This window comes from Erpetoichthys calabaricus, chromosome 18 (genome assembly GCF_900747795.2).
Source record: "Erpetoichthys calabaricus chromosome 18, fErpCal1.3, whole genome shotgun sequence".
NCBI lineage: Eukaryota > Metazoa > Chordata > Cladistia > Polypteriformes > Polypteridae > Erpetoichthys > Erpetoichthys calabaricus.
The window spans coordinates 49,079,176-49,142,248 of NC_041411.2; the positions used below are offsets into that span (position 1 = coordinate 49,079,176).

At 40.3% G+C, this 63,073-nt stretch overlaps 2 protein-coding genes across 3 annotated transcripts in view; one reads left to right on the forward strand and one right to left on the reverse strand.

Moving 5' to 3' along the window:
* Positions 1-11,649: 11,649 nt before the first annotated feature.
* Positions 11,650-36,301, forward strand: bckdha (branched chain keto acid dehydrogenase E1 subunit alpha). Its single transcript, XM_028825510.2, has 8 exons — positions 11,650-11,812; positions 21,286-21,465; positions 21,636-21,722; positions 29,513-29,621; positions 29,758-29,919; positions 32,807-33,013; positions 34,986-35,127; positions 35,250-36,301. Exons 1-8 carry the CDS (start codon positions 11,693-11,695, stop codon positions 35,590-35,592), a joined length of 1,350 nt encoding a protein of 449 aa, XP_028681343.2. The 5' UTR covers positions 11,650-11,692; the 3' UTR covers positions 35,593-36,301.
* Positions 36,302-51,031: 14,730 nt separating this feature from the next.
* LOC114668772 (N-acetyllactosaminide beta-1,3-N-acetylglucosaminyltransferase 2-like) overlaps positions 51,032-63,073 on the reverse strand; it is a 67,781-nt gene continuing 55,739 nt past the window's right edge. For both annotated transcript variants that reach the window (XM_051921502.1, XM_028824703.2), the window contains exon 2: positions 51,032-57,149. In XM_051921502.1, the coding sequence (XP_051777462.1) occupies positions 55,819-57,078 (1,260 nt within the window). In that variant the 5' untranslated portion in view covers positions 57,079-57,149 and the 3' untranslated portion in view covers positions 51,032-55,818. The remainder of the gene's footprint in view (positions 57,150-63,073) is intronic.

Genomic DNA, 63,073 nt, shown 5'->3' on the forward strand with positions numbered 1-63,073 from the left:
ACATTCTGATATCCTCTGATGAAGGAAACTCCACTGTAATTATGTTGTTGGACTTAAGTGCAGCATTTGACACCATCGACCATTCTATTTTACTACACAGGCTAGAAAATAATGTTGGGCTTACAGGCACCGTGCTCGCTTGGTTTGGTTCTTATTTATCAAAGGGGCTCAGTACTGGGACCTTTACTGTTTTCACTTTACATGCTTCCACTGGGATCTATCATTAGGAAACATAATGTTAATTTTCACTCGTATGCAGATGACACCCAGTTATACCTTTCATTTAAATCAGATGAAGTTTCTCCGATATTGTCTTTAATTAGTTGTGTTAGCGAATTAAAAGAGTGGATGAATGAGAACTACTTGTCTTTAAATACAGATAAAACAGAGATGTTAATTGTTGGAGGGAATGTCGCTGATTATAACAATATTTTGTCATCATTTAACTCAGTTGGAATCCCAATTAATTTTACTGAATCAGCCCGCAATCTAGGAGTTATCTTTGACTCTAGCATATCATTTAAAGCGCAAATTAAATTTGTCCAAAACATGTTTCTTCCATCTTAAAAATGTTAGGAAATTAAGGCGCTTTCTAAATAAACAGGATTCTGAGAAATTAATTCATGCATTTATTTCTAGTAGGATTGACTACTGCAATGCGGTGTTCACTGGATGTTCAAACTGTTCTTTATACAGACTCCAGTTAATACAAAATGCGGCTGCAAGAATTATTACAAGAACAAGAAAATACGAACACATAACTCCAGTTCTTAAATCCTTACACTGGCTCCCGGTTAAGTTTAGGGCAGATTTCAAAATCCTTCTTTTAACATATAAAGCATTAAATGGCCGAGGTCCGGCTTACCTGTTTGAACTTAGCATGACTTACAAACCAGAGCACACATTAAGATCTCAAGATGCTGGTCTGCTTATGGTTCCAAGGATTAATAAAATAACAGTGGGAGGTCGAGCTTTTAGTTACAGGGCCCCTAAACTGTGGAATGGTCTGCCTGCTACTATAAGGGATGCCCCTTCTGTCTCAACTTTTAAATCCCGGCTGAAGACTCACTACTTCAGTTTAGTATATCCTGACTAGAGCTGCTGATTAACTGTACATACTGCATCTCTGTTGTTAGTCATTAGCACTAAAACATAAGTAACATGATAGTTATAATTGGATGCTAACCCTCACCTTTTCTGTTTCTCTTCTCGGTACTCAAATGTGGCACTTGGTGCCACGGCCCATCTGCCAAGTTGTTTTGCCTGCCTAAGGTAAAGTCATCCCTGATGGAGGATCGCAGGAATTGTGAGAAAGAGGGGATCTTTCATCGGATTGGCTGGCCCAGCACTGTTTCACCAGTGGAATGGCCAAATGGGGGAGGCAGCTTGATGGATGAGATCTCCAGGAGTCTAAAAATATCCAAATCTTATTATATGATATCATCTACTGTTAAATTCTGCTCCGTATTTCTAAAATTTTTATTTTTTTTACTTCTAAAAAAAAAAACTTTTTATTTTATACTGTATTCAGGATTTTTTCTGTTCTGTGTATTGTATTATATTGACCCCCTTCTTTTGACACCCACTGCACGCCCAACCTACCTGGAAAGGGGTCTCTCTTTGAACTGCCTTTCCCAAGGTTTCTTCCATTTTTTCCTACAAAGTCTTTTTTGGGAGTTTTTCCTTGTCTTCTTAGAGAGTCAAGGCTTGGGGGCTGTCAAGAGTGCCTGTTAAAGCCCATTGCTGCACTTCCTGTGTGATTTTGGGCTATACAAAAATAAACTGTATTGTATTGTATAATGGATGGATGGATGGATAGTTTCAGTTCTAATTTTAGTTTTCGTTAACTATAAAACCAACCCAAGCCACAAGGGATGCACAAACCAGTGTGTTTCATCGTACTGGTCCCAAGCCCGGATAAATGGGGAGGGTTACATCAGGAAAGGCATCCAGTGTAAAATTTTGCCAAATCAATATACAGACAACAATACAAATCTCCATACCGGATCGGTCGAGCCCCGGGTTAACAACGACCACCACCAGTACTGTTAGCCAACAGGGTGCTGGCGGAAATTAGGCTGCTGTTGGCTGAAGAAGAAGAAGAGGGGGGAGACGTGTCCAGAGGCAGGAGGAGAGGAGGAAAGTAAAGAGAGTGGAACTGAGGGTATGAACTTTTAATGTTGGCAGTATAACTGGTAAGGGGAGAGAGTTAGCAGATATGATGGAGAGAATGAAAGTTGATATATTGTGCGTGCAAGAGACTGAATGGAAGGGGAGTAAGGCCAGGTGGATTGGAGGTGGATTCAAATTGTTCTATCATAGTGTGGATGTGAGGTGAAATGGGGTAGGAGTTATTCTGTAGGAACAGTATGTCAAGAGTGTTGTGGAGGTGAAAAGAGTGTCAGGCAGAGTAATGAATATGAAGTTGGAAATTGGAGGTGTGATGATGAGTGTTGTTAGTGCATATGCACCACAAGTTGGGTGTGCAATGGGTGAGAAAGAAGATTTTTGGAGTGAGTTGGATGAAGTGATGAACAGTTTACCCAAGGGACAGAAAGTGGTGATTGGAGCGGATTTTAATGGGCATGTTGGTGAAGGGAACAGTGGAGATGAGGAGGTGATGGTTAGGTATGGTGTCAAGAGGAATGAAGAAGGTCAGAGAATAGTGGATTTTACCAAAAGGGTGGACATGGCTGTGGTGAATACGTATTTTAAGAAGAGGGAGGAACATAGGGTAACATACAAGAGTGGAGGAAGATGCACACAGGTAGATTACATCCTATGCAGAAGAGTTGATCTGAAGGAGATTGAAGACTGCAAAGTGGTGGCAGGGGAAAGTGTAGTTAAGCAGCATAGGATCGTGGTCTATTGGAGATCAAGAAGAGGAAGAGAGTGAGGGTAGAGCCAAGGATCAAATGGTGGAATTTGAAAAAGGACGACTGCAAGGTTGAGTTTAGGGAGGAGGTGAGACAGACACTGGGTGGCAGTGAAGAGTTACCAGACAGCTGGGAAACTACAGCAGATGTAGTAAGGGTGACAGCAAGAAGGGTGCTTGGTGTGACATCTGGAAAGAGGAAGGAGGAAAAGGAAACCTGGTGGTAGAATGAGGAAATACAGGAGAGTATACAGAGGATGGCAAAGAAGAAGTGGGATAGTCAGAGAGATGCAGAAAGTAGACAAGAATACAAGGAGATAAGGAGCAAGGTGAAGAGAGGGGTGGCGAAGGCTAAAGAAAAGGCGTATGATGAGTTGTATGAGAAGTTGGACACTAAGGAGGGAGAAAAGGACCTGTACCGATTGGCTAAACAGAGGGACCGAGCTGGGAAAGATGTGCAGCAGGTTAGGGTGATAAAGGATAAAGATGGAAACGTACTCACAAGCGAGGAGAGTGTGTTGAGCAGATGGAAAGAGTAGTTTGAGATGCTGATGAATGAAGAGAACAAGAGAGAGAAGAGGTTGGATGATGTGGAGATAGTGAGGAGGAAGTAAGGACATCTATGAAGAGGATGAAGAATGGAAAAGCTGTTAGTCCAGATGACATACCTATGGAAGCATGGAGGTGTTTAGGAGAGATGGCAGTAGAGTTTTTAAACAGATTGTTTAATGGAATCTTGGAAAGTGAAAGGATGCCTGCGGAGTTGAGAAGAAGTGTACTGGTGCCGATACTTAAGAATAAGGGGGATGTGCAGGACTGCAGTAACTACAGGGGAATAAAATTGATGAGCCACAGCATGAAGTTATGGGAAAGAGTAGTGAAAGCTAGGTTAAGAAGTGAGATGATGATTAGTGAGCAGCAGTATGGTTTCATGCCAAGAAAGGGCACCACAGATGCAATGTTTGCTCTGAGGATTTTGATGGAGATGTTTAGAGAAGGCCAGAAGGAGTTGCATTGCGTCTTTGTGGACCTGGGGAAAGCATATGACAGGGTGCCTCGAGAGGAGCTGTGATATTGTATGAGGAAGGCAGGAGTGGCAGAGAAGTATGTAAGAGTTGTACAGGATATGTACGAGGGAAGTGTGACAGTGGTAGAAGTGACGGATGCATTCAATGTGGAGGTGGGATTACATCAGGGATCGTCTCTGTGCCCTTTCTTATTTGCAATGGTGATGGACAGATTGACAGACGAGATTAGACAGGAGTCCCCATGAACTATGATGTTTGCTGATGACATTGTGATCTGTAGTGATAGTAGGGAGCAGGTTGAGGAGACCCTGGAGAGGTGCAGATATGCTCTAGAGAGGAGAGGAATGAAGGTCAGTAGGAACAAGACAGAATACATGTGTGTAAATGAGAGGGAGGTCAGTGGAATGGTGAGGACGCAGGGAGTAGATCTGGCGAAAGTGGATGAGTTTAAAATTTTGGGTCAACAGTACAGAGTAATGGGGATTGTGGAAGACAGGTGAAAAAGAGAGTGCAGGCAGGGTGGAATGGATGGAGAAGAGTGTCAGGAGTAATTTGTGACAGATGGGTATCAGCAAGAGTGAAAGGGAAGGTCTACAGGACGGTAATGAGACCAGCTATGATATATGGGTTGGAGACGGCGGCACTGACCAGAAAGCAGGAGACAGAGCTGGAGGTAGCAGAGTTACAGATGTTAAGATTTGCACTGGGTGTGACAAGGATGAATAGGATTAGAAATGAGGACATTAGAGGGCCAGCTCAAGTTGGACGGTAGGGAGACAATGTCAGAGAGGCGAGATTGCGTTGGTTTGGATATGTGCAGAGAGGAGATGCTGGGTATATTGGGAGAAGGATGCTAAGGATAGAACTGCCAGGGAAGAGGAAAAGAGGAAGGCCTAAGCGAAGGTTTATGGATGTGATGAGAGAGGACATGCAGGTGATGGGTGTAACAGAGCAAGATGCAGAGGACAGAAAGATATAGAAGAAGATGATCCACTGTGGCAACCCCTAACGGGAGCAGCTGAAAGAAGAAGAAGAAGAAGTTAACTATAAAACCCTTGCTGAGAGCGTCAGGAGATGTACGTATGAAGTACTGATAGCACACAAGTAGAAAATGTACTTTAATAATACAGAATCTTTCCATATTTAATAAATATTCTGGTCAAGAATTAATTATCAGTCTATCTTGTGAATAAAAACTATACATTAAACTAAGGTACAACAGAAGAAAATGTAAATTGGTTTTCTTATTTAGGAAAAAAATAAACAAATGAACTATTTTAACCTTAAATCATGATAAAGATTGTTTAACGGGAACTTTTAAAGAGAAATGTACCTGATCGAATACGGACAGTATTTGTCTGTTACTTGAATACTTAAGTGCAATCTATGTTTTGTAGAAATAAAATTCAGTAATAATAATAATAATAATAATAAATTATTATTTTAAGTTATTTATATAGCACCTTTCCCATGTGCAGTTATCATCAGCAGCTTCCTAAATTCAATACTTCCTCACCAGCAAAATATTATTTTTTAATCCAGATCCAATACCATATTTTATTATTATTCCATATACTAAAACAGAATTATTGAAACCAACATGGAATATAACAAATTGGAATAGTATATAAAAGAAATGTAAATCCACATTACTTTGACAAACTTATTTGGAAGTAAAATCACACACTGTTGCCATTCAAAATATTTTTGCATTTTAATACATAATAAAATTTTAATAAAAAATATAAATAAAAACAAATACGTACTGAGCTGCACCTTAAAACAATTGTATCCGGCTGCAGGTCGCAGACTTGGCCTTCCACTCCCCTGGCCTTCCACAGCTGCACGTCCACGACATCACATGGTATTAAAAATAGAAAGAGAAGAGCAGTTGTACAGTTTTTAGAAAAGGAGCTGAAAACGTTTACGGAATAATGGCACAACAAAATCAGGTATGGACTTACAGAATAAAAAGCTCGGTATGTTTATAGAAACTTCAGAGCCATTAAACAAAACTAATGTACAATTATAAATAGCGTACGCTACGAATCTAAGTGTTTTGTGTTTATTGTCATTATAACATTGGCTAGATGTCCTATTTTAAAACATATCGCTTTAATTAATTCTTTTCCTTTCATGCATTATTTGTTTTAAAGAGTCATGTCTTACTATTTCAGCAGTATTAACATTTTAACTTATTTATGTGATGTTATGTAGTGTATGTGCAGTGTTAGTGTACAATAATGAGAGGTATATGTGTATTGTCTTCATTAACGTTTGTTAGATATTTAACTTGAATTTTCTGTATTTGAAGTGTTAAGTTAGCTATATATTTATAAAAGAATGATAGCGCTTTCTGCCAAATTAGAATTACATATTATTATTGTCTTGATTTCCACAGCCGCATTTCTCAATTTATGGAGAGAATATAAAACACTGATTAAATATCACAATATGTACAAATGTCCACTTTGCAAAAAGAAAGGAGACTATAGCATCATGCAGTCTCACCTTCAGAGCCATGAAGACCATGTTGTAAATTATGCAGGTAATTATGTCAGTTGTGTATGCAAGTGTGTTTAATTTAAAAAACGGCGATAGGCTACTTTACTTGCGAGCAATATTGATTGTTAGATGTTTGAATTAGATCTTTTCAAATAAAGTTTCAAGAGCTGAACTAATCCTGCATTTCCATTGTTTGGCAGGTTTTACTATCTACAGATGCAACACAGGGTGTGTCACAAGTGGCCATTTCCATTGTTGTTTGTGTTTAAAAGTCATTGTCAAAAGACAAAGGTTTTTAACTCACAAAAATGTCAAAAATTGGTCACACCCATGCCCACTAGAGAGACTGCCCCTGCTGTGCCCACCAGAGAGACTGCCCCCGCTGTGCCTGCCAGAGAGACTGCCCCCACTGTGCCCACCAGAGAGACTGCCCCGCTGTGCCCACCAGAGAGACTATCCCAGCTGCACCCACCAGAGAGAATATCCCCAGTACTTCTCCCAAAGAGACTGTGCCCTCCATTGCTACAATCAATGTCAGTTCAGCAGCGCCTGTCACTAGTTTTAGAGGATCACAAATTCTACAACATGCAAAAGAGAAGAAGATATTTTGTTCCTTTTGTAATTTCAGGTTGTACAAAAAAAAATCTCAAGTTACATATAAAAAGACAACATTCCTCAACAAACATTGAAATAAATGAATATAACAGGCTTCCTTCGGTTTGTATTGATTCTAGAAGGGGCATTTTTGCACTGGCAAAAACTTCCACTGGACCTAGATACCCCATTCATGTTCAAAAGTGCACATGGAGAGCTAAACATGTTGTGATCTGCGAGTTAGAGAAATGCAAACGAGCATCAGAATTTTCTCAAAGGAGTGGATTCATGGGATTTGAATGCTTCCATCTGAGGTCTTTGGCCTTCTCTCCAGTTACTGCTATGCCAAACATTACACTTCAGGAAGAAGTATTAACTAGAATGATACAAGCAAAATGGTTTGGTAAAGAGACAATGAAAACATGTTTAAATCGTAAACAGATGGCAGAAACACAGCAGACGCCATTAAGTAAAGGGATTTCTCTTGCAGAAGAAAAATCACAAATATATCTATCAGTGTTTGAACCACGTAGATCATTCAGGTCTCGTTTGGGGAGGGTGATGGTCCATTATAACAAGAAATTGAATACCTGGCACTGTGCCTCTTGCAAGCCTGTATCTTCATGTATACACAAGGCTATATCTAAATGGCATTTATTTCAAACACGCCCTGAACACTTTAAAAAAGTTAAGACAACAGGAAATTATGTTTTTGACTCTGTCACCATTTACAGTGGCTCCTATGATTCTGAACAACAGCCATGTGATGTTTGTTGTCCTCCTAGAGGCCATTTACTTGTGAGACTTTTGCAGTACATTCAGAGGAATAAAATAATCCCAGATGTGACCCTGTGTTCGGATTCAGCGGGTTGGAAAATGGATGGATGGATGTTTTGCCTTGGGAAGTTTGTGCCACACCAAAAATGGGTGACTTCCCAATGCACTTGATTCCATATGAGACATTTTGTGGCCACTGCCCTGGGAAGGTTCTTTTGTCTGATCCAATTCCTATTACCCATAAAGGAAAGGTCATCATGTTCTCTGGTATTGTTATAGGTTTGTCATATTATGTTGTAAACAGTTTTTTGTCAAATATGTAAGTATTTTTTAAGTATTATTTATATTCTGTTGTTGTCTTTGATCTCTTAAAATAAGATTTCTTATTTATTTGATGTGATGTGCAAAACTATAGCACCTCCATGTGTACAGCTACCTATCAAGCTTATTCATATTGTAGTTTTACAGTGACTTTGAGTACTGAGAAAAGCGCTATATAAATGTAATGAATTATTATTATTATTATTATTTTTATGTTGTATTATTTCTGCCTGCTTTTCTTTCTTTTTTTTTTTTAGATGTTTCCACATATTACAGACAATGTGGGCTTTGTGACAGTTTCTTCCGTTATCAAGAATGGAAAGATGGCTTACATGTGAATTTCCCATTGGGATTAATAAAGTATCTATCTATCTATCTATCTATCTATCTATCTATCTATCTATCTATCTATCTATCTATCTATCTATCTATCTATCTATCTATCTATCTATCTATCTATCTATCTATCTATCTATCTATCTATCTATCTAATTTTGATGACCATATCATTATGAGCATCCATCTGTGTCTTTTTTTGCGTAATTCAAACTTTACCAATCTAGATAAAGGCATTCATCTCAGTAGATTTTACCAGGTAGAGTCAAGTACACAGAAGATTTTAAAAATAATAAAAACCAAAACCATACAGTCGAAACACATTAAAGCTTAGTTTTACATTCTTAATGTAATGGAAATACTTTTCTGTGTTGATCACTTACTGTGATGACTCCCTCACTCACCTGTGCTGTCCACCTGGCAATGTATACTAGACATTGTACTTAATCAGTATAAGACAGGAAGTAGATAAATTATGGATGGAAGCAAAGACACATTATTTGCAATTATACCTTTACCCATAATTGTAACTTGAATGGTTTATTACAAGTGCACTCCACTTGGACCCATAAATGCACTGGACCAAAATCAATGGGGCCCATGTACTTTTTTATTCACATAGAGGGAGTGTCCAATTTAATATCAACCTTAGATGATTTTATGAGTACAAAATTGTTTTATTTTTATTATTTTTCTCATAGCAATGTAATAAAGATATATGTAATTTACCATTACATTTTAGCATTACTGTATTTCATACTGGGAATGCTGTCTGAATGTACATTGTGACTGCTGAATTTTAGAAAAGTTTCTGAAATATATATATACAGTATATATTCTTGTCTTAGTGCCTGAACATGTTTTTTTTCTCCACATTTAGAGTCACACAGCTGTTGAAAGGGTCATAAGCAGCCTTGAAAAAATTAATGAAGTGCCCTACCCAAGTCATAATGCCATATTGCATGCATACCTACATTTTGAGGCACTGATGTCCCATGATTATAATTTCTCTTGTGTGCACTGTGGGCATCCTCCTCCTATTGTTATCATGGACTTACACAAAAAGGGTGTCTTTAAAATGGCTGGTGAGGACTTCCTGAGTACATGCATACCTGGTTGAGCCGTTCTTTGCAGAGGACAGCAGGATTTCAGTCCCAGAGTTTCTGTGCTCGAGGGATAGTGTGGCAATAAACAACAATGAGCCATTATAATAAAAATCTTTTTTTTTTCAGCAAGTGACGTGAAAGAACCCCCACCAGATTTTAAAGGGGAGGTGGATATGGAAGACTACCTGTATTGGAAGTCCGTGGAAAGAGAAATTCTTGGTAGAGGCTTTGTGAAATGTAAGCTCATGACATTTTTACTTGTTAACAGCTGCCTGAATGTAATTTGAAAGGGTCGATTTTGAAGCCTTTTCCCTTTTTCCAGGCAACCATGATAGTCCTTTTGTCATTTTGCCAAGTTACCATCAGTGGGCACCCTGGATAGGACCCCAAACCAGAGCAAGTCACATTGTTGTTAACACAGAGTATGCTAAAGTACATGTGTCAAATAAGTCCCAAGATGAAGGTGACATTGATATTACAGAGGAGCATCTCACAAATGAAGTCATGAATTTAAAGATAAATTACTATACACAACAGTATGAGGAGTTTTTGTTATTAGAAGGTGCTACTTTCTCATTATTGTCATTTCTAAAGGTTAACACCATCAGAAAACTTTGTAAACAATGCAAGCTTGACTCTAAGGGCTCAATAATGGATCTTGTCATTTGCTTAAGGGCAAAAATGCAAACTCGAAGCACATATGACAAGGTGTTTCAGAAGGTTTGGGGTGCATCAGGTGAGTGTAGGTTTGTTAATATGTCTTGTTTTTGGTGTTAAAAGCTATTTATATCTGATGATTTTATATACAGCAATACTTATGTTGGTTCTGCTTTATGTTTGAAAAGGTGGCTGGGCAGTGATCATGTGTTCATGTGGAGTAGTCTACTCTGTTAAATTCAACATCAAGGCAGAAAGTCCAAGAGACTATGTTGATATGTTGCTGTCCTGGATGCATATTCCAAATGTGGTTGTTTATGACTTTGCCAGGGGTTTGGCACACACTGTATTATTTTAAACATTGTACAATACAAACAATTTTAAAAGCGTTTTTGTTTTTCTTTTCTTTTACATGGCTTTGATAATCACTCATTTTGCAACATAATAAATGAATGTCATTAAAGGAACTTTCCCTTTTATTGAAGGAGGTTCCAGAAATAATGCAACAATAATTTCAAGTATTTTAAATGATAGAATTCACTATAATAGAAGTTAGAACAACCACATGCATATTTAGTATGGTGTTTCCTTAATCTAAAAAAATATGTCCTCTTTCTTTAACTATCGAACCCTGAATCGTGTTATGAAATTGATTTTTTTTCAATCTAAAAAGAAGTCTCGATGCATGCTCAATAATCCAGGTAAGGAAATCCTAGAAATTTGATTCTGTTCATCTGGACAAAGTTTTTAAGTGGGAGAAATATTTCGAGACTTATCCAAGTCTCTTCCTCAGTCTCAATTGACTGCAGGTTTCCCCAACCTTATAAACAGTACCTTTGCTTAATCACAGAGACTAGCACCATTGACAAAGGGCCAGTTGATCAGTGATATGCAAATTGTCCACTGATTAGTAGACGTGTGAACCATTCATAGAGGGTTGAGGAATGGCTGCAATCACAGCATTGTAAGATGGCGACAGATGTATCCTTAGGCCCCCTCCTCTGTTCAGAGGAAACCTGCAGTCAATTGAGACTGAGGAAGAGACTTGGATAAGTCTCGAAATATTTCTCCCACTTAAAAACTTTGTCCAGATGAACAGAATCAAATTTCTAGGAATCTAAAAAGAACTACAACAATAATAATATAAACAGAAACTCGGATTCTGGTCTCATGATCGGACGAAGGCATATTAATAACGATTTTATCATCTTTTAGGGTTACAGGGTTAATCCACGTTACTTTCTTGCAAGTAAATCAATGTGTCAGAGGACAGACGACAAATCTTGGGGGCGTGTCGTGGAAGGCCGGGGGCGTGGAAGGCCAAGTCTGCGACCTGCCGCCGGACCCTTCTCCCTTAAAATGAACCTATTTAACCTGCGAAACGCACATAAATGATTGACAGGAAGAACACCCAATCGGTGTGGCTGAAACTGTATCACGTGATTCCATGCGTTTCCTTTTTCCGTATACTTGAATTTTCAATCACAGCCAAAATGGCGTCCTTGAGAGGGTTAAACATTATGTGCAGGATACCTTTTAATACAGTTTGCTACCGAAGAAACCTTTTCCCACTTAGTGGTCGGCTCAGCCGAATACGGGCATTTGGGAGTACCGTGAGTCATTTTTTTATTCTGTTTACAACCTTATTCTTAACAGCCAGGTTGCAAAGAGTTCAGGACTGCAGTAAGTGACATTCACTGCGACTGGATAGCGTCAACCCAAATGGCATTGGCGTCATTAGACAGCTTGTTTCTGAGATTTTAATTTGACTTTGGCTGCATATTTAGTTCTTCAACGTACCAGATTGTTGTTAAGGTTTAATAGACCTTTCATCATTGTAGTCGCAATGTCTTTGGCGACATGAAGCTGATTGGTCAGTTGCGGGGGCGGCGTGTGGCCACGTGAAGTCTATTTGGGTTCTCACGGGTTTCCGTCCGACAAGTGTCCTTTTAAACTTTGTTGATCGGTTTGATTAAGCTGATAACTTTCATACTGACTAAAGGCAAGCCCAGGTTGAAGTAATTAAAAACAGACCTCATAAAGTAAAATGCACAATTATTTAAGCACAAGATTTCAAATTCAGGTTGGCTACTTATATCCGCAGCTCTATGGTTAATATAGAAGGAAACATTTAAAGATGTATTTTGACTTGGAATATCAAACCTGTTCAGCATTTTCATAAGTAACATACCCCACAGTGGTCGGGCATATAAATAAGTGCCCCTCTACGTGCTACACTTTATGGAAAGAAGTTTTTGACAACCATGTTACCATAGAAACCCATACTTGACGGAAGTCCTGACGGAAGCTGCAAAAAATGTATTAACTTTAGATTCGGGCAAAAGGTAATAGTGACATACCATTCTTGAACACCCAATATTGAACTGAGGATCTTAGAGGTTTGGGCATTTATTAGTCACATATGGCCGCAAAGTTCCATTTTCAGCAGCAACGCCTTCAGTGTCCAAACTTCCTTAGCTTATCCTTAATTAGTCATGTTTACATGCTACTTGGTTATTACAGCAAACTTCGTAAATGTATTAGCACTACTGAAACATACTATTCTGTTGAATCGTGCTTACAAGCTACTTGCATTCCTGAACTTAATTTCTGAGTACAATAATGGCCAAATTGAGTCCGCTTTCCCAAGAAACATGTCAGTTGATTGTTATTTTGGAGAATGAAAGTTCTTCCATTTGACAGATTGCCAGGAAACTGAACATTTGTTACTGTCTTGAGAGAAATGGGGAAGCTGCATTTAACAAAGATAGAAAAAGAAGAAGGTCCAGATGGGCAGCTGCGTAAGAGGATAAGGATTCAGAATCCAGTTTGAAAACCAAAAACAACACCTTGCAGGTCCTCAGTTGTCTTCTTCACTAAATACACACCAGTGTGGCTCTGAGGCTAAGGAACTGTGCTGGTATCTGGACAGTTGACTGCTCAAATCCCATTACTGCCAGAAAAGATCCTATTCTATTGGGCCCTTGAGCAAGGCCATTGACTTGAACATTGCTCTAGGGGTGCTGAACAATGGTTCATCCTGCACTCAGACCTCCAAATGTCCTGCAAAAAGACAGTTTTCCCACGGGAATTAAAACGGTGTACCAAATACCAAAATAAAAATAAATAAAAACACCAGTGTCGTCTGCAACAGAGAACATGGTAACATGGCATTGAATATATAAAAAAAACAAAATGAATGCATATTTTTATGTCATTACCAAACATATGCTACTTTAATTAAAATTAAAATGACGAGACCAGTCACCCTGGGCTTAAATTTGATTCTTTTAAAGTACAAATGGTAGGTTTTTCTTAACAATATTTGACACAGCTGAAGAAAGGTGTTCACTCTCACAGGTGCTAACAGGTACTTGCATGCTGCATCGGCCAAAGTGGAGAAATAGACTGCATTGCTTTTATAGTACTGAATGCTGCTATTATTTCCGGAATTGGAGGGCTTTCTGAGATAGTGAACTGCAAGAAATAACAAATCTACAAGTTTAGAAACATTGATATGTGTAATAATTTTGCTTCATTTTTTTAACCCACTTAATCCTGAACAGGGTGGTGGGGAGTATGATGGAGCCAATCACAGCAAGCACAGGGCACAAGGCAGCAACAAACCCTGGACAGGGTGTCTGTCCATCGCAGGGTAAACAAACACACACACACACACCTACGTACAATCCTAATCACACATTAGGACCAATTTGGTATTGCCAATCCACCTAACTTGCATGTCTTTGGACTGTGGGAGAAACTGGAGCACCTGGAGGAACCCATGCAGACATGGGAAGAACATTAAAACTCCATGCAGGAAGGACCCAGGAAGCGCATCCTGGTTTCTTTACTGTAAGACAGCATCTCTACCACTATGCCAACCTATGTATAATAATAAAAAATAACAGATTATTATTAGCTGACCAGATGTGTGGTGTATAAAAACAGGACAACTGGTTGTGATATTATGAGCATGATACATATTGATTTGTGTGATATAGTGGGCATTCTAAGCTTTTATAATGTGTGATTTGCGTCCTATAGGGATGTTACGATACCAGAAGTTTAGTATTCAATGCCAATATCAATGAAATTTCACAAAACTTGATACTTTGTAATAGCACTGCAAAAACAGAAATCAAAATCCCATTCAACCACTTTTGTTTTTTTGTTTTTTTTTAAAGTACCACCGTTATTAAAGTGAGCAATATTGTGCCTTTTTGTGTAATAGAAATGTAAATGTACTAATACATTTACTCATTAGGCTGACATCTTTATCCAAGATGACATTAGAACATTAGAACACTCTAGACGAGAACAGGCCATTCAGCCCAACAAAGCTCACCAGTCCTGTCCACTATTTTCTTCCAAAAAAACGTCAAGTCGAGTTTTGAAAGTCCGTCTTACTGTCTACCACACTACTTGGTAGCTTATTCCAAGTGTCTATCGTTCTTTGTGTAAAGAAAAACTTACTAATGTTTGTGCAAAATTTATGACGTATAACATTTGGGATACAACTGGTTCCATTTCTTTTGTTTTTCCAATTGAAACATGGACAGGTTTGAAGTCCAAAACCTAGACCACTGTAACACCCTGCCTGCCAAAACTATGCCACAGTAGTAACAACAGCTTTAGTGCTGCTGCTTTGCAGTAAGGAGACTGTGGAAGATTGTGGGTTTGTTTCCCGGTTCCTCCCTCTGTGGATAGCGCTTTGAGTACTGAGAAAAGCGCTATATAAATGTAATGAATTATTATTATTATTATTATTAAAATACTGATATACCCATCAATAAATTACCCAGCTATTGTTTAAGTAAACTAGTATTGGCATTCATACAAATTAAAATACAATGTAGGGCTTGAATTTTAATGCATGATGGACAATACCTAATTTACCTTACCATGTGTGCATTACTAATTTATTCTCTGACTTGTGCTCTCTCGTACCTTACTTAAAATGGAAATTCAAACATTATTATGTCTGTACAGCAGAATTAGCAGATTCCAATACAATTCAGGATATTTTAAGTTAAACAGATTCTTTAAATTTTTTTTTTTAACAACGTTCTTTTGAAATCTGGTTTGTCAGAGAATTCCTCATGTTAGGTTTTGTAACATTTGTTGTTGGAAGATTATGTTTGCATGATTAGCTGGTTAAAAACAAACTAAAGAGTAACAGATGAGTCAAATTTATTTAGTTTTCAAATGTTACAAAATCCTGGAACTTTAATTTTCCAAATCTTTACCATTTTTATTTATTTATTTTTCTTTACATGTGTCCAAACATTAATTTCTGGTGTAGAATCAGTCTTGTCAGCTTTACACATATTCAGAACTATTTTAAACATCCTCTGTTGTGCTGTTTTCAAAGTATCTTTTATGGTTGATCAGACTTTTTTATTGCTTAGTCCTTGCACTAGTTCAGATGTAGAATATTAACTGGACCTACAGGTAGACTGCATTACACTTGCTAACACACCTTTCAAATGTATGACATACAGTATGTACGTTTACTACATTTGTCACATTTTACGCATGATTGGAATAGACAGTAGTTTATCTTCAAAAACCAAACGAATGAAAACAAATTTAGCTTTTCCATATCCTTTTGCCTGTCATGTCCACTTTGTGGCATTAAAGACATTTTATTTTGGTATTAACAATTAGAGCAGTTTATTTTCTCACTAGAGTAGGCAAGCCAAATAGCCACTTCATTTAGAAACTTGCATCGACTTTTACTTGCTACAGCTGTTTGCACTGCCAGTGCGCACAGTCTTATATGCATAGCATGCATGGTACATGTGATGTTTCACTTGTGACTGTGCACTATACAGTACCAGTTAAAAAATAAACGGATGCTTAATAGAACATCTTTTGATGTGTTTGATGTAATCAGAAAATGAATGCTTTCTAGGGTCTGTATAGGAAACAGTATTAGAAAGCTATTCATTGTGTCATTATTTTGTCTCCTCTTACAAAATCATGACACTACAAGTTGAACAATTAAAACTCACATTTGATCAGTCAAATCATTATGTTAACAAAGTATGCATGAAGCTATTTATCAACTAATTCTATAATGGGATTAAGTGTTAATAATGAAAGCTAGTGTGCTTGTTTTGGCTTTTTCAAAAATAATAATAAGCACGATTCCCACAGTCACGTGCTGAAATTCTTCCTGTCTTAGGGACATAGTATTTCTAGTTGTGACTTCTGTTTTTCTTTTCAACATGTAGAGATGTTGTTAACCGCCACCTTATCGTGGTGGAGGGGTTTGCGTGTCCCAATGATCCTAGGAGCTCTGTTGTCCGGGGCTTTATGCCCCTGGTAGGGCCACCCAAAGCGAACTGGTCCTACGTGAGGGATGAGACGAGCGGTTCAAACCTTCTGTGATGAATGAAAACTTTGGACGGCGTTTTCCCTTGCCCGGACGCGGGTCACCGGGGCCCCCCTCTGGAGCCAGGCCTGGAGGTGGGGCTCGATGGCGAGCTCCTGGTGGCCGGGCCAGCACCCATGGGGCTCAGCCGCGCACAGCCCGAAGAGGCAATGTGGGTCCCCCTTCCCATGGGCTCACCACCTATGAGAGGGGCCAAGGAGGTCGGGTGCAGTGTGAGTTGGGTGGTGGCCGAAGGCGGGGACCTCGGCGGTCCGATCCTCGGCTACACAAGCTGGCTCTTGGGACGTGGAATGTTACCTCTCTAAAGGGGAAGGAGCCTGAGCTAGTGCACAAGCTCGAGAGGTTCCGGCTAGATATAGTCGGACTCACCTCGATGCACAGCTTGGACTCTGGAACCAATCTCCTTGAGAGGGGCTGGACTCTCTACCACTCTGGAGTTGCCCCCGGTGAGAGGCGCCGGGCGGGTGTGGGTATACTTATCATTTTAAGGGATACTTATCATTTGTTCATTGGGGTTTACCCCGGTAGACGAGAGGGTAGCCTCCCTCCGCCTTTGGGTGATGGGACAGGTCCTAACTGTTGTTTGTGCGTATGCACCGAGCAGCAGTTCAGAGTACCCACCCTTTTTGGAGTTCCTGGAGGGGGTGTTAGAGGGTATACCTTCTGGGGACTCCGTCGTTCTGCTGGGAGACTTCAGTGCTCACGTGGGCAATGACAGTGAGACCTGGAAGGGCGTGATTGGGAGGAATGGCCCCCCCGATCTGAACCCGAGTGGTGTTTTGTTATTGGACTTCTGTGCTCGTCACGGATTGTCCATAACGAACACCATGTTCAAGCATAGGGGTGTTCATATGTGCACTTGGCACCAGGACACCCTAGGCCTCAGTTCAATGGTCGACTTTGTGGTTGTGTCATCGGACTTGCGGCCACATGTCTTGGACACTCGGGTGAAGAGAGAGGCGGAGCTGTCAACTGATCACCACCTGGTGGTGAGTTGGCTTCGATGGTGGGGGAGGATGCCGGTCAGGCCTGGTAGGCCCAAACGTGTTGTGAGGGTCTGCTGGGAATGTCTGGCAGAGCCCCCTGTCAGAAGTAGCTTCAACTCCCACCTCCGGCAGAACTTCGACCACATCCCGAGGGAGTTGGGGGACATTGAGTCCGAATAGGCCATGTTCCGTGCCTCTATTGTTGAGGCAGCTGACCGGAGCTGTGGCCGTAAGGTGGTCGGTGCCTGTCGTGGCGGCAATCCCCGAACCCGTTGGTGGACACCGGCGGTGAGGGATGCCGTCAAGCTGAAGAAGGAGTCATACAGGACCCTTTTGTCCTGTGGGACTCTGGAGGCAGCTGATAGGTACCGGCAGGCCAACCGGAATGCAGCTTTGGTGGTTGCTGAGGCAAAAACTCGGGCGTGGGAGGAGTTTGGGGAGGCCATGGAGAACGACTTTCAGACGGCTTCGAGGAGATTCTGGTCCACCGTCCGGCGTCTCAGGAGGGGGAAGCAGTGCAGTGTCAACACTGTATATGGTGGGGATGGTGCGCTGCTGACCTCGACTCGGGACGTTGTGGGTCAGTGGGGGGAGTACTTCGAAGACCTCCTCAATCCCACTAACATGCCTTCCAGTGAGGAAGCAGAGCCTGGGGACTCAGAGGTGGGCTCCCCCATCTCTGGGACTGAGGTCATCGAGGTGGTCAAAAAACTCCTTGGTGGCAGGGCCCCGGGGGTGGATGAGATACGCCCGGAGTTCCTCAAGGCTCTGCATGTTGTAGGACTGTCTTGGTTGACACGCCTCTGCAACATCGCATGGACATCAGGGACAGTGCCTCTGGATTGGCAGACCGGGGTGGTGGTCCCTCCCTTTAAGAAAGGGGACCGGAGGGTGTGTTCCAACTACAGAGGGATTACACTCCTCAGCCTCCCTGGAAAAGTCTATTCGGGGGTCCTGGAGAGGAGGGTCCGTCGGTTAGTCGAGCCTAGGATTCAGGAGGAACAGTGTGGTTTTCGTCCTGGTCGTGGAACAGTGGACCAGCTCTACACCCTTAGCAGGGTCCTGGAGGGTGCATGGGAGTTTGCCCAACCAGTCTACATGTGTTTTGTGGACTTGGAAAAGGCATTCGACCGTGTCCCTCGGGGAATCCTGTGGGGGGGTACTCCGAGAGTATGGGGTACCGGACCCCCTGATAAGGGCTGTTCGGTACCTGTACGATCGGTGCCAGAGCTTGGTCCGCATTGCCGGCAGTAAGTCGAACCCGTTTCCAGTGAGAGTTGGACTCCGCCAGGGCTGCCCTTTGTCACCGATTCTGTTCATAACTTTTATGGACAGAATTTCTAGGTGCAGCCAGGGCGTTGAGGGGGTCGGTTTGGTGGATCCAGGATTGGGTCACTGCTTTTTGCAGATGATGTTGTCCTGTTTGCTTCATCAGGCTGTGATCTTCAGCTCTCTCTGGATCGGTTCGCAGCCGAGTGTGAAGCGGCTGGGATGGGAATCAGCACCTCCAAATCCGAGACCATGGTCCTCAGCCGGAAAAGGGTAGAGTGCCCTCCAGGGTTGGTAGCGAGATCCTGCCCCAAGTGGAGGAGTTCAAGTATCTCGGGGTCTTGTTCACGAGTGAGGGAAGAATGGAGCGTGAGATCGACAGGCGGATCGGTGCGGCATCCGCAGTAATGCGGGCATTGCATCGGTCTGTCGTGGTGAAAAAGGAGCTGAGCTGCAAGGCGAAGCTCTCAATTTACCAGTCGATCTATGTTCCTACCCTCACCAATGGTCATGAGCTATGGGTAGTGACCGAAAGAACGAGATCGCGAATACAAGCGGCTGAAATGAGTTTCCTCCGCAGGGTGTCTGGACTCTCCCTTAAAGATAGGGTGAGAAGCTCAGTCATCTGGGAGGGGCTCAGAGTAGAGCCACTGCTTCTCCGCATCGAGAGGAGTCAGATGAGATGGCTCGGGCATCTGATCAGGATGCCTCCTGGACGCCTCCCTGGTCAGGTGTTCGGGCACGTCTAACCGGGAGGAGGCCCCGGGGAAGACCCAGGACACGCTGGAGGGACTATGTCTCTCGGCTTGCCTGGGAACGCCTTGGGATTCTACCAGAAGAGCTAGAACAAGAGTTCCCAAAGTGGTCGATATTGACCCCCTGGGGTCGATTTGAACTTTCTAGGGGTCGATAGTTTCAATGAAAAAATTTGGGGGTCAACGACAGCAAAAATAGACCCCCTTACTACTGCTATTTGTTTGTTACTTCAAAATATCTATGATTCCAATAGGTACCTAATTAAGAAGTAAAATCATTTAAAAAAAAAACATTTTACATACCAAATATGCGAACGAAAAGTTAAAATGTGTCATTAAAAGAGTCACACGTAAGAATGCATGAAAATACATGTAGCACAAACATGTCTGTTCATTGTCTTATCGAACATATCAAAGCAAGTGCGGATATGAAAAACCATTGCATGTAATTAGGGGGTCCACGGTTTTAAAAGTTTTTGGTAAAGGGGTCTGCGGCTGAAAAAAGTTTGGGAACTCTTGAGCTAGAAGAAGTGGCCGGGGAGTGGGAAGTCTGGGCATCTCTGCTCAAGCTGCTGCCCCCGCAACCCGACCTCGGATAAGCGGAAGAGGATGGATGGATGGATGGATGGAGTTGTGATGTTGTATCATCATCACCATAAGCCATATGTAGTTGTATATGTAGTTTCGTTTTCATGTTTTTCTCACATATTGTATTATTTTGCTTTCTTTAGTAATTTGTCTGCTTGCAATCGTGTGAGTCCAGTACTGACTGTTATTCTATATTGAAAAAATCCATAACTGTTATGTTTTTGGAACATTGGTATCATCTGGTACTGAAAGTATTGGTTCTTTTGACACATTTAAGGTGTAATCTGTGTCATATAATTGGCATTCTGTATGAAATGTAATGCACTTTTAAGAGCTTCAACACAAACTATTCCACATGTCTATCTTTGTACCATGGATCAAAGACAGTAGATAGATAGATAGATAGATAGATAGATAGATAGATAGACACAATAATGCTGGAGGAAGGTAAAAAAGGTTAAATACCGTACATTGATTTTTTAGTCATATTCTGCAAAAGTCATGAAGATAGTATAGTGTAATGAATTCCATGTTTTAATACAATCTATGAGTTATCACAGAAAACATTATTTTGTTGGAGCATTGCCAGATATTTGTTTCTTAGTTTTAATTATGTCTCTGTCCGAAACATGCAATAAGTTGACTTGCAACATTGCAAAATAATAAATATGATTACATTAATATTTAATATACAATGTATAACAAAAATTAAACTTTGCTTGCTGCTAAGTAAAGAAGATCGGTATCACAATGAGCCAAGATCATGCTATGGTATTGGTATTTCAAAACGTAATACTAAGATAACATTTTTCAGACTAATGTAATGCTGTGTAAAGAAGTAAAACACAAGAAAGCAACTTACAGCTCAGAATGTTTATTATATAGTCTGGTTACGGCATTATCTTGACTGCAGCTGCTCATTTAGTATAACAGGATCTTGGACTATGTTTGCCCAATTACTGAAACTTCATTATGGTTCCAGAAAAAAGTGCTTGATAACAAAGTAGTTTTTCTTAACCCATAAGTGGTTTATTCTGAAATAACTTTTTTCAGTGTTCTTTTCACTCAATAGCTTTTTCACCATGCAGGGTCCAGTTCTGCAGCAACAACCTTTTAACACCCCAGAGGAGAAGCCACAATTTCCTGGAGCTTCTGCAGATTTCGTGGAGCGTCTTGAATTCATTCAGCCTAATGTAATCTCTGGGATCCCCATCTATAGGGTGATGGATCGACAAGGTCAGATCCTAAACCCTGCTGAAGATCCTAAGGTAATTGAACAAGCATCTGTTGATGTCTGAGGGTGATGGTTTTATGGTCTGCTTCTTTTAAATGAAGCAGTGGTGAGTATTCCTGAATTTTCCTCAAACTTCTAGTGACACTAGGGCACCTTCTCAAAATTATAATTAGTATCAGCAGAATGTTTTCTTGTTATTTTCAGATCCCCAGGGAGGAGGTACTCAACTTTTACCAGAAGATGACATTACTAAACACAATGGACCGCATCCTGTATGAGTCACAAAGGCAGGCAAGTGAGATTGGCCCATTATCTTGACTCCCATGATATCATAGGAAGGAAATTTTATCTTCAAGAATCTAAAGGTTTTAATGTTCATTTGTGACATTTAGTCAGTATTTCTTAAAATGCATGTTTTAAGAAACTGACAATAACATTCTCTGATGTAAAGATAGAGACAAATGCTAATGCAAGAGTGGAAAAAAAGGTCTTCACATATATATGAAGCTGCACTTCCATTAATCTCCTTATTGTGCATTTTGAAAATTTTGCGAAACCAAAAAAAAATGGTAATGGAAACATACAAATTTTGAAAAAACTCTCAAAATTTGCTTAAAAGGTTATACGTACATACGCTTGAGGTGTTTTTTCTGGTGATTCAACAAAGCAACAATTTGCAAAACTACAGTGGAACCACTTTTTTTGCATTTAGGTCACATGACATTATGTAAATTTTCAAATACCTGTGCAAATGTGATGTGACGAATACAGCAGTATCATGAGCACTACAGGGTGATCCAACACAAATATCCCTAATCATTAATTTGTCGTCAGCAAACGCCTACAGAATAATAGATGTCTAGTTGTTCTTGTTAACATAATCCTGATACCCATCTCTTGGTGCACGAATAGGGATATGTAAGCCATTGATTGCACCATACACCTGAGGTATTTTGTGTGCCGCGTAATTGCGCTGCAAAAAATGCCATACCTCTTCCACATCAGGTAAAGTGATGTATTGCCTCATTAGTTCGGAGAATTTGGCCTGACACACCCCATATACACACCTGTGAACATTGGTTTTGTTCACACCAAAAAAACATGGTGGTTATGAGCTTCTCGGTCAGGACTGGCTCCCTCATGTATTCTACGGCAGAGGACACAAGAGGGCCTATTGCACTGCATAATTCCATAAATGTTGAACTGCTCATACTAAAATTTTGAACCCACAGCTCCTCAATAAAATCACTTTGGACATTTTCAAAATAATCCCTAATATGTTGCCTCTGCTAAGTATGGGGAGTTTGCATTCCCTTTATTGTATTTATTCACTCTTGTTGCCTCCAGTTAAAAATGAACATGGCAATCGTAGGCACAGTTGAAATAACAGAATCGGCACCCATCGGTGTTCATTTTTAATTTCAGTTGATAATCCAAACTTTATTTGCATAAAATCATACAATGGTAACACAGACAATTTACATTTGTGTTTTGTCAACTTTTGAGAAGTATTGATTGCATATAAGTGCAATGGAAACGTAGCTTTAGATGGTGATGCAGGTTGTTGCCATTTAGGTGAAGCTTATTTTAATAAGAGCTGAACTGGAGCTGTTACAACTTGAAGCCAGAATAATTTTATGGGGGCAAGCCCTACTTAGAAATAAGATAGCCCAAATGGAAGATGTGTCCTAGCTAACTGTTTCTCTTTTCGTATAACTTGGATGCCATTTATAAAACTTTTGCCAGGATTTGAGCATGAAAATGCAAATGCCAAAAAACAGAAAAATGTGTATGCAAAAAAAAAAAAAGGTGATCTATAAAACTTGGTGTGTGGGCATTTCTGTGCAGTGTACCTTTATAAGTCTCATTAAGCTTTTGAATGTGTTGTGAGCTCTGCGTGGTTGCTGCCCTGAAACAGCCGCTCATAGACTATGTTAATAGACCTTATACATATGTAATCACAATGCTGCAGAACTTCATTAGCTGGTAGAGCAGCCTCGCTTCTGATGCATTGAGATCCCGCTCCCTGTACTGAAGAATATCTGGTTGTGCTCTGCAACTGACCACACAAGATCAAGCGTGGCATTATATCACCTCTCCTCTATGTTCAGGGAAAGGCACAAGGTTGCCAGTGTCTGAGAGCATAGCCGCTCTTACCTTGCACAGGTAATGACATGATTGCTATTAAAATAAATAGTACAGGCCATATGAAAAACTGAGGGTTCAGCCAGGTACCTTACCAACAAGCCAGCCTTCACATACAGCACAGTCTGCCAAATTCACTTTGCCTCAAAATAAATGTGAGAAGACAAACAAAATGACATCTTTTATTGGCTAATTAAAAAGATTACAATATGCAAGCTTTCGAGGCAACTCAGGCCTCAAAATAAATTAATCATGGATTGACCCAGGCTATAGAACCATGACTTTATCAGTGTCATCTAGTCGTTGCGTGTTAATGGAATGTAACTGCCTACGGTTAACAAAATCAACTTCATTCTTGCAGTATGAGTGTAGTAAAGTAAGGAGAACTGGACACTGCTACAAATTGCCCTCTTATGTTGGCAAAATGCATGCAACAACACCATATGAAAACTGTATGTAGCACCTTGCTGGTCAGTTAATGGCTTCCAACCCAGTGGGCATGATGGAGAGATGCTTGGCTAAGATATTTCTGACCTGTTGGCCAGATCCCTGAGGAGTGAGAATATGCAGCTGGTATAAGCTGATGAAAAAATAAAAATGTTCAGTGCGAATACACAGCATTGATTCTCTTAAAAAGGAACTAGAATATAGTCTGTGTGCATCATACTTATTACTTTTGAGGTGTAATATGTTTGTCACGTCAACACACATTCATATTACTTCTCAATGATATGAATCAAAATCTTGACATCTTGTCACTAATTTTAATAATGTTATGGTTATCATTTATTTTATTGTACTAAACTTGTCCTCTACTGAGAGGTAAGATGTTATTTTCCTTTCCATGTACTTGTTTTTTGATAATTGTAAAGAGAATTCATTTGTTTTTGAAAAATATGAAATAATTGGTTCCATAGTTTTGCATGTTGGATTCAGTAATGTTCATTTTTGGCAGTTGGAGATCTTTAGGAGATTTTTAAAACTTAAGTGGGATTTCTTTGTACCTGTATCATCATCTCTTATATTGTGACCGATAGGAGGCGCTGTCGTCCCCTTGAACCCTCAGACCACTCGTCAGACACCAGGTAAAAGTCCAGAATTATTATTTATTATTATAATAACGTGCACAAAGCACCACTACTCCACAATATTCTAATAAACAATCAATAATCCACAACAGTTAATTAATCCTCCACTCCCAGCAGCTCAGTCGCCCTTCCTCCCAACATGGCTCACTGCTAGGATTTCCCACAGTCCTTTTAAAGTCTTTGAACCGGAAGTGCTTCTGATCCCCCCATACCCCCCCCCCAAATCCCCCCCCCCAGTCCATGTGATTCCTAGCACTTCCGGGTCAGATCAAAACTCTTCTTTTCTTCAGCCTGGAAGTATATCATTTCTTCCGTTTCTGCGATTTTGAATTACTTCCGGGCTATATGGAAAGTATAAGTCCCTAGGCCTCCCTGCAGCATCCTCCAGTGGCCCCGATGGTATCCAGCAAGGCTGTGACGAAAGACTCCAAGTTCCATGATGCTCTGCTGGAATTCGGGGTCCTTCCACGTTGCAGGGATGGCTCCATCTGGCGGCTTGGGGTTGTTGGCCAGGATATACGGCCGGCAATCCCTCACAATATATATTTCTCTTCTGGTTCGTCCTGCTTCCTCTTCAAAAGCGGTCCTGCCCACACGCAGCCGACACGGCATTTCTCGATTGCTATTCGTCCTCTTCCAAACCCTTCCCCACGCTGCCTGTGGCTCCTCTTCAAAACCGGTCCCGCCGACACGGCATTTCTTGATTCCTATTCCTGCTCTTCCAAACCCTTCTCTATGCTGCCTGAGGCCTCCCACACGCACCCACGCCGCTTTTCTCGATTCCTATTCCTCCTTTGGACAACCACGTTCTCCGCTCCTCTCTCATGACCCCATTGGTGTCACGTCACCGCCCTATATCTAGCCTGACCGCGTGACCTTTCACTTCAGCCATGTGTGCACCTGGGAGTCTTTTCCGCAGCCTGGTACAGGAAGGTACTCTATCAACCATTGGCATTGGTTTTGCTCCTTCCTATTTTCATTATACTGCGACAGTTGTTTCCTAAGCCTTTGTCATAAAATGAATGACAGTATCCCTAATTTCCGCCAAATACTGCCTGTTATCTTCCGTGGTTCTCAAGCCCTCACCGTTGCCTCTTCCATCAACAAACACAGGCTGTGGAACGAATCGAAAGTCCTAAAACTCACATAAAATATGAGAGCTCTCGAAAGTGAAACTCAATTTGTTCAATGGCTTCTTCAAGTTCGGGAAGGTAAAACTAGAGACATGGCAGAACTACCTTCTCGATGTTTACCACAACAACAAGACCCAGTTGTTCAACTTCACGGTGATATTAATTTCTTGACTGTGACTCCCCAAGAACTTGCTATAAGACCAATACTGAACGTCACAAACGATGATTCTCTACATATTAACAACAAAGTTCTTGATCTTATACAGGGTGAAAAAGTGACCTTCAAGAGTGTAGATACAGTAGTCAGTGGTGACCCTAATAATCAACTAACGTACCCACAGGAGTTTTTACACACCCTCACACCAACTGGCAAGCCTCCCCATATCCTTCATCTGAAGCTGCGAGCTGTAGTTATGCTCCTCCGAAATATTATGCTATAAAAAGGTCTTTGCAGCGGAGCAAGACTCATCAATACCCAAATACATACAAATATTATTGAGTGCAAACTGATCGCTATCCAAAATTCTGAAACAATCTTCATTCCTAGAATCTCTCTCCTTCCTTCCGACACCAATCTCCCTTTTAAATTTAAACGCACACAATTCCCACTCAGGCTCACTTTCTCCATGACTGTCAACAAGTCCCAAGGACAAACGTTTGCAAAGATTTGCATTAATCTACAACAACCAGTCTTCAGCCACGGTCAGTTGTATGTGGCGTTTTCTAGGGTTAGATCTTTCGACTCATTATCTGTTGTCTCCACCAAAACACCTATTCACAACTCCATCTTTCAAGAAGTATTTATTTCTTCTTGATTTCTGAATTCCTTTCTCACCGTTTTCCGTTCCTATTCTTACACCGCCTTATGCTACGGCGGGTGTTAGCTACTAATTGTTTACATTCAAACAGACATGGCACAAAGGTTGTACTGGCAAGACATTACGTAAATTATGACTTTTTAAAGTTGGGGTTGGTTTAACTCAGTTTTATACCTTTGTTATGCCCCTAATGCAACATGTAGAAGAAAATGCAAATGTCATGCACTAATTATAATTTTTATATAAATACCTCCATAGCGTTGCATTTTATTCCAGAAAAACACATAAAAAGCATTTCGGCATGAAAAATTACATTTTTATTAACTCTCAAAGGTATAAAAATGATTCAAATAATAATAGTAATGATGAATAAAAATAATAATATGAAATGAACAATAATAGCAAAAATAATAATAACAGTAATAATACTACCAATGATGCCAAAACAATATATTGTGTGATAAATCTTAAAGCACGGTGAAAGACACAGTCCAACGTCACAGTCAGGACAATAATAGTGTGTTTCTTTTCGGATTTTCTTTCCAGATTTATTAGTTTTTGAACAGCACACTGCACAGGTACAAGTTGGATTCTGTTCTTTTTTTCTGTTGGAGGTAAATAATTAATAAAATGTCTACCAATAAGACACTCTGGATTGATCCGCGTGCTGGGTCAACCATGTCTCTTTAGCGGTAGCGTGGACGGTGGATGTGTGGCAGTGATTTGTTCAACAAGCTGGCATGTAAAGTTTGCATGAGATACTATTTTGCCAGCTTTTTCTTTGTATAACACGAATGCATTCCAAATACACTGTTCCACCAGATGGGAAATATCTTTTTGTAATATTTCTTTTGTTGCCTCCATGTAATGGGACAGAAAGTCCATTCTTGATTTACACCGCTATTGTAGCTGACCACAGCACAAGGGTTCTGTGAAGTCCTTCAGGCATGCCACAATGGTTAGGACGCACTGTTCATATGTGTCAGTCTTTCTTTGCAGCTGGATGTCAAATAGCTCTGGCAAAGTTTAAAAACTAGCCATGGTTACACGGTAAGGTAACCTTCATCCAGCATAGCATCTATCAAAGTCTGCACCAATGACATAGCACCTCTGTACTGATTGTATTTTGGGTCAAACATTGTCCCTTTCTCTGTGTACAGAACCAAATTGTAAATGTACTGTTTTTGAGTCGCAAAGCTCATAAAGCTTTATGCCAAATCTTGCACTTTTTGAAGTGATGTACTGTATCCATGACAGTCTGCCCTTTATAAGCCATGAGACTTTCATTGATGATGACATTGCGGTCCAGAATGTAAACACTCTGAAATTTTACTACAGTCACCTGGTATATCTCCCAAGTTTTCTTTATTTTCGGCGCTTGATGAGTATTGTCATCAAATTTTTCATTGTTGGTAAAGTGCAGATATTTCATAATTAGTGAAAACCTACACTCAGACATAATTTCTTCAAAGAATGGCAGCACTGACAGCACTTCTACAGCCAGAGTGATTCTAGGTTCCAACGCTTATGCAAGACGCATCTGTACAGTTGCCGGAGTGACTTTTTGGACTAACGTTTTTAGCACGTTTTTCGCAGCCTGAGTAACGCGCCGCTCTAACTCTACATTCTGGAACCCTGGTTATCAGGAGCTGTCAGTCTTGGCATTCTTCTGTTGTTTGTTCTTTTCATTTGTCAATAAGTAGCCAGTTTTGCGAATGATAATGTTTATGAAGACATTATGTGAAGGTCCACATAGGTGGAACTGTAAAAATAAGCATGACATTGGACAAAATCAGGGTGTCAAAGGTGATAGTCATACCTATTAAATTACTCCCAATATTAAAGGAGTACTTCACCCAAAAATTATTTACTTGCTCCCATGTAGTTTTGTATTGATGGCCGAGAAAAAATTTTAATCTCTTGTTTTAATTCAGAACACAGTAGAGAGAGAGAAAATTTTATGATATAATAATAACCACTAATGACCGATTCAAACAGCAAACAATGTGAAAAACATCCAAGGGGGAAATAAAAATCTCACGTTTCCTAGGTCACATAATCCACATTTTAGTTATCCAGTGTATGCACCTGACTTCAATTCAAAAACACTTGTAGCATAACATGTACTCTTAATTATTTTGCCTTCATATTGTACATAAAAGCGAGAGTGAAGATTGAAAAGATTTTGATTGCAGAGAAAACTTTAGTTGATTTTACTGTTGGAGTCTACAGAATTTAGCTGCATTGCACCATATGTACCTTAAAACAAGCACACATTTGTCTGACATGACTGCACATGTACTAATCATTTCACATCAGTATGATGGCAAATGAGGACACTTGTATTGTCGTTTATTGATGCAAGAATGTCTTAGAAATGAATACATCATACTGTTCTGACAAGTATTTGTATATACTGTAAATGCTATAATTATAAGCACCTCCAGCAACTAAGAATTAAATATAAATATTAGAAAAAATGTAATATTCGTAACATAATGCATTTTTAAAGTTTTGCCAAATGTATGCATTTTCTTCATATTTGATAAAGTTAATGTTATATGAACAGTAGTATAATAATAAAAGCACAATAATTAATTAACATAAAGCACCACAGGAGTAAAAGGGCATTTTTAGTAAAATGCACCCTGCCAAATCTTAGGTTTTCATTTCACCTAGGCATTATATAATGGGTTGGTGATAAGTGTCAAGAATGTATATACGTGCATTTTTTAAATCTGATTCAGAGAAAAATGTGAAAGAAACCAAGCTAGGCAAATATTCTGAAGTCAATCTCTTCAAAATGCAGCAAAATGTATTATTTACACTGTTAGTGCAATAATGTGAAAGAGTATTTTTCTCTCGCTATATGGTATTTGTCTTCCACTTGCTAACAGGGCCGAATATCCTTTTACATGACAAATTATGGAGAAGAAGGTACTCATATGGGTAGTGCTGCAGCTCTTGAACCCACCGATCTTGTATTTGGGCAGTATAGAGAAGCAGGTGAGTAGCTATTGTCTTTTTTAGCTGGTCTACTTTGACTGTTGTATTGCTTACTGAAGGTTGGGACAAAGTATGCTGAAGTGTTCCAATGAAACCCTGGTGTTGTTTCTTCTGTGTTGCTGTTTTCTTCTAACAGGAGTGCTGATGTATCGTGGTTTTCCTCTGGACCTCTTCATGGCGCAGTGTTATGCTAATGCAGATGATCTTGGCAAGGGTCGCCAAATGCCAGTGCATTATGGATGCAAAGATCTCAACTTTGTCACCATCTCTTCACCACTGGCTACACAGCTACCGCAAGGTGAGTCTATTTTTCATGTTTTGCTTTTAAATATCTTGCAGCATTTTGTATCGTTGAGTGTATTTTGAGAATGGTTCAGAGTTAGTTACATTATTTTGTTTTCAGCCATATTGTAGTATTAGGTGTAAAATCAATTCTGGATCTTTGCTTGGTGCAGTGTAATGTGTAAAGAGATGGAAAATTAGTAGCATCAGCACGTGTAGTTTCCCTGTGCTCATTGAAAGTGAATTACATTGTCATGCTCATTAGTATGTATTTCAGAAAGTGTGTTGTCTGTTGCATAAGAGCTACATAATCATTAACAAATCAGTAACAGGCTGTGTCGCAAATGTAAAACAGTACAGGAAACATACTGTATATAACTATGCAACATACTCATTAAATTGATACACAGTATCTGTTTAAATTAACAGTAATACAAAAATCCATAAAATTTTGCTCAACAGTTTCCAGAGGTCTGGTGCTTCTGCTCAATGTTGGTTCCTTTCTTGTTGCCAGTACTGCTGATAACAGACTTTAGCTCCCTGACTAGATACTAGATAAGTGGGATAGATAATGGATGGATGTGCATCCAGTAAATTAAAAATCTCTAAATCTAATAAATATTATGCTAACAGAAAATCAAGATTACAGAGTTAATGGCCAGTAATCCACTTAGGAGGAAGTAAGAAAAAACTCTCAACTGATATTGTTGCTACTTTACATTGTGCTTTTAGGTCTTCTGATTCCTCCAGTACTTATGTGATGCCTAACAGGATTTCCATGCATCCTGGAAAAATATTTTAGTCTAATTTTCTACTTTTGGCAAACACCTGCAACTCAAAAATATAGTATAATGTAAATTTCTTGCATTGTTTCGAAAAATGAATTTTTATTTATTTTTTTGCTTTCAGGAAAGTGTTTGAAGTATGTGCTAAGCCAACAGCTAATATGTTTATTTACGGGATTGGAAGTACACTGTTACGTTTACTTCCCAGAAAGATATTAGCACCTGAACTTACCTGAACCTCTAGTCAGTGATAATGATTATTTGCAGCACCTGCTGAATGTGTAAAATTCAGCTGATCAGCAAGTTACTTAAGTCATTTTATCATTATTCAAATATAGATCGTCTTTAGAGTGACTTGTTAATGTTACCTGCAGTGCTATTGTGTTACATAACATATGGGAAATTAGAGAATCTTGGTTGTATGTTTCATGTGAATGCCCTTGTGATAGCTACCAGTCAAAGTGGAAATGTATCTACCCAAAGTTTCTGAACATAAACAACATTAGCTCAGCCAGAAATGGCTTTTTGCAGTGAGTAATGCAATACTCACCTAATGAGGTTCAATTACTTTTCATTTTCACAAAAGAGAGACCAGATGTTTGTTTTTCCATGAATTGCCCCCAGACTAGTAGCACATCTAGACGACTATGTTGGAATATGTGTTTCACATGCATTGTGTGCTTTAAAAAATACTGTATGTACTGTAGATGCAAAATAGTGATTTGATAGTGAATAATATTTTGTTTACTAGTGTATAAGTTTTGTGATTAATCCTTAGCTAGCATGCTACAGATTGTGTTACATGATTTGATGTAAAAAAGGCACAACAAATGTGCATTCATACAGTTAAAGCAGATGTGTATTAACTAACTTGTTACAATTTATCAAAGTTAAGCTGGGTCTGTGGTAGGTGGGCCTTTCTGTGCATTTGTTTCAGCATCTTTCTTTAAGAGTGCAGGAGTTCTTGTTCTTGCAGCATCTTGTTCTTAATTCCTGCATTTTAACATTTATCAAACAGGGGCTGGAAAATGACTAACTGAATGAATGTGTGAAAAGGAATAAAATGGTCATTATTTACTTCGGTTTGATAATATGCAGTTTCATCTGTTCATTACTGTAGCATTAAAAGGAAGTTACTCATATTGCAGGTCTGTCTTTGTCTCCCATATAATGTATTAAATTGATTGGCAACTCCATCCATGGTTGGTTCCTGCTTAAACCTCATGCTGCTGGAATAAGGTCCTGGCTGCCTGTGACCCTGAGTTGGATTAAATGAATTGATTCATGAAGATCTGCATTTATAGTATTCTGATCCCTTCAATTTTTGCATGGTTTATTTTGTTATAAATTTCATATTAAATATAAAATTAAATAATATTAAATTGGTAAATTGTCAGGTCCTCCCTGCGTGGAGTTTGCATGTTCTCCCTGTGTCTGCGTGGGTTTCCTCCCACAGTCCAAAGACATGCAGGTTAGGTGCACTGGCGATCCTAAATTGTCCCTAGTGTGTGCTTGGTGTGTGTGTGTGCCCTGCGGTGGGTTGGCGCCCTGCCCGGGATTTGTTCCTGCCTTGCGCCCTGTGCTGGCTGGGATGGACTCCAGCAGGCCCCTGTGTTACGATATAGTGGGTTGGAAAATGACTGACTGACTGGTAAATTTTCCATTTTTGGCCATTAATCAATTCCATAATGACAAAGTGAAAACATGTTTTCAGAAAGGTTTGCAAATTTATTATATTATTTGTTTATTTATTCTATCATTTTTAAGTTTCCTCAATTTGCTAACAAGTAAGAAAAATATTTTGTGATAGTGAGCACATCTTTTTATGTTTTCATGTTTATCTCTTATGACAACATTTGCATTTACATGAATTAATTAAAAATAATGAAAATGTACTAAAATGGTTTTAATAAAACTTAGATGAGAAAATTGTGTCAAATTCCGGAAAGATCATTTGTACTTCTCCCTAACCTGCTTTTTCAAGGCAGATGGAGTCTATCCCAGATTAAAGTTTAATGAAATGCTTGAAAAACTAAGAAAGTTTTAAGATTTAATATTTATATTTGACTATCAATTTTCAGTCTTATATATTGTGATATTTAATTCTTTTGTGTACAGCTGCTGGGGCTGCTTATGCCTTGAAGCGTGAAAACAACAATCGTGCTGTAATTTGCTACTTTGGTGAAGGTGCAGCCAGTGAAGGAGATGCCCATGCAGGATTTAATTTTGCTGCCACCCTGGAATGTCCAATCATCTTTTTTTGCAGAAACAATGGCTATGCTATCTCTACACCAACAAGTGAGCAGTATCGTGGGGATGGTATAGGTAAGTAATCCTAAAGAATAGTGTTGTCATGCAGTAGTGTTTATAGAAGTGTTTATATCAGACACCCAGACCTTTATGTATATTGGACGATTGTTATTGTGACCTTTCATTACTTTGTTGGGGGAAAAAAAATCTAATATATATATATATATATATATATATATATATACATACAGTATATATATATTTAATATGTTACCTGTGAGATAATGAACAGTAAAAAAAAAAAAAAAGATTTGTTCCTTATTCTTCATTTGACCAATGACGTCATAGTCAGTTTTTTAAATGCTTGTAGTTATTATAAAAATAGTTTAACACCAAAATGAGACAAAAACATTTAAATGGTAAGCATTTCATTTTTCAACATTCACTAAAAATATTAGTACAATATAGATAAAAATTATTATAGTAAATCTGTCTTTAGTCAATGTGTTATTTTAATTTTTTTTATTAATCTAGATAAATTTGTCATTGTATAGTGCATTGCCACAATCAATTACACTCACACAATGATTACACTCATTTACAAGTATAATGTGTTAACAGTCAATTGCTAAACTACACAACATTTTCATAACAGAAATTATTCTCAATAATTAACATAAAGTGCAGTTAGCATAGCATATGACCTTGTGACGATGGAGAAGAACAAAGCAAAAAATGCAGCTAACGGTATTCCTGAAGAAAGTAGCACCTCGGTTGTACACATTCTGTTTCAGCAGGCAATGTCACAGTTCTGATGGGTGAAGCTACCCTCCACGGCCTGTGACTTTCTGCAAACTCATAATCATATGATGAAAACATGAAACTGTATAAAATGCCACAGTAACTGTTGAATCTCAGGACTCTGAATATCTGATGTCTTGATCTATATACAAAAGTGTGGCAAATATAGCAGTGTCTGCAAGTGCCAGAGTAGGATAATAGATTGTAATGGTACAGTCATTAATACTACTGCTCCAATTGAATCCTAGCCCAGTTCCTGTCTTTGCGGAGTTTGCAAATTGTTTCATGTCTGAATATGATTTACCTTCAGATATTCAGCTTTCCTCCCACATCCCAGAAATGAATGTTATGTCAAATGGCAAATTTAAGTTGACCCAATATAAATAAGTATGTGTGTATGAAAGCATGAGACCTGTAATGGACTCGACACCCTATCTTCTGCTAAATGCCTCTGGGTGGGCTGTGACCCATTCATGCTGCAACTGGAATAAACAGTTTTGATGACAGATGGACTTTTTTAATGGTCTGTTAAGTTTCTTTGTCTTTGAAAGGGTGAACAATCAGCCTATATGACACTGGAGCTTTTAACTTTTAAACATGCCATCATTTTAATCTTGAGCCAATTACTATATAGATTTGTAAATACAACCAATGAATGATTAATTCAATTTATTTTTCCCTTTCTAAGAATGTTTCTTTAGCATAACTAGATCTGTTCATTTTTTTCGGTGGCAGAGAATTGATAATTGCATGGTCATAGGTTTGAGTCCAGTGCATGCATGACACAAGCATTTTCAATATACAATATGCCAGCCAGTTTACACAAAAAACAAACAAGCAGTAATAAATACTTTTTTACCATTAAAGATGCATTATTTTTTTTACTTTTATAAAAATGTTTTCAGGATTTTAAAGGTGACTAATGATTATGAAAATGCTCAGTTGTTTCCTTAGAATATAATTTTGTTTTGTTGCCACAGTTGAACCTAAGGTGGAAATCTCACTACTACCTGGGACACCACCTGTCTAGGGTTAGCTTATTCTTGTGAAACCCAAGTCCTTCACGAAAAAAGTGTCAGTGTCTCCCTGCATTTACCTTCCACATACTTTTATGCTTCTCTGATGACAACCATATGTATAGCATGCCGTGAAACGATTAGAAGGGGTAAATGAACTCTGAAATTGAAGTTTTGCCTTTGGTAGCCTTATCAGCAGTTCATCTGTTTGTTCATATTTTTTATTTTAGCGGCTCGTGGACCAGGATATGGCATCATGTCAATCCGTGTTGATGGAAATGATGTATTTGCTGTTTATAACGCTACACGAGAGGCCCGACGTCGTGCAGTAGCAGAGAACCAACCATTCCTCATTGAGGCCATGACTTACAGGTAACACTTTTTTTTTAATTTTAAATCCATATCATTGAGATACATATCACTTATTATTTAATATTTTCTTCAGTTTTATTAGTTGTCAATTACTTGTCTAACAGCTCTATTAATTTCTGTAGGATTGGCCATCATAGCACCAGTGATGACAGTTCAGCTTATCGCTCTGTAGATGAGGTTAACTACTGGGACAAACAGGATCATCCAATCTCTCGTCTGCGCCATTACATGGTATCACGAGGCTGGTGGGATGAAGATCAGGAGAGGGCGTGGAGAAAGCAGTCTCGTCAACATGTGATGGAGGCTTTTGAGAGGGCTGAACGGCGCCTTAAACCCAGCCCAGACAACCTTTTCAGTGACGTATACGATGAGAATCCACCGCTGCTAAAGAAGCAGGAGCAAGACTTGTTCCAGCACATTCGACAGTATAAGGAACACTACCCTCTGGACCTGTATGAAAAGTAGATTTGTAGCTATCTGGTTTCCCAGATGTCTGTACTACTCCTGCACTCTTAGAGCTGTGGATATGTGTGGATGACTGTGTGCTCTCTAGCCTCCTTAATTATTCAAACAAAACAGCTAGTAGAAGTTTGGCCTCAAGTCTAATTTTTCTGTGGAACGTTTCAACTTTTTGCAGTTCATGAGACAGCAGAATAAGGTAACAGGATGGCAGACTGGTATGTGGTTCTCACATAGTGCCTAGCCGTGGACTTGAAAGTCTGACCACAATTCTGTCTTTAAAGTACTTAACCACTGTACATGATAAGACCCCAAGAAAATAATAAGTTCTCTCAGCCATTGTCAGACTGTGTGGAAATGTGCAGAGTCCTGTTCATTAAAATGTTAATTTATAATTTGAAAATGAATACAGTATCAAAGTAAATAACGGCTAATAATAGTATGCAAGTAAAACAATGATCTGTCTTCACAAATAGCCAGCTGAACAACACTATGGAAATTAGTTCCTTTATTCAGAGTTAAAACCCCATGATAATCTGTTACATAAAATTTAATAAGCTACACATGCAATAGATGTACATCTTAGCAAGCTGCAAAACTATATAAACACGGTACTTTCTATGCAAGTTTATCATTCTGATGTCAATTGTCTATTCAAAACTAATGTAAATTTTCTGTACACATTTAGGTTAATAAACTGATTTGGAGCACTGTACATCTTATGGTAATGCAAGCTGATGAGTTGGAATCTAGTTTTGGGTTTTAGGCCATTGCGTTATAATAAAACAGGTCAACAAACATATGAATGTTAGCTAAATGACATCTGCTTTATAGCCCCATATAAATATCATTCTTGTGACTGAAGGTGCTGTCTCATGATCAATCCGATGATAACCAAGTGTGTCAGATATTGATGGACTTAAATAATTCAAAGGTTATATTTATGTATAGGTGCATAAGTTATTACGTTTTGTACTTCTGTCCGGTGGAGGGCATTTGGGAGGCAGGGTATGAGGTGTTCTTAGCGCTTCCATGTTTGTTTCACTTTGATATCATGAGAGATGGACTTATCTAAATGAAGGATTCACTCTGGGATGTGTAATTCTAGTGTGAATTTGGAACTGAACATTCACTTTTAGTGACTGAGAGTTTTTTTGTGTCATGTGAATGGAAAAACATTCTAATAAATTTATATCTGAACCTGACCTTAATTTCAAAACTGAGGATAGTGAAGTGGCTGTGTTTGTATTTGGTTTTTTCAACATAACCTTCAGTGGGCGATTTGTAAGTACTTTTTTTCTTTAGTTAAACAGCGCACACATTTTCCGCTATAACATTGCACAGATGTTTGCCACTCTGGAGGAATGTTGTGTTGTCTCAAATGCAGTACTTTGTGTAAGCATGTTGTGTGAAGAGTTGGCTTAAAGCTCTCTTTGCTGTGTCCAGAAGTACACAACTTTGCTCACATAAAGAGTTTGGCTATCCTGGTAATTTTAAATGTAATTTGACAACTAAATGTTTTTAGTCCAAAAAATGTAAACATCCCTAAGACTGGTTTTGTTTAACCCTAGTATTATGAATAGTTTCTTTTTTTTTATTTTATCAATTTCAAGATCATTTTTGTAAAACAACTTCCTGAATTGCAGCAAACAAAACTGGTGACTCTGTAGTGGATTTCTTTAACCTCTATAGATATTTTGATGGGCATGTCACAGTATGGTTTCAGAATAATGGAACATGAATGTTTTATAATACTTGACTCTTAAATATTGCTGCTAGTCCACTCTTTTCATTTTTTAACACCATCATAAACTGTTTCAGAACTGTTTGCCCAGACTCCGTCCCAGGGAACAGCATGGCTGCTATTTTATGCCAATTCTTGTACGTATTGCATGTCTTTATTCGATTAGATTTGGTCTGTTTGTTCTCAGTCTGAGAGGAAGAAAGTTAAAATTATGAGTCTTGTCAAATCCTATTGCTGTGACCAGAAAAGAAAATGAATAGATTATAGCTTGTGCAATTCGATTCAATTTTTTATTTTTATGAATCATTAGCGTCCTGTGTAGTGCCTAGTTTCTGCCTTGTGCTTGACGCTGCCAGGACAGGCTCAGATTTCCTAAAATTGAGAAAGCAGGTCTGGAAAATGGTTGGATTAAGTGATGTTTTAAATAGTTGGTGCCGTGAATTGCTTAGAAATAGTTTCCATTAAAACAGAATTTAATGGAAGTCCAAATTGGCAACTTACACATATCCAAACTCCACGTCAACAATCAGCATTAATCATCATCAGACACTTTAGAAGTAATGAGAAAGTGAAATGTTAACAAGTAATGTCAGAAAATTCAAAATGTCCATGTGAATAAAACACAAATGGTTGATATTTTCCTTAAAAAAGTAAAATCAGACGGGTGAATCCTGATGACAATAGATTGGAACAATAAACTGCAGACATTAAAAGTTTTTGAAACTCTGCTGTAAATAGCCTCTTTATATAACTCATTCAAATTTCAAATCACGCTGTTTCTTGATGTTACTGCTCAGAATGTACGATTATAGTTCAAATTTAACTATTTTAAAAGTTGTAAGAGTCACATTAAAGAACATTGTTTGCCAAGATCAAATTTACAGTCTCTTAAACGAATGCCTTGATTTCTACAAATTTATTTATTTATTTATTTCTACTAATGCTTTGTGCTGTTTTTGTTAGGTTTTTGCTTTTTTTTGACACTCAGCACAATGTTACTTTTTCTATTAAAACAAAGGGTTAAAATCATTAAAGGTGCACAAGCAGTAAACAATTCTGCCACAAAGATGTTTTAGACGGAACTGTGTACCTTTGCTTCTTATAGGTTGAATAGCTGAATGTCATATTTTTGAAGATTGCTTTACTGTCTGCATCCTAGCTTGCAAGCCTGTCCTGTACACTTTAGTGTGTGTTGCTTCCCATTTCTGAGGGCCTCTTGCCTTTTTTTCCCATTGTTCACAGGATATTTGATGTGCATAACCTTCTTGAAGATATGGTGTTTTTAAAAACATAACAAGAAATGTTTTTTCTTTGCAGTTATGAAGCACTAGTTGCATGTGTACCAAATACAAGCTGAAGTTGAATAAGCATTAAAGCAATGGTCTTTAATGGGTTGTAAGGAAGTGCGCTTACCGTTTGTGTATTGAGGGCGCTGCCGCTGGAACACGGGGCAGTCTTTCAGGTGAGCGCTGTGAGGCGCGGTGTGTCTGGACACACATGGAGCCGGTATAATGGCCACTACGGGCTCCTTCGCATTTTAGTCATTTTTACACGCCGGTGTCCTCACAGCCTGCCCAGCGCAGGCGGTTTAAGGTGCGCCGTGCCTGAAAGGAAAAGCCGGCATTAGCCTGTGTAAACTAGGTTGAGTCAGAGATGGGGATCCCATATTGTAAAGAAATGATTTTACTTACTGGTGAGTCAGCAACGGGTGTGCTTGAGCTCAACATAGCCTTTGGCCGTCCCTTGGGGGGGGTGCGGGGGTTCGATTTTAAATACATAGTTGCACGGGGCGTTGTGTGTATGCGCTAGCGTCTACCCGGATCGGTGCGTGAGGTAGACGGGGTGGCAGATTGGCTGGACAATCTTGCCGGTAATATTTAAGGAGTTACCGGCCAACAGGGGACGTCAGTGGACCTAAAGGCGAGGTAGGAGTAAGCACTGCTGAGCTATTGGAGGAGCAGTTGTGATTCTGGCGGCTTTGTAAATATTCTTGTGTATATAGAGTTATACATCTCCTAGTGATCATTTTGGTGGAGGTATATATACAGGTGCTGGTCATAAAATTAGAATATCATGACAAAGTTGATTTATTTCTGTAATTCCATTCAAAAAGTGAAACTTGTATATTAGATTCATTCATTACACACAGACTGATGTATTTCAAATGTTTATTTCTATTAATGTTGATGATTATAACTGACAACTAATGAAAGTCCCAAATTCAGTATCTCGGAAAATTAGAATATCAATTAAGACCAATGCAAAAAAAGGATTTTTAGAAATGTTGGCCAACTGAAAGGTATGAACATGAAAAGTATGAGCATGTACAGCACTCAATATTTAGTTGGGGCTCCTTTGGCCTGGATTACTGCAGCCATGCGGCGTGGCATGGAGTCGATCAGTCCGTGGCACTGCTCAAGTGTTATGAGAGCCCATGTTGCTCTGATAGTGGCCTTCCGCTCTTCTGAATTGTTGGGTCTGGTGTATTGCATCTTCCTCTTCACAATACCCATAGATTTTCTATGGGGTTAAGGTCAGGCGAGTTTGCTGGCCAATCAAGAACAGGGATACCATGGTCCTTAAACCAGGTACTGGTAGCTTTGGCACTGTGTGCAGGTGCCAGGTCCTGTTGGAAAATGAAATCTGCATCTCCATAATGTTCGCCAGCAGCAGGAAGCATGAAGTGCTCTAAAACTTCCTGGTAGACGGCTGCGTTGACCTTGGACCTCAGAAAACACAATGGACCAACACCAGCAGATGACATAGCACCCCAAACCATCACTGACTGTGGAAACTTTACACTGGACCTCACGCAACGTGGATTCTGTGCCTCTCCTCTCTTCCTCCAGACTCTGGGACCTTGATTTCCAAAGGAAATGCAAAATTTACTTTCATCAGAGAACATAACTTTGGACCACTCAGCAGCAGTCCAAAGGCGAGACGCTTCTGACGCTGCCTCTTGTTCAAGAGTGGCTTGACACAAGGAATGCAACAGCTGAAACCCATGTCTTGCATTACGTCTGTGCGTGGTGGTTCTTGAAGCACTGACTCCAGCTGCAGTCCACTCTTTGTGCATCTCCCCCACATTTTTGAATGGGTTTTGTTTCACAATCCTCTCCAGGGTGCGGTTATCCCTATTGCTTGTCCACTTTTTTCTACCACATCTTGTCCTTCTCTTCGCCTCTCTATTAATGTGCTTGGACACAGAGCTCTATCAACAGCCAGCCTCTTTAGCAATGACCTTTTGTGTCTTGCCCTCCTTGTGCAAGGTGTCAATGGTCGTCTTTTGGACAACTGTCAAGTCAGCAGTCTTCCCCATGATCGTGTAGCCTACAGAACGAGACTGAGAGACCATTTAAAGGCTTTTCCAGGTGTTTTGAGTTAATTAGCTGATTAGAGTGTGGCACCAGGTGTCTTCAATATTGAACCTTTTCACAATATTCTAATTTTCCAAGATACTGAATTTAGGACTTTCATTAGTTGTCAGTTATAATCATCAACATTAAAAGAAATAAACATTTGAAATACATCAGTCTGTGTGTAATGAATGAATCTAATATACAAGCTTCACTTTTTGAATGGAATTATTGAAATAAATCAACTTTGTCATGATATTCTAATTTTATGACCAGCACCTGTACTTATTTGGTGCTGGGGTAATTTTGATTTTGGGTTTGGTGCAGTTGTTTTTGTACATACACACACTTGTTTTTGTTCTTGTGCATTTTTTTTTTCTTTATCGTTGGAGGAGCTTCTTGAGCCAGAGATGAAAAAAGACAACCTTCATTATTGAAGTGTGTATGTGTAGTTTTTGTAGGAGTGCACTGTTTTTGTAAATACACCATATTTTTCCTTTTTTTTTGTTTTTATTTATTTTTGAAGAAGTGTCAGTGCTGGAGGACTGTGTCTCAAAGCCCACCTGACACTACTGCATTTTTGGTTGTACAGCACTCTTATAAATAAACTTACACCATTCACCCTTCAATTTTTGTCTGTGTCTCATCTCTCCACTGATCCTGTTTGGTTCATAAACTATCAGATGTCCAGAGTGTAGGCTGGGGCCACTTCCCACTACACGAGATATCACAGTTTGGTGGCAGCGGTGGGATAGATCAAGTCGGAGAGAAAGAACTTTTTTTTTTTTTTTTTTTGAGCACAGACAATGACTGTGGATACAGTATGTTTCCAAAGAAACAGCCTGAAATGGAAACTCCTGATCGTGGACGTGGAGTTGACTCCAGGACAGCCCAGGCTACAGAGGATACCACCAGCACCGGTGACGTCAGAGTTGTGGAGACACACTCTTGCGTCAGTTCATTGCTGTCCAGGAGGACAAGGATCGGCGGTTGGAACAGCGTATGAAGAGCCTCGAACACCAATTTACCCAGCTGCATGGACAAGTGGAACTGGTGCAGCAGGCACGGTCGCAAGTCTCAGAAGAACCTGCAGAGAGGAGCAGAGGTTCACCAGTGAGAATCATGGATTATCCTTGCCTGATGCCGTTTGCCGAGCCTGAGAACATAGAGCACTATTTAACAACCTTCGAAAGGATGGCGACAGTATGTGGCTGGCCGAAGTCAGAATGGGCAGTCCATCTGGTACCCTTGCTGACAGGGAGAGCCAGAACAGCATTTTTGGCCATGCCAGTGGAGGAGTCTTTGATGTATGACAGCCTTAAAGGGGCCATCCTAGAAAAATTTGAAATCAGCACAGAAACATATAGAATTAGATTCCACTCTGTAGAGTGGGAGCATGGACAGTCTCCAAAGGAGCTGCTGGCACTCATAAAAGTACAAAATGGTTACAACCTGATAAACACACTGTCGATCAAATAATTGACTTTGTTCTATTAGAACAACTTTTATAGGTGTTCAATGGCAGACTGTGGACCTGGGTGGAGGAACATTGTCCTAAAACCTCCAAGGAAGCTGCAGACCTTGCAGAGGTGTTTGTGGCCGCTCATCGTCCAAAGAACCTGCGAAGAGAAGACAAAATCAGCATGAAACCTAGACCAATGGAACAGCCCAAAGGTATGTCTCAGGTTGATATGGGTTGTGGTCCAGTTAGTGCAGTCCACCTACCGGAGAGAAGAGTTTATAGGGAAGGAGTGATTTGCCATGGTTGTAACTAGAAAGGCCACATTTTTAGGAATTGCCCCAACAGGAGAGAGACAAAACTTTGCTTTGAACCTTGTCCACTGCCAGCGAAGAAGACTGCTTTTGTAAATAGGGAGAAGGTGGTGAGGGTTACTATAGCAGGACGGCAGCACAAAGCACTGATAGATACCAGAAGCACCAAGTCTTTGGTGAGACGAGAGTGTATGGAAGGAAGGCCAAGTGGTTGAGTCTGGGCAGAGCGTAGCTCTGAGGTGTGTTCACGGTGAAGAGGTCACTTATCCTCTGGTAAGTATAAACTTGGAGATAAAAGGGGTAGGTTATGAGTTACCAAAGGGAGTTGTACTGTAGATAACATGCCATACCCAGTACTTTTAGGGTTGGACGTTCCAGGTATTGAAGACTTGCTACAGAGTGCTCTGCAGGCAGAGACACTTGTGGTCACATGGGCTCAAGCAGCCAAGCAGAAGGAGAGATCCCAAGATAACTGGGATGTGCTGCCCTTTTCAATAGATGAGAACCCACACATGTACCATAAAGCCCAGAGTCGGAGGAGGCAAGAGAAGCTCTGGGGCGTTCCCCAGAAGGCCGGTACCTTCGTACCTCCACCTATTCTCCCAGGAGATGCCTTTGACATCACGAGTGATGTGGCTGCCGTTCAGCGTGATGACCCGAGCTTGTGTGTTTGTTTTGATAAGGCTTCGAGGGGATTCCAGGCTAAAACCAGAGAGCATGACATACTTTACCACCAAGACGAGAGTAGACAGAGACTGGTGCTTTTCCTTAGTCATAGCAGCCCTTGGTCTGGACATATGGGGCAAGTAAAGACATCAGAACAGCTTTCTAGACATTTTCATTGGCTGGGTTGGACAAAGGATGTGGCAAAATACATCAAAGAATGTGCTGAGTGCCAAAAAGTAGGACCTATAAAAAGGGGAGATAAGGTGCCCTTAATACCACTGCCAGTAGTGGAAGAGCCATGCTCCAGGATTGCAGTCGATCTGGTCGGGCCTTTTGAGCGGAGCCGTACTGGTTATATATACATTTTAGTAGTGTGTGATTATGCGACACGGTTCCCTGAAGCCTTTCCCCTCAAGAAGACCAATGCCAGCAGTATAGCTAGGACACTTATACAGCTATATTCTCCAGGGTAGGGATTTCCAGAGAGCTTTTGACTGATCAGGGGTCCAATCTGACTTCCAAACTGATGAAACAAGTGAACAGTTTGTTAGGAATCAGGGGATTAAGGACCACACCCTATTATCCACAGGCTGATGGGCTTGTAGAAAGGTACAATGCTACGTTGAAGCAGATGTTGCGCAAGTTTGTGAATGAGACAGGGTCTGATTAGGACCAATGGTTACCCTACCTGCTTTTCGCATATTGAGAGGTTCCTCAGTCATCAACAGGATTCTCCCCATTTGAACTGCTGTGTGGTCGATATGGATGTGGTCCTCTCCGTGTCCTAAGAGAGACTCAAGAAGGAGACAAAGATAGAGCAAACAGGAGCAAAGGTCCAACTGTATCCCAGGAAGCTGGATCGTCATGGGCTACCAGCCGAATCATCTGTTTTAGGGTATTATTAAATCGTTCAGTCAGGCCATTCGTCTGTGGATGATCAACCTTGGAGTGTAACTGTTTAATTCCAAAACTTTCACATAGCTGCTTCATGATGTGAGACATAAAGGGTGTGCCCTGATCAGTGAGAATCTCACGAGAGATACCAGTATGTGTGAACTATCTGCAGTAGTTTGGGTGTCCGCCCATCATAGGACTGCTACTTCTGGGTATCTTGTGGCGTAGTCAATTAACACAAGCATATACTGAAAACCACTTTTACTCCTGGGAAGCAGGCCAACGATATCTAATCCCACCCTCTCAAAGAGGACGTCTAAAATAGGCATCGGTACAAAGGGGTGCCCCGGCAGGTCTGTGAGCGGAAACTATATGACAGTCGGGACAAGCCTTACAAAACCACTCCACATCCCGGCTCATATTCACCCAATAAAAGCATTTTGAAATGCGTTGCCTTGTCCTTTCTGCGCCGAGGTGACCCCCCAAAACCTCCACCCTATGTTCACTTGGTACTACCAGCTGCTCAATACGTCCATCACCCATGCAATCAGAAATCACCCAATACAGAAAACCATCCTTAATTAATAAATGAGGTGTTTTAAAATTCGGGTCCTCTCTCTCTAGATAGTAAGAGTCATTTGCGACATGGGCTTGTCTGAATGCAAAATTCAAGATGTTATCGGCTTGTTTTTGGCAAGCAAACTGCCTCGATGGCAGTCTCTGCTTCCTCTATGTTTGATGCAGCATTGCACTCACTTCCTACTGCTATTTCGTTTTCGTCTGGGTTTGAATTGAGTGTCCAGCCTGTGGAGGCTGTTGATGCATGCGATGGCGTGGAGAAGTTTGCCAGCTGTCCCTTGTCTTCACTTGAGGGTTTCCTTGACTGACATTGTTTTTGCGTCGAGCCCCTCTCTATAAAACTACAGGGGTAGGCACTCTGCAGTGGCCAAGACCTGTGGCAGGAGGGCATTCCTTTTTCCAATTAGGAGTGGCCTGGGTGAGGTCTCTGATATGGGAGTCCAAACCTTAAAGTTCTTTTTAAATTTCAGAGGGAGTAATATAGTCTTGTATGTTGTAATGTCCCTATGGACGCATCGGATGTTTACTTTGTCTGTGGGCTTTTAAGGGGTCTGCCGGAGCAAGTCACGGCGGACTACACAGAGGTCGCTACTAGAGTCCAACAGTGCAGAGAATTCCCATCCAGCCAAAGTAATAAAGACCTTAAAATTGTCCTCCTTTAACATCTCGGGGTAAACTTGCGAGCTGCATACCTGGGCCAGACCAGGCCATTGTTTGTGCAGGTGGGAGGTGACATTCTTGAGCCAGATGTTCCAGCTGATCACAGCAAAGCAGCTGCGCTTAGTCCGCACTATGGTGTCCACACTCTGGCGTCTTCTACCCGTGACACTGGCAACCCTGAAGGTCTGTGCTGGCTGGATTGAAATCAGGGTCAAGCCTGGGTAGCCTCGTTGTTTCCAGGTGGCTTGTGTACCCTCTAGTCTGTGGTTCAGATCCAGCAGCGAGTGGACATCGTTCCGTAGAATTTCCTCACAAAGGCTCTTTTTGTCTATCCCTGACAGGACTGCATCAATAGCAAGCTTCTCCACAATGCGCTCAAAAGGGTCTCCGTGAATCCAACTTTGAATCAGGTCTACTAAGCCCAGGATCTGTCCTCGGACAGGGCGATCTGGATCAATATGCCACAGCTAAAACTGGCACTACTTGACCACCGGGCTCACAGCTGTGCGGAGGAGGATTTGTTGCTTCAGGTAGTCATAATCATCGAGCCTTTTGGGAGGGAGATTCCATATGGCTTGGAGGGCTTCTCCCGTTGAAAATGGTGCCAAAATAGCTGCCCAGACTCACCTGCGCCAGCGCATCAATGTTGCCATACATTCAAAGCAGAATAGGAAATACTCAGGGTCATCTGAGGAAGCCATCTTCAGCAGCACATCTCGTGGCCACACCAAGGCAGGGGCAGCCACTGGAGCCGCCTTGGTGCAAGGACCCCACTTCTGGTACCATGTGACATGTGAGTCCCTGTCTTGCACCCCAAAACATAAGGCTGAGTCTCAGTACTTTAGCAAAACCAGCTTTATTCAACTTGAAACAGGAACAGCAGGGAGATTTATTGTAGCGTGATCTACCATTCTCCTATACACACAGGCACAGCTATCAGGGAGGGTTAGTGGCCAAATAATCCTGTTCCCTGCATTTATAATGTTCCTTGCATAACGCATTGACAGCGGCGCTCATAGCTCGACCGTGGTTGGCTCGGATTTGCTTTCCTGGTGAGCCACTGCAGTGCCACAGATAAGCTGTCTTCCACAGACCCGGCAATCGTGCTTCAGGACACTCATTGGCATGCTGTCCCGTTGAGTTTAGAAACCTTACAAAGTGTTTAAATATTCTCCATTGTATTAGAAATTTGCCATTCTATTCTATCTATCTATTTATTGTATAGTGCCTTTCTATCTATCTATCCATCTATGTAAAGTGCCTTTCTATCTTATATAGTGCCTTTCTATCTATCTATCTATTGTATAGTGCCTTTCTTTCTATCTTATATAGTGCCTTTCTATCTATCTATCCATCTATCTATCGTATAGTGCCTTTCTATCTATCTATCTATCTATCGTATAGTGCTTTTCTATCTATCGTATAGAAAGAAAGGCACTATCTTATATAGTGCCTTTCTATCTATCTATCCATCTATCTATCGTATAGTGCCTTTCTATCATCTATCTATCCATTGTATAGTGCCTTTCTATCTATCTATCCATCTATCGTATAGTGCCTTCCTATCTATCTATCTAGATAGATGGATAGAAAGGCACTATATATCTATCGTATAGTGCCTTTCTATCGATCTATCTCTTATATAGTGCCTTTCTATTTATCCATCTATCATATAGTGCCTTTCTATCTATCTATTATATAGTGCATTTCTTTCTATCTATCCATCTATGTATAGTACCTATCTATCTATCTACCTATCGCATAGTGCCTTTCTATTGATCTATCCATCCATCTCTTATATAGTGCCTTTCTATCTATCTATCTATCTATCTATCTATCATATTGTGTCCTTCCAATGGACAGATCTGAATTACAGCACCTTAGGACTACACACTGTAAATGCCTGCTGTATTTAGGTTTAGGGGGTCACTATCGTTATGTGTATAGCGTACAGTGAAATTCTTACTTGTGTCTGCTCATCAACATGCAACACACCTTCACTTTGTGGCACCAAGATTAAATCAATAGGACTAACTTGCTTTGAAACGTCTATCGTTTTTTCCTGAAAAGTCTCCGTTTACAGCACTGTCTACCCTAAGGAGGCATATTATATTATATTTCAGCTGCTGATGATGTGTACAGAATTACTGTATTCTCGCTAATTCTCGCTAAGATAAAGTCAGAGACACTATGTGTGATTTTCAAGAAAGGAGCCTAGCTAGACAGTGCCAGCTCTTATATTTGTAGCCAGTTTTTCGCTGCATCTTTTGTAAAGCTTATTTTAACAAAGACCACCAAACTTGCGTTGTAGTTGTGGCCAGCCTGGTTATTTCCCGTATGCAATTATGTGGTTGTGATGAAAGAAGCTTTCCTTTTAATAGCTGCTTATAAAATTGCAATTTTTTCATCAGTCCCAAGTGATTAAAGTCACTTTCCACATTGACGTCTGCCCATACTGAGCCAGTGCACAAATAACAATTTCTCTAAATTGTGTGTGGAGACTCGGACATCAGGTGGCCCAAACTGTGAGTGTAAGATGGCAGGAAGTGGCCTGCTGAGCCAGTGCCAAGCTGTGCCTACTGAAGCCACTTTGGCATGCTGCTGAATGAACGTGGCTGGAAATGAACAGTAAACTTTCCTCTCTTCAGCTTTGCACTGCAGCATCGCATAGCACTGTTAGACCTGCTTATGTATTCAGGGGGGCCGCGAGCCAGAGTCTATCCTGGCTTGAAAGGCAGGAAACATCTGCAGATAGGCACCAGTGCGTCAAAGAAAACACCCAGGCCTGGTTTAAAAAAGGGAGCGGCTGAAATTGTGAATAACTGGAGGTAAATCTGAGTACCTAAAGGAAAAGACACAGACAGGCAAAGGGGAGAGGGGCAACATGCAAATTGCACCAAGGCTACTGGATTCATGGGGCTGTGGCCGTGTTGGCAAATCTTGTGTGATTTGTTCTCCTTTCAGCTCCAATGCCGTCCGTGCCTTACTTTTTTTGACTTCAGCAGGCTTATTTAACCACAACAGTAGAAAATGTAAACCAAAAGCCAGTTTCTTTAATGACTTTGCCTCTCTTCTCTCTCTGCTGTGTAAACCCACGTGCTGCCCACTCTTGGCCCTGGCCTGACAACATAGCTGAACGGCTACTTGGGGTATCAAGTATTGTGTCAATTTTTACGATAGGACCATGTCATGGCTGTCCGTCGATCTGACGATGACTCTGTCCATCCATTGGAAGGAAGAGCCCACGTGAAGTGCTGAGTTGCTGATATCGGTGGTAGTGAAGGTGTATAATCCTCAATCGAATCGATTCGTTTTCTGTCGGGACCCCAAGGGCAGGACGACAAGGGACGGCAGGAAGCTGCACCACTTTGGATGGCCCTTGGTGGGTTGTGCCAGTCTTAGTCCTGCAGTCATGGGTGGCCCTAGCAGGAGTACACAACTCCTACCTGCACCGCTTAGATCATCGATGCAGAGCCGGCCTTAGGGTGAAGCGGACAAAGCGACTGCTTCGGGTCCACAGCTGGAGGGGGCCCACTGCGCCCAAGGTTTTTTTTTTCCTGTGATGCGACGCTGCTGCGGAGGGCCCAATGGAGCAACAGACTCCTTCACTCCAACCTCTATTACTAATTTTTTTATATATATAAAAATGTTCTTTCAGGATAGTTCAATATTTATGAGCAGTTATTTACTTTTGGGTTTATTTTGTGTGAATATACCGATCAGCACCGTCATCATCATCCTCATTGGTTGGCCATACAATCAGCTGTCCGTTAAGTGGAAGACTTTGTGTGGTCAAGAAACAATTTCTGCCACTTCTTCCAGCTTTTTCGATTTTATTTGGCGACAGTCGACTGTGCTGCCAGTATAGTTTTATTGGATGACCTTGTTTCGGCACTTTGAGTCTCTCTGATGGGTTGTATAGTGCAGATTTGCTAATGGCTTCTTTTAGGTCAATTATCTTTTGATGAGGATTTTCTGATGAGAAGTCAAGCACGATGACACCTTTTATTGGCAAATTAAAAAGATTATAATATGCAAGCTTTCAAGGCACCTCGGACCCCTTATTCAGCCAAGATGTAGATGAGGATTTTCAGGACGGATTCCTGCTCGCCTTACTTGTATACAGGTATTGTTTCGCTCGAGATACGTACATTATATTTTATTCTGTGCTGGATTTTATTGCATAGCTGTCTAGCATGCTTTGGGTTTATTTACTGAGGGTCCATGGTTCTCTACCATATAGGAGAATACTCGAGCATGAGGCCTTGAAGATTCCCATATTGAGTTCAGTAGAAACACGTTTGCTTTGCCAAATACTCTTTAGCTTCCAGAAGGCTATCCAAGCTTTCAAACTTTGTCTTTGTTAAGAGAGTTTGCAACCACTGATCCCAGTTGTTTCAATCTGTTCTCCATTTAGTTATTTCAGTTATTTTAGTTATTTCAGATCTCGGCCTACCCCATCCCTTACGTGTTTTATGCCAACCCAGTAAAATGAAATTTTAAAAAATGAGATAAATATTCCTAAATGTGCATGTTTGCTTTACATTAACATTGATAACGTTGTAGCTACACTACAAGAAGTGCATATACAAAAAACAAGGAAAACAAATAAAACTTGAAATGGGAATTGTTTTGCTTTTATTTAAAAAAAAATTGATATTATTTAAATAAAACTGTCAATGGCATAACCACAATTTAATTGACAATATATAGGTTAAATAATCATAAATACAGATTTTTTTCTTAAGTTAAACAAATCATAATTAAGGAAAACAAGATTAAACAGCTTGATATAAAAAGTTGCCCTTTGCTTAAAAAAAAAATTTTCTTTTTTGTAGTGTAGTCAAAAATAAGTAATAAAATCTTGTGCTGGTATTGACTACTCCTGTCACGACTGATGATAATCACGTAGAGAGCGACGACCCTCCACGCTACGCCATTTAGTAGCACGGCTCAGATTGTTTCGCCTGCAGCAGTGCGACGGCCACCACAAGCTGCTGTTTTACTGCTTAAAGGAAGATCTGGTGCCAGAACCATCAATCTAAATGTAAGTGTAATTGTGCAACTCCTCTCTATGAATCATAAACCAAATCACTGGTCGAGAAAGGAATATTTACTTCTGGTAAGACTGCACTTTTAATATACTGTACCTATAGCAGTAGACTGAAATTTTAAAAATAAACATAAAAACACCAACATTAGGAAAATGAATCTTTAGTAATACACACACTTTTGTGTTACAAGTTTGGTTGTCATGTCATATGAATTCAATAGTGTGGCACGGTGACGCTGCTGCCACCCAGTGAGGAGACCACCAGGGGTTCACGTCTCGAGTCCCCCCTCAGTGGAGTTTGCATTTTCTCCTCGTGTCTGTGTGGGTTTCCTCCTTCTATGCAGGCGATACTTAGCATGTGTTTGGTGTGTGTGTTCGCCCGGCGATGGACTGGCATCCTGTCCAGGGTTTGCTTCTGCCTTGCACCCTATGCCACCTGTGATAGGCTCCAGCAACCATGACCCTAATCTGGATTAAATGAGTTCGAATATGAGATGAGAAGAAGTCAAAAACCATTACTGGTTTATAGAATTCCACTATGAATAGGACAGTGACCAAGATTGATCGATTTAAAGGAGTAATTGGAGTAAACAGGTTTGAGAATGTTATCGACATGACGGGACTTTCTTTTTGCTCATGGGAAAACAATTGTACATCAAAATGTCTTTCCCTGCATTGTAACAAACTCAGTAACTCAAAATTAAATTGACTTAACTGATGTGCCGTAAGGGTGACAGCAAATTGGACGAAGCTACAACAGCGTATACCATGGTTCTTAAACTTTTTAATCTGAGGATCCAAATAAGAAAATCAGTACCAAATTGGGAGCCGAGAAGCCGATTGTTACCATAACATTGACAACAGTGCCATACCTGGACAAATGACAATGGCCATATCATTAAAAAATGTCAATGTGTTGGTTTCTATTCATGCATATTTCTCACGTAAAGATAAAACCGGTTGATAATTAAACAATAATTAATACTTAAAACAGGGGATGGATTCCAGAGGTTTACCCCTGCCAGTGTAGATGCTTAGTGTAAACTTCAGTAAAGCGGAGAGAAACAAAGTCTTGATAGTTGTGACATGATGGTTTTTGAAAGGATTGACTCCTGGCACTGGATAAGGAATAAAGCAAAGTCCATTTCAGTTTATTTACCTTGTCTTGTATTACATTATTTTTTTAAAATAACGTTTTATGTCAATAAAAATACATTGTCCTAAATGAGTTTGCAAATTGTTGAGCATAACCCAGTTTTCATTTAACAATTCAATAAACTAATAAAAAAATGGACTCGGGTAACTAAATTATTCTTTAAAAGGAACGCATTATGTGTATTTTATATGGGGGATAGGATAGTGGAAGAACCCTGGCTGAGACATGACAGTGGCCAAGAACAATAGGTCAGTGTCTCGCTGTTTGTTTGTCGTTATGGCAAAACTGTAGTAGAGGTGCAAAAATTTCATTATAAGTTTAACATGTCTTCAGTTTGGGTGATTTTCTTCATTGTAACACTGTTTTAAAGGCGTTCGATAAGTTTCAGTCTACTGATAGTGAGAAACTTGTGTGTTTGTAGGATGACTGAGAACTGTAAGGACACCAGAAAATGTCAAAAAGATGAGTCGGTATTTTGTGTTCTGCTGTTCTTGTGTCTTTTGTATATTTTGGAATTTTGACCCTCTTGCTGTTTTATCGGCTACTCTGTTTGGATTCTGTAATGGGATTTGTCCGGCTTGGATTGCTTTTGTTACAGGCAATTCCATTTTGCCTTTGTGCTCCATGGAGCTTCAGTGTGTTTAGAATAAGATTTGGTGTGTGCCATTATTACTAGCTGGAGTTTGATGGTGGATATCACCTCTAGTGGGCATGACTGGAAGTGTTAGGAACTTCAAACTCTTTAGTGCTTGGGACTCCAGTTCACAACAGCCACTACAACTGAATTTAGCATACAACACTACAAAAGGCTACCAAAAGGACACAGCAGCGCTAGAAAGAGTCCAGAGAAGTGCGACTAGGCTAACTCCAGGGATACAGGGGTTGAATTAGTCAGTCAGTCATTTTCTAACCCGCTATATCCTAACTACAGGGTCACGGGGGTCTGCTGGAGCCAATCCCAGCCAGCACAGGGCGCAAGGCAGGAAACAAATCCCGGGCAGGGCGCCAGCCCACCGCACGACACACACACACACACCAAGCACGCACTAGGGACAATTTAGGATTGCCAATGCACCCAACCTGCATGTCTTTGGACTGTGGGAGGAAACCGGAGCAGACACGGGGAGAATATGCAAACTCCACACAGGGAGGACCCGGGAAGCAAACCTGGGTCTCCTTACTGTGAGGTGGCAGCGATATCAGTGCACCACCATGCTGCCCATGGGGATGAGTTATTTAGAAAGATTTAAACAGCTGAGCCTTTTCAGTTTAAGCAAAAGAAGATTAAGAGGAGACAAGATTGAAATGTTTAAAATTATAAAGAGAATTAGTCCAGTGGATCGAGACTGTGACTTAAAATGAGTTCTTCAAGAACATGAGGGCACAGTTGGAAATTTCTTAAATTTCACACAAACATTAGGAAGTTTTTTTTCCACACAGAGAACCACTGACACCTGGAATAGGTGACCAAGCAGTGTGGTAGAGAGGAGGACTTTAGGGGCCTTCACAACTAGACCTGATTTTTTTTTAGAAGAATTAAGTGGATAGGACTGGTGAACTTTGTTAAGATGAATGGCCTGGCCTCATTGAGATTGTTCTAATGTTCTAACACTGTCACGCCACTATATAAAACTCCACTCTGTGGATTCACCCCCCTGACAACACCCTGAAAATCATCGCACCCTTATTCCTGTTATTTTAATTTCAACTTTACAAACTAGTGCTGCTGTGCTTTCATCGTACAAAGTTGTCTGTCTCCCTATTTCTTGTACATTTATTCGCTTGTTGGTCATCTTAGTCTGATTGTTCCATACCATTGGTTATGTGAGGGGAGGTGGTGGTGTGAGGAAAATTTATTATAATTTCAAACTATAGAAATGATAGCTCTCTGTTTTGCAGCATTGTTTGTAGGATACGTCTCAAATCATATGCTGCTGCAATAATTAACACACTAAAAAGAGGGGTGAATTGCTGTGGACTCACACCACAAAAACACCTAAATTCAGAGATTTGTACTGTGGTGAACCGACAATGGTCAACTGTGAATCAGAAGTGGTCTCCTTACAGTGTGAGCTAATAGAAGAACTCTTTGCATCGGCTGCATTGAACACTGCGAGCGGAACACTTCCTGCTGCTCTCTTTCTCTCAGCCTCCGCCTTTCTTGCACCATACCACCATTACATCCTTGATGATTTACTTGGTGACGAGGATGGGATTTGCACCATCATGTATCTCGGTTTGAAGATCTGCACTGTGGTGAACTAACTAGTGGTCAAGCTCAAACTCGCAACATCTGGCTCAAAAAAAGGTTTACTTGCGGCACGCGCTAATAGGAGACCTCTTTGCATCAGCTGTGCCAACCGCTTTTGGAAACAGCGAGTGGAGTTCCTGGTGAACTCAGTTGAGCTTTCTCTCAGCCCCCAACATTTCTATGCAACACCACCACTACATCCCATTCTCGTCGCCGAGTGAATTGCCATGGACTATCACTATTAAGCATCTCAGTTCAAAGATTTGCACTGTGGTGAACTGCTGGTGGTCAGTCGCAATCTCGAAAAAAGCTGCCTCAGAAATGTCCATGAACATGAGCTAATAGTGTTGGCACTACAAGGGTGACATATCCTCAAAATTCCACAAAATTCACAGCTGGGTGAACTAGGATGATGAATCATGTAGTGCTTCATCACAGACATGACCACAACCCAATTAAGAAGCACAGCCATACATCATCACGTGTGCTAAATTGTAGATTAATCATGTCAAGCTGTGAAGCTGTGATCTGATGAGCTCATCACAGAGGAAACAGAGAGTACAAAATCAACCAATTTCCATGTGCGGTAACGGCAATAATATATATATTACAAATGTATTTTACAGTTGGTGACAAAATCACTGCATGCGCGTATTTTGGGTTGAATCAAGTTAGGTTCAAATCAAAATAACAGTTTGTCCAACAGCATCCATGAAATGAAGACATCACAGTTCCTAGTAGAGGTTAATACTTTGTGCTGCTTGTAATACTCAAGAGGTATGATAAACACAGCCACTGAAATTTAAGAAATCAATGTATAACTTATAGTTAAACCAAATGATGAATTATCTGCTTGCCTTGAATAATGGTAAGGAAATATAATTGGTTTTATCATCATGTGGTTTATCAGTACCATGAATTGGTTTATTGGTACCGTGAATTGGAAGTTGTGTTCAGTGCAAATATATATTTTAGCTGTTACTTAACTGATAAGGATTTTCTATAATATATGGCAGCAAAAGCAGTACAGTATTTTAATTTGGATTGACACTTAAGTTAAATTGTGAATGTGTGTGTGGATGGGTGGGCTAGTGAGCCTTATGGTGGACTGCCACTCTGACTCGGAGTGAATCCTGCCTTGCACCCAGCACTGCCCAAATTACAATAAATGATTTTAGAACAGATGGGACAGATATTTTTCCTATTGTCCTACTTAAAATTATGACAACTATTTGAATATACTCCATTCATGCTGATTGTAATGAAAGGGGAACAAAATTAGCTAACATTCACTGTGGTTTATCTATAAAGTGGAAGTTCACTTTAATAAAGATTACTTTAATATTCTATCAAGCCTGAACAAGGGGGATGCGTGATATGCTAAGTTTTGTACCACTAATACCTGAGCTGCCTATAAAAAAAAAAAAAAAAAAACTATTCTCACATTTCAAAGTTAGGTCCATAGGGAATTAATTACAAATTGGCAGATGTGAGTGGTCCCCATGAAGAGTTGGTGTCCCATTCAAGAGTTAGACCCTGCCTTGCACTTGATGCTGCCAGGATAGGCTCCAGCCTTCTGTAATCTTAACTTGGAGCAAGCAGGTACATGAATGTTACGTTATAGTAAAGACAAAATGAAATGAGGCCACCACCCTTGCATGTTGTTAGTCAAGATTTTGAGGGCTGCTGTTATGGATTATCCATTCCTTTGACCTCCAAAATCATTCTTGTGACCACCCTCACAGGTCAGTTTGAAGGCTCATCTTCATCATATATGCAGACTTTGTTCATGTCAGTTGCTCAGAAGTATATGTGTGCCTCTTCAGTTATCAAGTTTGCTTTATCATCCCACAATTGGGAAACATTCTGATTCAATGGCTTAGGCTGGTATCCTGAATATGACTTATTAGTAATCACTTCCATTCACATGCTCACTCATATCTACATTCACATTCGTAAATTCCATTCCTCATGGCCTTCAGCCTCCATAGACACTAGATTCTCTCTCTCTCTCCCCTTTTGAGTCGCATGCTTCCCATCTCAACTCGCGAGACTGAGGTTCAAGGAAGCGACTACAAGTTCTAGACAATTTGCCTGAAATCAGCACTTCAGCTCAGGGCTATGGATGGCATTCCAGAGGTGTTTTGTCTGTTGTGGAGACCTCTGATGAACCAGCAGGATTTTGCTGTGCACACAAGGGTCTTCACGGTCTTTTTCCCAAATGTCGAAAGTCTGAAACTGCTCATGGCGCAACGGTGTTACTCCTAGTGCCTGAAAACACATCCCTGTATACACATCATCGATGGGATACAATGGGAGGGCCTGAGATATATGATAGAGGGGCTTAATAAATGCTCCAGAGAAAAGGTAGCCACCTCCACCAGCGTAAGGAGGATAAGGGCCATCATAGAAAGTCTTTGGTACATAATACTTGCTCTTAGGGTCACGAATGGGAGAGGCCTGTGTGACAATTTGCCCTGCATACAGTTTGGAGGCCTGCTCAGCATCCAGTGACCTCAAATAACTTACTATTTGCTGGGGGTTGGCGAAAACATCATCATCTCCCTTGAAAATGAATTGAGCATCTGGGCAAAACATGGACGTCCAATGCAGGAACAAGTTGTCCTTCAGTGTCAGGTTGAAAAAGTTATCCTGGAACCCCCACTGTAGAAGGTCTCCAAAGTGTGAGCTCTCATAATTCAGTAGCAATTGCAGGTCAGGGTCATTCTCTCCAGTAGAGCCTAACAGGAAGACACTGTGCGCCCTCAGTCCCCCATCAAACACTTGTTCCCGACCCCAAGTCTCTCGAATAGTTTGACGCTCCTCAAAATGTTTAGGAAGAGATTTAATAGCCAGCAGGAGAAAAGTTCTGTTAGTGTGCCCACCACCTTGCAGTGGGGCACACTTCTGAGGCTGATTGATAATTATTGGGAAGTCTCGACAGTCTATGGTGGATAAGAAGTTCTTGTATATAAGAGGATATGAGCCAAAATCTGAAATTTCCTTGGGAATGTTTGAGTTCGACAGACAGGGAAAACCGGACGGTTGTTTGGAGGTCATTTCATCCTCCCTATCCAACTGCTCAAACACTTGGTGCAGCCTCCGATTCCAGTAGGCATTGTTGACTGGAATATTTTTGAGGAATTCCGCTGAAATGGTCACTTTGCTTGGCAGAATAGATTTATTATAATTTTCTGAGGCAATTCTGGCTTGCATTGAAACTTCTAGAGTGGACATCTCACGGGGATTTTCAGCATATGGCTTTGGAGACCATCTTGGGGACATGCTGATGAAGTACACAGAAGAGGTGACCACAATCACAGTTAGGAATGAGAGCACCAGCTGCCTGGACAACCCCATAGCTGGAGGATCAGATGTGTCCAGGAAGGCAGAGCTGATATCAGGAAAGTCTGGAACAAGTATACGGAGTGCTGCAAGGGAAAAAAAGAAGCAGAATCAGAGTGGGATACTGCAGGACAGAGTTGGGGTAGTTCCTCAAAGAAAGTAACTACTTGAAAAAAGCAAATCACATTATTAATTATTTCAAGTAAACTTTTACTTTACTAAATCCATGCAAATACATACTAACTGGAAAGTATTAGGATGGCACCTAAAGGTGTTTTTGCACTCGCAGTCCATTTGCTTTATTCCGAATCAGGGGGTGTTATACTACTTTGTTTTGATTTCCAGTTAGTTCAGTTCCGTTTTATACTGCGAACCTTCAAGCGAAACTGAACATATCAATAAAACACCATGCAGGCGTGCCATAGGCCTTTTTTTCTTTAGGCAAAAACAATTATTCCCAGGAAAAAATATCACGAAGGATTGACAAGAGTAGTGTTTGCTCATTGCTGCATTTTTCATAATTATCTGGTTTATTTACCCAATACCACTGTCTATGCAAAATGCCTATTATCGAACAACTGGAAGTCTATTTGAAAATTATGCGCTACTAGGGATGGTATGAAAAGGACAAGTTTCAAATAGGCGAGTGTACAAAAGAAGGCAAGCTCTGTCAAGGACATACACTGATCTGCTTCAGTTTTGTAACAGCAGATCTTACCATGCAAGTTTCATTTCACTGCTACTCTCCAGTAGCCACCAAATGAAGGTAACCTCAGTTTAGCCAATCTCAAATTGCTTAAACGAATTTTGCGTATCTCGGATCTGCCCAAAGAAATTTCACTATGACATGTTGTTCAACAGAGGTGCGTCCACGTTCATTTGATCTTGGCTTCAACTAGACTAATGGCAGAGTGTTGCACTGTGAGTGTTCGAACAACCCCATTAGCCATTGCAAAATTGTTGTATTAAATCAGCTTCTATCCATTGTGGTTACCGCATAATTTTCAACTTGATTTTATGTTTTGATTTTCCCTTGTACAACTTGCCACGGTTGCTGGCTGTCAATTGCTAAGACTCCAGTGCAAAGTGATGACAAGTGTGATGTATGCTGTATGGTGACAATGTAATGTTAACAAAAATGGGTTGAATAACCTGGAGGATGATGTGTCACCTATAGGAAGACTATAACCTTCATTTCATATATTGTTATTAAGTGTGACGCCTGACTTTTTAAAGTAGGGCATTGTTAGCGTAGGGACCTGAGTGACATTGCTGAGGGTTCAATGAATACAGATATGGATTTACACAAACATTCATTCTCAAACCCCCTTAATTCAATGCCATCAGGAGAAACCCAACACAGCCATAGGGAGATAATTGTTTGAACACAAGATGCTACACCCATAAAGCAGCAACACTGACTACTTCACCACCATGCCACCCTGAGTATAACTTTATAGCATTACAGTCTCACACCAGCTTAATCCCATTTTCAGCTGTGGAGGGCTGGAGTCTATCCTGGTAACACTGGGAGCAAGGCAGGAAAAAGCCGTGGACAGGACACCAGTCTATTGTAGGACCCATTCACGTATACACCCACCCAAAGCCAATTTGAGGTGGTCAATAAATCTGGTGATGTGGGAGAAAAATGAGGGAACCAGGCTGTAATGCTGTTAAAAATTGTTCTTTTACTGTGTGCTAAATTTGACTTGTAATATTTAATGTGTGAGCTTATTTTATAATTTTGTAGATAAGGACTCTTAACGTGTAGGCTCAGAGCTCAGGTGGGAAATGTTCTGTAACTGAAATAGCAGGCAGGGACAAATGACCTCATTTCACCATTAATATTCATCAGGTGGTTTTCCAAGAGTGTCAAATTTGAGGCAAGATAGAATTCTGGAGAGTATGCAATATAGACATAGACAGGAATTTTGAGAAAATAAGTGTAAGTTTGTTAAAAGTGTGTCACTGTTGTCACGGTTTATTAAAATGTAACTGTTTAAGCTTACATAAACTGACCAGTGTGTATATAAAATGTGAAATGATGGGGACTTTAAAATGAGCAAGTTTTATACAATCAACCAGACCACTGGAACACATCTGTTGTCCCAGTTTCTTGACTGATTCAATATCTTGCATTAAGCAATCAGTATGACACTATAAATTCAAAAGATTTTAAAATAAGCATTTAGGAGGAGGAGACAGAAAAAACTGCCAAACAGAAGAGGACTCGGTCAGATTTCACCACCTACGTCTGCAAAGACTGCAATAACCAAAGCTACAACCCTCGATACAAAGCTGCTGTGTGACCCTAATTTGAATCGTTCAAGTTTTAATTTGTCATATCTAACATTTACACCTCTTTTTTTTTTTAGAATAAAACAATCTAGAACAATCTAGACAAGAACAGGCCACTCAGCCCAACAAAGCTTGTCATTTCTATCCACTTATTTCTTCTAAAAAAACATTGTTAATATTTTGAAAGTCCTCAAAGTCTTACTGTCTACCATGCTATTTGGTAGCTTATTCCAGGTGTCTACGGTTCTCTGCATAAAGAAAAACTTTGTAGGCTAACATTTGTGTGAAATTTACCCTTACAAGTCCCCGTGTTCTTGATACTCATTTTAAAATAACAGTCTCCATCCACTGGACTATTTCCCTTCATAATTTTAAAGACTTCAATCATGTCACCTCTTAATCTTCTTTTGTTTAAACTGAAAAGGCTCAGCTCTTTTAATCTTTCTTCATAATTCATCCCCTGTAGCTCTGGAATTAGCCTTGTTGCTCTTTTCTGGACCTTTTCTAGTGCTGCAATGTCCTTTTTGTAGCCTGGAGACCAAAATTGCCCCCAGTACTCCAGATGAGGCATCACCAGTGCATTATAAAGCTTGAGCCGAACCTCCTTGGACTTGTACTCCACACATCGTGCTACATAACCTGAATATTCTGTTAATCTTCCTAATGGCTTCTGAAAACTGTCTGGCAGTTGATAGTGTTGAGTCCACCATAATTCCTAAATCCTTCTCATAAGGTGTACTCTTGATTTTCTGACCTCCCATTTTGTATACAAATCTAACATTTTTACTTCCTCCATGTAATACTTGTCGTAATGTGTAATGCATCTGCCACAAATGTGCCCAAGCCTGTATGCTATCCAAGTCCACCTGTAGTGATTCAACGGATTCCATATTATCTGCCACTCCACCTAGTTTGGCATCATCTGCAAACTTAACCAGCTTGTTACTTATATTCCTGTCTAAATCATTTATATATATTAAAAATAGCAGCGGCCCTAGCACTGACCCCTGTGGAACACCACTCTTAACATCGGCCAATTCTGATGAGGTTCTTCACACCATCACCCTCTGCTTCCTGTGTCTAATCCAATTCTGCACCCATCTAAAAACATCACCCTGAACTCCCACTTCTTTTAGTTTGATGGCCAACCTCTCATGTGGCACCTTATCAAATGCTTTCTGAAAGTCCAGATAAATATCATCATAGGCTCCACTTTGATCAAATCCTTCTGTTGCTTCCTCATAGAATTCCAGAATTTCTAAGTTTCTTCTTCAAATAAATGTTTGAAGTAGTTTTGAGTATTGCTTTGCTGAACTTGCCCTGTTGTTTCTTGACATTTAGCAATGACCGAAGATTGTTAATGAAACAAACTGTGTCCGTTTATATTACATAGTGTCCGCTGTAGTGAGTTGCCCTTGGCTTCTGTTAGATTGTGTAGTCCTTTCAAAGGCAGCCCTCAGGATACAAAAACCCGACAGGAGTAGCAGTTCCTAGCATTTGCTAAGGTATTCTAAAGTGTAGCCCTTTAAGGGGAAGCAATCTGAAGACGGACCAACACATAAGGGACACCTCGTGAGCAGAGGAGCTTCTAGTCCCTGGTAAGGTGTCAAATTTGACGTAGCAGGCCTTGACCAGTGTTGAGATATTCTTATCCTTTCTGACTGACTGTTAAATCAGTAAGTTTTGCAGGATGTACTATACTTGCGAATCAAGGCGAACAGTTTAGGCATTTCCAGTATTAACTTGTCCACCAATAAAAAAAAAGAATCTCAGAGGTGTCATTCCTAGATATTTTTTACAGTAAAACACAGGTCAATTCAAAGGTGTAGTTTCACAAACTTCTACTGAGAAACAAGTGACAAATGAGGGTTGAGGTGGGTCTTAAATTCAAAAGCTTCATCCCGTTTCAGCGCTATCCTTAGCCGATTTTCTGTTTTCTGATAGTGATTTATTTAGTAGTATTGTAACCAAGATCTGTGTTTTTAGGGCATCGTGAGCATGCAGCCGGATATCTGACAAATGGACGATATGACACAAGCAACATGAGAGGCTCTTTCATGGACATATTGATAATGTTTAGTGTTTTTCAGGCTTAGTCTCCATAGATGCCTATTAGGTCAGGAACTTTCTTATCTCCAATTCTCCATAAAACAATGAGATTCAAGTTTTTCTCTGACATTTATACAAACAACATGGGGTAAATAACAGATAAAAAAAGATCATGTTTTGGGTGGAGTATTCCTTTAAGCTTATTGATGGGACAACTCTCAGTAACAGAAAGAAAAAGTGTGTAAGAGTCACGTCAACCGCTTAGTGTCAGGAAGTCTTAAAATCCATGAATCCAGAAATGATCACATGCTTTCAGAAAAACAAAAAAAGGGTCCTCTACTTCCCACGCCGGACATAAACAAAGCAGCAGATAGTGTGCTGGAGATATTTAAATTCTACAATGTCCAACACACTAGAATGAGATAATCATATAATTAGCTTAACCACGAATGCTGAAAAAAAATCTCCATGTCACCCAGTCGGTAGTGGTTCAATGTCATCCAGTCCAAGTCTGCTTTGGTGCAGTGTCTATTCACTCTGACAGAAGACTGCAATGCAGAGAAAGAAAGTCATACCTTAACTGCTGTGTACATCTTCACAACTCCACAGCAAATAAGTCAACCAAAAGAAGTGCCGCTGATCGACCCCACGCTGGTCACCGTCTGTTGTATAAACTTTCATCTGGGAAATGCTACTAGTCCATGAGATCCAAAACCACCATGAATCTAAACAGCTTCTTTTTGTTACATTCCTAAAGGAGCCCACCGAGTTGGACTCTGTTATTACTGCTGCCTTGTGTAATTCCCAGTAATAATAATAATAACAGATAGCACAATCAATGATGATGCGCTGACAGTCATCTGAATGTAAACATCCTCTGACTGCACTGTATGTTATATAGTTTAGTGCTACACTGTAACTTGTCAGAACTTGTGCTGTCATTTGTGGAATTCAAGGTCTTGTGAAATCAAATTACCACCTTCTTCACACCTTACAACACTACACAACAAATGCATTGTGCATGTGAACTTGACAATGTGAAGCTGACGCTGATAAATGGAGTTTCCGATGGTTTAGTGTCCTGACAGAATACTGCACTCTTCATTCTGCAACCCTCTGGTTACGCCTGCCTGCCCATAATACCCTGTAAAGAGGCCAAACACAAACGATTGTGGGAATCTCTGCTTTTAACTCCTAACAGGCCCTTTCCCCATCCCCTGTCACCATGTACACTGCTGTAAAAAAAGGCATTTGCCCCCTTCTGGATTTCCATTAGTACTGTAAAGCTTTGATGCTGAACATCAGTAGGTAGGTAAATGGAGGAAGACTAAACTAACTATCCACTATGAAATATTAAAAGTTAAAATAACAGAATACAATAACACAGTCCATCTTGAGAGGCTCTGCTATTTCTCTAAGATTATAAATAACAATGCTAGTAATCCCAGAGTCTTATTCTCGACGATTGATCATCTGTTAAACCCAGGTAACTCAAAGGAATGCCTCCTAAGTACTTCCAGTAAAACCTGTGAGGCTTTTGCTGTATTTTTCAATTAAAAAATTAATATTAGAAATAACATAGTATATCTCCCCAACACTAAGGATCCTTCTAAACCCCAGTACTCCGTTATAAACAAATTAAACTCTTTCACTAGGATAGATT

Bases quoted from the DNA above. Each gene is read 5' to 3' on its own strand.
- bckdha (XM_028825510.2), top strand. From the start codon at position 11,693: ATGGCGTCCTTGAGAGGGTTAAACATTATGTGCAGGATACCTTTTAAT. The intron at 21,723-29,512 runs GCAAGTGAGATT...ACTTGCTAACAG, and splicing joins TGTATGAGTCACAAAGGCAG to GGCCGAATATCCTTTTACAT. The intron at 35,128-35,249 runs GTAACACTTTTT...TAATTTCTGTAG, and splicing joins ATTGAGGCCATGACTTACAG to GATTGGCCATCATAGCACCA.